Source organism: Mastacembelus armatus, chromosome 12 (assembly GCF_900324485.2).
Source record: "Mastacembelus armatus chromosome 12, fMasArm1.2, whole genome shotgun sequence".
Lineage (NCBI taxonomy): Eukaryota > Metazoa > Chordata > Actinopteri > Synbranchiformes > Mastacembelidae > Mastacembelus > Mastacembelus armatus.
The window spans coordinates 11,269,992-11,342,080 of NC_046644.1; the positions used below are offsets into that span (position 1 = coordinate 11,269,992).

The 72,089-nt window shown below is 38.9% G+C and overlaps 3 protein-coding genes across 4 annotated transcripts; 1 reads left to right on the top strand and 2 right to left on the bottom strand.

The window, feature by feature from the left end:
- Window positions 1-289: 289 nt before the first annotated feature.
- On the bottom strand, window positions 290-6,233 carry slc5a1 (solute carrier family 5 member 1). Its single transcript, XM_026298208.1, has 15 exons — window positions 6,022-6,233; window positions 5,435-5,506; window positions 4,969-5,073; window positions 4,667-4,726; window positions 4,442-4,546; window positions 4,240-4,345; window positions 3,755-3,835; window positions 3,441-3,649; window positions 2,881-3,016; window positions 2,600-2,707; window positions 2,336-2,486; window positions 2,085-2,253; window positions 1,765-1,980; window positions 1,556-1,661; window positions 290-1,057 (listed from the first exon to the last, which is right to left on the bottom strand). Exons 1-15 carry the CDS (start codon window positions 6,157-6,159, stop codon window positions 843-845), a joined length of 1,977 nt encoding a protein of 658 aa, XP_026153993.1. The 5' UTR covers window positions 6,160-6,233; the 3' UTR covers window positions 290-842.
- Window positions 6,234-17,707: 11,474 nt separating this feature from the next.
- On the bottom strand, window positions 17,708-41,958 carry gnaz (guanine nucleotide binding protein (G protein), alpha z polypeptide). Of its 2 annotated transcripts, none has more exons than XM_026297731.1 (3): window positions 41,668-41,958; window positions 27,348-28,684; window positions 17,708-19,708 (listed from the first exon to the last, which is right to left on the bottom strand). In XM_026297731.1, exons 2-3 carry the CDS (start codon window positions 28,068-28,070, stop codon window positions 19,364-19,366), a joined length of 1,068 nt encoding a protein of 355 aa, XP_026153516.1. In that variant the 5' UTR covers window positions 28,071-28,684; window positions 41,668-41,958; the 3' UTR covers window positions 17,708-19,363. The 2 variants fall into 2 exon arrangements, with proteins under 2 accessions (XP_026153516.1, XP_026153517.1); XM_026297732.1 differs by lacking the exon at window positions 41,668-41,958 and adding an exon at window positions 30,930-31,054.
- Window positions 41,959-49,184: 7,226 nt separating this feature from the next.
- sppl3 (signal peptide peptidase 3) lies at window positions 49,185-68,288 on the top strand. The gene is made up of 11 exons (XM_026296617.1): window positions 49,185-49,647; window positions 59,637-59,714; window positions 61,784-61,875; window positions 61,977-62,096; window positions 62,317-62,395; window positions 63,554-63,666; window positions 64,887-64,993; window positions 65,633-65,796; window positions 66,047-66,237; window positions 66,349-66,458; window positions 66,870-68,288. Exons 1-11 carry the CDS (start codon window positions 49,622-49,624, stop codon window positions 66,939-66,941), a joined length of 1,152 nt encoding a protein of 383 aa, XP_026152402.1. The 5' UTR covers window positions 49,185-49,621; the 3' UTR covers window positions 66,942-68,288.
- The last annotated feature ends 3,801 nt before the right edge of the window (window positions 68,289-72,089 follow it).

The window sequence follows — 72,089 nt, forward strand, 5'->3', positions numbered from 1 at the left end:
GGTAGCAAATACACTAATTATGGGCCATCACCTATCTTCTCCTCAACTATTAGATGTTACAAATAATTTACAGGCACCTTGTGATTCGTGTGATCTTTTATGATGATTGATGACTTAAGGCATCATGCTGAATTAAAATTCCCAGTGTTATAAAAAATGAACCTGAGCCAAGTCACTGTTAAGCCTCCAATTTGTAAACTACAAAGTCCATAAGAGAATAAAGCACATATATATTTCCTTTGTTGAGTGAAATGTACAATAGTGGACTGAGTCAAAAGGGATGGTTATTATTTTATTGAGTTCATATGAATGAGGGCTGCTATCACAGATGAAATAACAAATTTCTGCTATTATGAGTAGCATGGGCAGTCTTTTTATGTGAAGACAGGTGTGAGTTACTCATTCATGAGCTCTCATTATGTTTACACTGAGAAAAGCAACAATAAAGACGAGAGATATCCCATAGACAACAATGGATAACCTTTGATTGTGCAAATATCATACTGATGTGTGAATATTTATGCACAATATTGACATGTTTTTAGAGCCATACATGTTAATATGTTACATTATAGTTTACTGGTTTACTCCAGATGCACATGACCAGAAATAGTGAAAATAATCAACCCTACATTTTTTACACTATCCCTATATTTGGCATTTTAGACCTTCAAGAACATAGGAAAAACTTGTGTTTTGTGTCCTGGGGGAGTTCAGTAGTCCTATGCAACATCCAAGAGATAATAATGAATCATTGGCGCTAATCAACAGGTCATATGGCCATAATTTACAAAAAAAAAAAAACTCAAATAAATTATCATTATAGAGGCAGTTGCGTCTCTTTAACCAAAAAAACCATGAAAGAACACTGCGACACAAAGGAGGATGATGGCATTGGCATTGACGACGTTCCTCCATAGTGGCACCTCTGAGGTGTCTGTGAGCTTCTTCTGCAGCTCCGCCTGCTCTTCTGGACTCAGCTCGGGAGCTTTTTTCTGCTCCAGGCCACAGAAGCACATCACTGCCTTCTTGCACAAGCTGGGCTCCTCCTCTAGCTCTGTGATGAAATAGACAAGATCAATGAGGCAATAGAAGAGCAATGAGGAAATAGAAGAGCAATGAGGAAATAGAAGAACAATGAGCAAATTCTGCTAGTTTGTACACATATGTATGTGAATGCATCAACATTGTTGATATTGTGTTTGGTACAGCAGTTAGTATTGTCGCCTCAGAAGGTGAGAGGTTCAAGTCCCATTCGAAGCTGGGACCTTTCTGTGTGGTATTTGAATGTTCTCCCTGTGTCTATGTGGCTTTTCTCTGGGTACTCCTCCCACAGTCCAAAGACATGTGGTTTGGGGTTTGGTTAATTGGTAACTCTAAATTGCCTGTAGGTGTAAATTGAGTGTGAGTGTTTATCTGTCCCTGGCAGCCCTATGGTAGACAGGTGATCTGTCCAAGGTGTACCCTGCCTCATGCCTGGTTTTGGCTGGCATTGGCACCAGACCCCCCCCCCCCCCGAATGGATGGATGTTTTTATCATAAATTGGCTGATTACCCTTTATATCCATAGGGTTGGATTTGCTGTTATCAACCCAGTCATCCTGTTCAAGGTCCACCCTCTCCTCCGTACAGTTCCTCAGGGTCCAGCATAGTCGATACAACTAGACAAACAACAGATGACATATTAGTTGAAGTTAAATAATTAGTCTGCCATGGGAGGGTTTTCCAGTGAATGGTCATGTTTAGTAAAATAAGGTCACGTACATGCTTGTCAGGGATGGGCTTAGTCATGAGAGAAATCCCCAGGATGATGATACAGGAGATAACAAACAGGATGATGGAGAAGTATAGATAGTGAACTCCACATATGATGGTGGGACAGTCGCTGGGGTTAACACAGCTGCCTGTCCCATAAGCAAACTCAGCTATCATCCTGCTCAGGCCGATACCTAGGCCAATAGTGAGGCCATAAAATGCACCCTGATGAAAGAAAAAACATTTTGCAGGATAAATATCCTCTTATCCCAACTTGGTGTTATCATTTGAGATGCGTAATTTAGAAGATGAATCCAGAGGAAACTCACAGACTCATTGACACGTTTGCAAAAGATGGCAAGCATGAATACAGCTGCAACGGGTGGTGTAAGGTAGCTGGTAATAGACTGGATGTAGTCAAAGAGCTGACCACTCTGCGCTGACTGCACCACAGGGATCCATGCAATGCTCACACCAATCAGGCCCAAGATAAACACTCTAGACAGAGAAGAGAAGCAGTTTGGCACATGTAGATACTGAGCATGATACATGAACCAGAAATCATAAAGATGCAGTTTACCTGCCAGCAATCATGAGCTCCTTCTCACTGGCGGAGCGGCGTATTTTAGTGTAGATGTCCATGGTGAAGAGGGTACTAGCACTGTTGAAGATGGAGGTCAGTGAACTCATCAGAGAGGCCAGCATCACAGACAGCATCAGACCTCGCAGACCTGAAATAGATAGAATTAAAGATTAAAAGCAGAGCAAAGACCAAACATTAAAACGTGAAGAAAAAAGGCTGCACTTTGCATTTGTAGCTGATAAAAGGTCGTCAGCCACCCACCATTGGGCATGAGATCCACCACCAGTTTGGGATAAGCGATGTTAGTGCAGCCCACACTGGCACCACAGTATTTTTCACATTCAGCTGGGTCCACACAAGCCACCACATCTAGTGTAAAATGAATATGGTCAGCAGCTGGATAAGAAATATTTCAATTCCCTCTCATCTCTCTGATAAGATTGTGCATGAGCTGCAGCAGTGTTTTCTGCTATGATCATACTTCAGCAACACCAATCAAATGATGAGCTACATAAAGAAAAAAAAAACACACACACACTCACCAGGATAGAGGATCCTGCTAATCATACCAGGGAAAACCATGAGGAACATGGGCAGCAGCTTTAGGTAACCACATAAGATACAGCCTCCCTTAACGTGAGATAGATTTTTCGCTGAGAGGCAGCGCTGGACAATCACCTACAGAAAAACAATCGGGAAAAACTCAGTAGTGCCATTATACAATCAATAGCAGATACGGATACTATACAGATTAAATTGCTTCCAATCTCTTCTCTGTGATTAATGGGAAGCTGACCATAATGTATATGTGTGTGCTGGATGGCAACATTTGAATTTGTATCTAGCTCTTCACTGAGATGCAGCGTTCCTGTTGAGCTTATCTCAGCCTCTGGCAGTGCATAACTTAAAGCAGGCCAACTCAGACCATTTCAGTACTGTCTGGCAAAACAAGCAAGACAAAGTCACATAAATGTGTTTACAGTTCTGTGGGAAGTAGCTGAATGAGTCTATGTGGTTGTGAACATAAATTTGCAAACTTTTATTAATAACTGTCACTGAGTGAAACGTACAGTATTGTATGCTCACTATGCCTATCACCCACCTGATCAGTGCACCAGTACCAGGCGGCCTGAATGGTGAGTCCAAACACCAGGCCGGGCCAGGGCAGGTCTCCTGTGATCGCGTTCCTGAAAATATGGAAGGAGTCTGCCCGAGGCTCGTAGCAGCTTTCGCTGATGTTAGCCGTGATAGAAGGGACAGCCTTCATGTAGAGCTCCTGGAAGCGTTCATAGCCCCCCACCTCACTGAAAGCTGGAGATCATGTACAAGTTAGATGAACTTCCAGTGAGTTTTTACTTTTCATTAGTCTGATGCCACAAACTGAATGTGTCCTGCCATGATAATAAAAGCACCTACCAAAGCCCATAAGGATGAATGAGCCGACAATCATGATGATGGTTTGTAAGGTGTCCGTGTAGATCACTGCAGCCAGTCCACCTGAGATACAGTGTACAGGCAGTATGTATTCAATTGATACATTTCTCATTCAAAATAAACTGTTTTTGTTCTATTTAATTAATATTATCCATAACTGAGTTTACAAAACAGGTCTGCTGTGTTATGTAATGTTTCACTGGTCATCCATAAAGTTTCCATCTGGATGTATTGCTACTGAACAGCAACAGAAGACCATTTCCTGCTTATCACAGTTCATGGGTAATTAACCACAACAACATGCAACAGATAAACTAGCCAGAAGGAGAGAGAGAGAGTGCACGTGTGTCAACATCTTGATGGCATTGAGAAGACTTTACCCCCGTGTATGATCATATAAGGTAGATAAGCTGCATGAGTAAAATGTTCAGTGAATTCTGTGGAGAATGCATCCTAAGTGGACTGACCTGTGACGGTATACAGTGCAGTAATCATGAGTAGACAGACAACAGCAAGGTAGATATTCAACCCAAGAGCCTGATTGATAAAAATGGCACCAGAAAACATGTCTGCCTAAATGGAGAGGAGAAAGCACATCATTTTCAATCAATCAACAGCCATTACTGGCGTAGTGTTGAAATAGGAATATGGCATGTTACAGTGACTTACTGAGATCTTGGTGAAAACATACAGGAAGAGGGACAGCACAGAGAGATAGATGCGAATACGCTGTCCTCCAAACCTCTTCTTCAGGTACTCAGGCATAGTGACCACCTAAACACATCATCATCACAGCTCATAAGATTTTATTTGTATTTGTAAAAAAAAAAAAGTACTGTATATGAAAAAAGTGTGCCCTTTCTGTTCAAAATGTGGTCTGTCATTTGTGTTTACCCCAGCTTTAATGTAGATGGGCACAAAGAGCCATCCCAGAATGACGACTACAATAAGGGCCTGAAACACACAAGCACACAAAGAATAAATAATTAATGCCACATTTGCAGAAATAAGATCAAATTGACTTCTGCTGTTTTATGTTTCCTTCCCTCCTCTGTAGAGTGAGAAACTTGTGATAAGATAAAAACGTATCAGCTCACCCAACAGGAATAACTGATGATATCTGTGTTACCGGTTAGAAATATATTTGTGTTAGATGTGGTAATAGTATAATTTTCACATAAGACATGATAACTCACGTTCCATTCAAATCCACCAATGGCTATCCCCCCGGCTGCAGCAGTCCCAGCGATTCCTACGAAATGGCCGCTGCCTATGTTGCTGGCAAAAAGCGATGCTCCAATCTGTGGAGTGCATAGTTAAATCTGTCAGTGATGTACATTTGTAATTTCCAGTATTTTTATAGGTTTTTTTTTTTTTTTTGTGGGTAGGGTGGTGGTGGATGTGATTACAAGAAAGTCTTCAAAGGGACAAAAAAGCAGAGGAATTATGGCGTGAATGAACCTTCCACCTGAGAGTGTGTTTATGATATATCATGTACAGTATCAGTACAATAAATAACTACTAGATAAATTATCTAATTACTCTGATAAAACCTGTTGTTACAAAGAGTGCTTTCATGACGCAGAGCATTATATTTTATACTACCTATTTACTATCTCATTACAGGGGCTCTTTTCCTGCTCCGACCTATGAGATACCCACCGGCCACCACACCATACTTCGCCCTGCAAGGAAGAACCCACCAACTGTGGATCGGTTGGTGCGAATCATAGCCTGCAACAGGAGAAGGCCACATTTTAGAAAATCAGTCAATGCATTTGTCAAAGCAGTAAGAGACTCTCACACTGCACTGCATATTTGTTAATGATTACATTTTATTCAATACACAGCTGCTGTGACAATGATCTAAAGACATCACTGATTAGGATTTCATCTAGTTTAACTAAATATGTTGAAAAGCTCCTCTGATCAGCCTCTTATTCACACGTGATTGCACAAAATCATTTCACTCCATTATTTACATTTGCCAAAGACCTAAAGTCAAGATGCATCTTATATTAACATATAAATATAAATAATTATTTTGACATCTACAGTCAACATATACAATAGTGTTAAATTCCCACTATGAGCCAATACAGACTGATTTAAAAAAACAAAACAATTTTTAGCCCACTCAAGCAAAAGGAAATATACAACTGTCACAACTGTAGAAACTGGTAAGGAGTTAACTATTCACAGGGAAAAAGAATCGAAAGAATGGTCAACAAAAAGACGGAACAACTCACCCATACTCCAACAGCCAAGACAACCAAAAAGTAAACCACAATAACGGAGATATCTGCTGGATTGTTAAGGACCCCGGTGGCTGTGCTGTTTCTTCCAGTGCTCCTTATAAAGGAGAATCCAAAGTAATCTCGAGACATTTCTGACAGGGTAACCAGACAGCAGACGTGTTGACGGAGTCGCTCCTCTTTAGTTGAAGTAACCTACACAGAGGCTTATGCACCTTTGGTCCTACAAGCAGGTGGAGGTGTTTTTATGTGTGAGTCTGGGGGGTGGAGGGTGGAGTGGAGGTTTGGAGACAGAACCAGAGTGTGTTCATCTAATAAATTACCAGATATTGCATTCGGTTGAAAGTATATCTGGACAAGTAAATAAACCATGTGAAATTTAATGTGCTAAAATGTGTAACCTTTTAGCAAATAAGGTTGTTAATCATCAACTGTTAAGGAAAATACCTCAAGTAAAGAAACAGGTGTTCCTGTAAAACAAAGAACTGACAGATACACTTCATCAGCAGCACAACTAAATTCAACTTAGTTTGCTTCAGTTAATTCACTTCAAACACACACCGTGACAGAGATTTTATGTGAATTCGAGAAAAGGAAAGCCAAATCATCTTATATCTTACAGCTTAAATTACTACTTTTGAAACACATCTGGCCCTGACTGAAACAAGACCATGTTGCTGTGTATTAAAAACTTAGTGGCAGAGATTTTTTTTCTTCACACATGGCATAATCAAAAAAATAGCACAAAATTATGAACTATTACTTAGTGGAGCAAGTCTCAAAAGTATTTGTTGAATTCAAAGCATGGCCTGCACTTAAGCTGTAAACGAGGAAATACTTGTCTATGACAAATAGTATTTAACCCTGACTTCACCCCACCCTGAGTGAACATTAAACATCTTTAAAACACTTCAGTGTTAAATATAAATCAGAAAAGGCTGGAGTTTTTTTTTTAAAATTCATCAGTCATATGAGAAGACACTGAAACACAGGAACACAAAATATTCTTTACAGAAATAACATTTTAACAAGTTTTCATTTCTGTGAAAGTGAGGTGGAGCTATCCATGGAGTTTGTGTTGAGTGTGGTTTACAATGATGCCAATATATTTAAACCAACTATACTTCTTTTAGGGAAGGATAGCTGGTTTAAATACTGTACAAAATATTACAACAAACTTTAGCACTGTAAATCACAAAATACACTGACCAATGCTTCTTTTTGAGTTTTGAGGGATAACATTTGTGTACTCTGTAATTTTAAACAGCTATAAGTCATCATATATAGTATACAGCACCATCCACAGAAAGCTACTGTATGCATAATGCATATACAGTACAGTAATACTGAGAGTATATCTGTACCAGTATAAATAAAGAGTACTATCTCCAGCCACTAGGTGTCTCTAGAGAACAGTAAAACTAACCCACTGTCATGGGCCAGATGACTATGAGCTCATGAAGATGAGTAACAGACACTGACACTGGAAAAGAGGAAATAAAAACACATTTGGGAAATTCTTACAAACTGAAACTTATATTTATAGGTTGCAAGGAACATACATTTCCTGTAACTAAATGTATAGTTACAGGTTAGGGAGATTAAACATCTGGTAAACACCAATTGAGGCTTTAATCAAGCTGTTAATTAGCTGGATATACACAATCAAAGCAACAGTGACCTTGTAGTAACTGTATCCTAGTAATGTCAAATAACCTGATTAAAACTCATTGTAATTAAGAGTAATTTAGTGATTAAGCTTCGTTATGAAATGGCTTTGAGCAACCACCATCCAAAACATACCATCATCTAATTTCTATTTCGTCTATTGAGGGCTGTTGTATTGAATTGCATTAGGTGAGTCTAATAGTTTTGCAATTCAGTGTACAGGATGGGCTCAAACCTGAGTTAATTTTCCTTACTCTTGGTAGCTTTAGCAATAACACACCGTTCCCAGACACAAAATCTAATTTGCACCTGCTTTCATACACCAGTCTACCTTCAACATTTGTGCCACTGCCTCAGTGTTCCAGTGTTTCTGCTTCGACCCAGTGAATTGTGGCCTACTGCTTTTTCTGTCATTATAACACAGATGTTCATGTCCAAGGTTACAGTGCTCTGTCGCAGCTGAAGCTACAGGGAAGGAGCAGGGGACAAACTAAGAGAGGATACAGAGAGGTTAAAAATAACATGTGATAATGTGCTTATGATTAAATATTAATATTACTTAATAGTATTACAGGGTACACTTGCAATGATTTGATTAATGAGGAGAGAAAAACCCTTAAGCCACCTTAACATTTCACCCAAATGAACAGCCTGAGGTGGGCTGTGGGCAGGAAAAGCTGTAAGGGAGTGAGCTGAGGGAGCAGTGAGACTGGTGCTGTTACAAATGACTGCATGAATTCCCTAAATGGGGACAATCAATATTCACTTGAATGAGAATCAATCACTGAAATGAGGCTAGCGCTCTGTGGGGATTCAGGCTCAGTCATATCCACTGATTCCAGTCCTGATCTTAAACCCAAGAGGAGACTTTGGGTTTCTTCAGACAGATCGACATTTTCTCACACATTCGATTTTGTGTGGCCCAGTTTATTTCTATGTTCGCCATTACTGAAATCTGAGCGTAAACCTGGCAAGAGCTTCTCTGTGTTTAAAATGCCACAGAGTCAATCATGTCCCAAGACAGTAATACCACCACCAGCAACTACTGATTAGTGCATGGAAATCGATCTCTCACAGGAGTCTATTCCCCATGCATAGTAGTCAACAACAAAGGGTGGGAAATTATTATACAGTAGTTATCTTTATCAGCCAGTGATTAGAGCTTTACTCTGGGATTTCTCCATATGTCAGTTTTTAAAAATCATAGGACAAAGACTATCTCTGGTTTTATCAATGGAATGACACTCCAGTTTGTTTTTGTCCAGCTGTATTATCTCCATATATCTTAATTCATTTTTGTAATCCCTTATAATAATGTCACATTATTATTTTCATGACTGGGGTTGTGTTCTTGCTTACAGCCTTAAAGGCCTCTATGCCTGTCTAAGTGAATTAGAAGGTTGCATATCTGTGGTTAAGGTTTTACTATTTTCTGCTTAATTTATTTCACACAAAGGATCTTGTAGCTCACACACAGTATACAGTACCAAATTAAAAAGGGTGACTTTCCCAGGAGCAAGTACTTATCAAAAATTGAACAAATTAATTAATTTATCTACTAAATGATCAGCAAACTTCACTTGAAAGCCAAGAATTGTAATCACAACTTCATCTCTGGGCATGACTCCATACTCTGCAACAGAGGGGCATTGTAGCCACATGACAAAGGCGTCTTTACCCAGGGAGCTGTTGATGTCATGCAGCGTAGTAGACATGAGTGAAGGGAGTAGTTCGAGGTCATCAGCTGGAAATGGTACATGGGCTACCCGTTAGTCATTAGAGGTGAGCCTCCTCTGTACGTGAAAATTACTGTGTCTTCTCTCTGGTCCCACTGGGGTTCACCAGGGCAGAGCTGAGAGAGCTGGGACTCTAGTGCCCTCGTTCAGCTCCCAGCTCCTTCATCTATAGCTACTCCTCCTCAGCAGTGTGGGTAACAGGACATTTTCTGCTCCCAAAACTAGAAGCCAGGGGATGTGCAAAGGCATCGTAGGGACTTATGATACTGAGGAAAATGTGGACTAAAACTATAGTATGTTATTTCCTTTTCATGACATACTGACTTATCAAACACAGGTGTATTGTTTACTGCTGCACTGCACAGAAAAAAAACACATTTTTAATTGTATTAATTCCACCTGAGCTTTTCCTGCTGACAAGACACATCCTTTGCTACTGCATGTCTTTCAAATCTGGTTGGTTTGGAAATAAAAATGTTCTGATATTAGCAAGAAAAAGGACTAACTAAAAAAAAAAAAAAAAATTAAATCTAAAATATGCAATTTGTCCAGGGTGTACCTTGCCTTAGAGAGAGATTTAGTTACAGAGACATAGAAGACAGCTGAGGATATATATTCAGTTACCACAAGGTGGCAAAGTAGTACAGCACTGCAAAAATGGTGTGGCCTTACACCGTGATGTGAGGGTAAACACAAAAAATGACATGATTCTTAGGAGTCAGTGTCTAAATACTAAACTTCCTTCTATTGACTATGCTTTATGTATCTTACATAATTTTAAAGCAGGGACATATAACTATGCTATATATAAGCTAACATATAACATGATATCATATTTTTAATGTGAGATAACGTAAGTACGTTGTCCATGCATGTTTAGTTGTTAGTTAGTTGTCCCAATGGTTGTCCTGGGTCAACATTTAACATAGCGACGCTATTTTCACTTCTTGTTTTGTTTCTAAGGGGTAAACAGTTTCTAGCAGACAAAGGAAAAATGTCTTCACGTCTTGTAGGCTATTTTTTTTTAATTATTATTTCAGTCTGCCAACTGTCTAAATGTTTTCTGAACTCCCTGAACATTTTCTTGGATGTCACTTTTTATTCCACAGTAGCACAAATGTCCTTTTGTACCAACCAGGGTGTATCCTCGTGGATAAACTGGTATGTGAATGTATGTTTCGACATCTGCTCTGTTAAAATGTTGTGTTGTTGTTGGAAGCTACAGAAAGCCTTTTTTGTTAAATTGTTAGACATCGGTGATCAATTGAACTGATCACATTTGCAGAACATTGCACACATTTCTCCCAGTTTAATATCAATAATGATGAAGTTAAATGTCGATCTGATCAGTTTGTACATTTGTACATTGGTCTCTTTTAGCAGTTACATAGAATTGCAGTCCTATTTTGCTACATGAATGGAAAAGAGACTGTACATGGCAGCATAATTTTGGTTTTTCCAGAGCCCAACAATACCGTCAGTAGATCTAATCACTTCCTCTGCCTGAGCCCATGTTTGAGATCTATCATTTTAATTAAACAGAAAATTACCTACAGACGTGAACACAAAATTACACTATAGGAAGACTGATAATCTCAAAATCTGTTGGATCTGTATCAAGAATTATGTGATGTATTTATTTTCATGTTATCAGATCTTTTAAAATTCTCAAATATTGGTATCAGCAATTACTTTAAAAGGCCACTGTTGGGGTTATTGGTTGAGCTATCATTCCCAGAAACTAAAATCATAAAAATTAAGTAATAATATTGCTGCCATCTGTTTTGACCCCTGCCATTTCTGTTGGTGTTGTGATGTAGTGGTGTCTTAGACAAAAACAGGTAGAACCTTTTCACTGCAGACATTTTGACTTTAGCTGGAGAAGCACAGGCTCCAGCAGATCTCCATGACCCTGGTTAAGGAATAAGCGAGTATAGATAATAGATGGATGGATGGATTCTAATTCTGTTGTTGATTGTGTCCCAGTAAGCCCAGCCAGTGAGTGAGTAAGGCTATGTGCTTTAGGAAAAAAAACTTGAAGGGTCTAATATAGAAAATGTAAAGGCAAGCCTAAAAAAGTTAGATGGTTTAGTTCTACCACATAGTCCTATGAACATGATGAAAGAAATAGATGGACTATAAAGAATAAGTTTATCATTTTTAAAGTGTGAGTTCGTAATAAATAACAGTTTTATTATTATGGATGGCCACCATAGAAATAGAGATAAATAGAAGACATATTGTGAAATTGTCACAGCTGTTCTGCTTGATGTGGAATGAAAATTTATGAATTAATATATAAGGGTTATTTATATACAAGAAAGAAGTGATTAACAATATCAGACATTTACCTGGCCTGAGATGTTTTATTCAATTTACACTGATCAGATGAGAATATGTAAAATGTTGTCATCTGGTATTTTGACCATTAACTGAAATATACCTTAGTTGATCAGAAATGAGTCCAAAAACCTATAGCTCAATTATTTCTGTTAATTGTGTAACCTCGCCTTGTATATAGTACCTTGCCCAACTTAAATCGGCTGGTTATAATTTATGAAGGCTGCAATGGACCAATGATAAAGATCGTTACACTCCAGCTTTCCTTAACTGATCAGAATTGTCAGTGAAATTGTGTGTGGGGCTTTGGGTCATACATCCTCCCTGGCTTTAAAAGATAAGTCTGTTGTTATTCTACATTGTTCTTATTGCCAATCCCATGGAGAGATAATAATAGAGGTATAGGCAGGATCATCTCATTGACGATTTTATATCAAGGCAAATAATGTTTTAGGAAGTTACATAGTCTTTGTGGTTGGCACCCTTGTAAACCACAATTTCTTGCTCTAAACTGTTATTGCGTATTGTATCCGTCTGCTTTTTCACTGTCAAATAAAGGCAAAAGGCAAAGTGTCTTTGGTAGGAAACACAGGATTCCACTAACCCGTTTCTGTTTTTTGGTGTTTTTTAATGTGTTGAAGATTAAAACACACAGAACTCGTTCTTTAAAATGGCAGCTTACTGGTAGGAGGCACTGATTCAGTTGCTTCCCATATGCAATAAAGCGGAACGAACCATTAGGTTTTGATCGTTTAGATGGTTTTGCCTAGAAAGTCTGTGATTGATGAAGAACAAGATATTCTTCTTAGCCTTAACCCTTCCCTGAACTGCACTGATACTACAAGGGCATGCCAATGATTTTGTTTAATGTGCATACACATCAATATGCCAGTCAGTCATAAAAATGATTTACTAGAGCAAATCAGGGTCATGCTCATGGAAAAGTGACACAAGTTCATTTGCAGAGCAGCAGATCACAACACAGAGCCTCACAGTCTGTGCATCAAGGAAATACAGTGGGTGTTGGTTTTTTATGCAGTACAGCAAATGACAGGTGGAGTTACTAAAGTCAATAAATTTCTACTCAACCTGGTAATGCTTACCAGCATCTAAAAGGTGAAACAGTAATTGCTACAGACTAGCCACAAATTATTGCTATTAGGGAAAGCTGGCATTTTGGAAACGTGAACAGACGACACATTGTTCCTCCACACTTAGAGTTGGATAAGTATTGCAATTAAACATAGAGCAAGCTGTTCATAAAATCACTGTGCCAAGACTGGGCTTTTTACAGCCTTTGCTTAAAAAAAGACTAGACTGGACTAAAAGCAGAGATACAGTGAGGCTGAACAGACACAGTACTACCCTGTGGAAGTTGGGTGCTTTTTGTTTGAATGGTTGAACCAGCTGCCAAACACATGTCACATTGTCCTGAACCCAAGACTGGCTGAACACTGGACCAAACTTACCACTGAAACTATAACTATACGATAGCTGCTGCACATGTGACATAACATTTTCTGTGTTGTATCACTAGGATACAATTCACCTTGTTTTGTCTTAACTTTACTTTGTTAGGTAACCACTTTGAGCTTAAGACCCCCTTTTCAAGTGAGACCTGAATACAAGAAACAAACATTATATCCAAACAAACACAGTAACAAATGATTATGGAATAAGATAGAAATATAATTTTAGTGCCACAGCATCCCAGCAATCACTTCTTACTGTCCAACACTGGATGTAGTGTTTCTCTGTCTCTGTCTGTCAGTCCAACGGTTTATATTTTTGTCTAGCCAAATGACAGGTATAGTATATGGGACACATTGCAGTATGTAACGGTGTTGGCCTAGTTTACCCTTGTAAGATGATTGTAAGGTGAATTGGTAGCTAAAAGTGCACCGGTATCTTATCGTCATTGGTTTCATTTTGAATATGCATCAAATACAGCACTTCATACAAAAAAAGAATGGATCTCAACCTAAAAAACAACCTACGCTGATGTGACTGAGCCTTGATTTTAGGATTCAGTCTGCATAGCCCAGACACACTTAATCTCTGCTGCTGAGTTAAATATCAGTCATATTTTATAGTCAGTGCTTCACCAGAGGAATATTGGCATATGTCTTTATCTGATGTTTAAAAGCACAGTGAGATGGATTTGAGCATCACCAAAGGCCAGGCAAGGTAGGCCCGTGTTTTCAGTACATCCCAGCTTCAGTAGAAAGTGCTGAGCAGAGGGGGCCTCATGCAGAAGAGGCCTCATACTGACTGTGGATACAAATGATTCCAGCAAAACACATATTTCTAGGATGGTAACATTCATGTGCATATAAACTAACAGGTAACAGTGCGAGGCTATTAATTTCATTTGTCCTTAGTTTCTATGATAGGAGGCTTTTCTGTGGATTTTGTTTATCTATTTTAGTGAAGCATTGTGGCATTTAGTCTGTCATTTAGCTGATTTATTTGTCCACCACTTTTGGCCAGACTCTTGTTATCAGATTGATTACCATTACATTTTGTGGAGGCATTTGTTGATGATTCCCTGATGACTTTGATGATCTCCTGACTTTTTTCTTTAGTGCCATGATGAGGGTGACATTTGTGGTTTTAAGGAAAATGTCTCATCAACAATAGGTTACATTGACATGAAAGCTGGTACACAGATCAGATTCATGTCTCCCAAAGGATGAATTGTATTAACTTAATATCCTTGATTTCCAGATTAATCATATAACACCTTCATTAGGTCAAATATTCAACCTGTCAAATATTTGACTAGTAATAAAACTAATCATATTTTCATTAGCTTCAGCTATATTCCTTTTTTTTTTTTAGCCTAATAGAGTGACCTACAAGGCTGTACCCCTTGTCTTCTTTTCTGAGAAAGATTAAAAAATACAACAATCAATTGTTTAACTTCTTTGGAGCTAAAAACTATGAACAATTTATTATTATTCATATTGATTATTGCTTTTGAATGTGTCCACTGGCTGCATTCAATTGAATTTTTAGCCCAGGCTTGCTGCTTTCTTAAAAAAAAAACAAAAACAAAAAGGACTAATCTGGATCCTCACATTGAGAAATGAACACAATTTACATTAAAATTATTCACTTGTCTGCAATATTTTCTATTCTTAATCATTTATTGGACTAACAATGGCTGCATTAGATACAAGTCCAGTGTCTGGATCAATACAGCAAAATGTCAGATGAGAGATGAGTGAAGATAAGGTTTTGAAGAGAATAGTCGCTCTGACGGAGTCAAAGACAGATGGTTCACAGCCAGATGTCAGGGAGGGGTTGATGGTCTCACTCAGGAAGTAGAGCAGATCATCAGCAGCGATGGTGCAGGAGGGGGAGAACGGAGAGAGTTCAAGAGGGTAGAAGTTAAGTCTGCTCATGGGAATTCATTTAAGATGGGTTGAGGGAGACATTAAGCTCATGTTAGAGGGGTCAGACTGGAGGATGAACCGTGGCTGTCATCACCCTTTTTGCAGTCTGAACAGAAGAGGGAAGAGTAGGAGAGGACAGAGACAGGAGACTGGATTTAATGTGCTAAATGGGAGAATTGCCCGCAGATAGTAACAAATAAAGGCGAAGATGAGACGCTAGCATCTTCTAAGAAAACCACACAGAAAAACACACTGGAATATTCTCCAGCTGCCCGAAGGCATGTCCATTTAGTTCACTGGGAGCAAGTAGACTACCTTAGAGGAATAGGTGGGGATAAAATGTGGAGTTCATTGAAGAAACACAGGAAGGAATGAGCTGGAGGCAGTAAAGATGGGAACTGTCGACAGGAGGAACCAGACTAATCACTAGATATACCTAATGGTGTGAGGTAAACCAGTTTAAAAGGGTTCTTGTAGAGAGAGGTGGGGAGGGATGTAAGTGCTGGTCAGCAGCATGGAAATGGTCAAAAGAGACTGGCCTTTTTTTTCTTTAAGAAAAAAGTTTGAGTCCTAGAAATAGACAAGGCCGTGGAACATACCAAATGTTAATGATATTTATTGTTTCAGAACTGTCAACGTAGGGCCAAGAATTTCTATTTGTGTTCATGGTTGTTTGTGAAGTACTTACATTTTTAGAAACATCCTCAGTCATTTCTCCTTATTAAATTTTGGCAGACTCATTACTGATGACAAATCTGAGTTTGTTTTGGCCCCAGCTTAATCTTTAATCGACAGGCAAAACAGGCATTTTTAAAATCTAAAGGTAAAGACAACTATTTCTGAACCAGTTTGTTATGTTACCGGTTTGAGATTGTTATGGCAGTCTCCTAGATATGTTGTTGTATGTGAACTCAGTTAAATATCAAAAATAGGCAGATGTTTATCATTATTCATATTCACAAATCGTATCCTGATTGATTGATTGATTGATTAACTCTTGGGTGCTTAGCAGAAACCTAAAACTTGGATTTCACACCAGGATGCATTACATCATGCTTTGGAGCAAAATATGAATGTGATACCGTCTATCTTTTTTTTTTTTTTTTTTATCCCTGTCAGCCTATTCTTCTGTGCATTTATTGCACTTGTCTGTGTCACAGTTTGTGTTTTAGGTTGTCCACATGTAAACACTAATGTGTACAGTGTGCTTTTGGTCTCCACAGTGTCTTCTCTGTTTCTTTCTGTGACCTTGAATTCACCTGGGTGTTTTTGTGTTTGTTTTTTTTAGCTGCTGAATTTTAATTTTGCCAAGCTTAAATTGGAAATTTAACCCCACCCTGTTAGCCAAATGAGCTTGAGTGTTTGACCTCAGTTCAATCTTTAGTTTATCTGTACAGATAAACCTGTTCTTCTGAAATCTGATTTTTTTTTTTTTTTTTTTTTTTTTTTTCAAGAAAGTTTCAACAAACACGATTTTTCTATAGCAACTCTAGCTGCTTAGTGCCAGTCTGGCTGCACCAGTTTACTTCAAAATCCACCTAAAATTACTTCCTGATTCATTTGAATGAATAAATAGAGAACATTTCTGTACAGCCTTGGATTTTTACCAGCTGTTCTCCCATTCTGTAACACAGACATTTTTTTTTTTTTTTTTTTTTTTGGCACCAACCCCTACCACATGACAGTCACAAGGCATGATTTCAGCAGAACTATCCTTTCTCAGTAGTGGATTTTATTTATGTTCATCTCTTAAACAAATTCCTACTGTTGATTAAATCAAGCCACAAAAATGGATATTAAGTTAAAATGATAATATGAATGAAGATTATTTAGGTAATTATCAGCCACATAGAATTTCAATGACTTACAGTATGTATGGTCCTCAATTTGTCATACTGAACGAGTTATCGATACAGAAATAAACATGAAAAATATCCATACCACATGCATTTAACAGATAGGTAATAGATTGGTCTGCTGGTTAAAAACATCCCCATATATAATTTCTTGTGTAAATGTCTTTCCAACAATTCTTTGTTTAAAGCATGTTAGATCTTGTATTTGATACCATCTCAGGTTTTATGCAGTGTTCCATGTTTGCTGTTTACTGCAGGAATATTAAATCAAATGCAAATCTCATTTGTGTGAGATTGGACTCTTTTAATCCTCAAAAACGGGGGACTCCTATAGACCTGTTACAGCGAAATCTGTGCAGCACTCTAAGCTGTCACTCTGTCACACACAGGTTAAGTTCATTCAGGACTAATTTCATTACATACTTTATGTCCAAATTGGTCTTGCTCCAGTGACTGCATTGTATGGTGAGAACAAACACGTTTTATGCCATGACTTTAGATACTGAGGATGAAAGCAAGGACTTTAGGCAGTATTTTGTATTCCCATTATAAAAGGACAAGAAAGATTAGTGGCATAGAGGGCTAATAGCATTCTACCTCTGATGGACATTCCTATCCCATAAACCTTTACACAACATGACACCAGCCACCACCCAAAAACACATTTACTACACCATAAAAATTTGCATAAGTTGTTTTATTCATAGTTATTGTCCTTTTTATATTTCTCTTTAAATTGTTTTGTCTTTTGTTGAAGTGGACATCCTGTAAAGACAAGCCTGAAGCCCTTAGCTGAGTTGCTTGCAAATCACACTCTGAACTGAAAAGAAAGGGTAAGAGGAGGAGCAGAGTGGGGTTTTCCTCCTTTTCTTCATCTCATGCTCTTTTTGTCTCACTTACATTATCCCAACTCAACCTTCAGTTTCATTTGTTTTAACAAAGAGTGTTACCTTACAGAATATTTACACAGCATACTGACTGTTCAACAAGTTCCACTTAGTTAATGCAAGGAAGGTTGAACTATCAAGACTCGCTACTTCCTCTTCATATTTTTCTACAGTCTTGTTCTCCTTTGATCCATAGCCAGATTTTCCTTGTCATCATTGCAGTCATCATCACCTCTTATCATCCGTCATCTTTTTCATCATCATCATAACATTGTAAGGACCATGATAATATTGATATAACTCTTTTCAGTAGATTCCTCTCTGACAACTGTACAATCATACACAGTGTTTGACTTTTATATATATTTCTGGGAATATATTATTTAAACTTAAGAAAAGAGGAACATAATCTCAAAGAAAAAAAAATCAGTATCCCAAAGTAACAAAATCATGCATGTTTTAATGTTTTTCTCTATAAAAACAAAACAAAAAAAATAAACATAATGGAGGGGCCTGGCTTTATTTACAAACTGATCTTGGCACTGTTTTATTTGTCTCTGGCTGGAAACTGGAATGATCATCAAGAATACTTTTTGACTTTACAGAGTGAAACACTCACCTGGTGTTTTAAGTCAGTGACCTGCTCTAAAAGGCAGATTTTAGAGACATATTCTTTTTTTAAAGCACAAAAAATGATAAAAGAAGATGAGGAAAGAACAACACTATAGAGTCGACCAGGGCAAAAACACAAACAGTGTGTAGAAAATGTATTTTACTTCAGTTTTAGACTGTGGCAGTTTCCTCTTTCAGGTAGAAACCCTGTGATGTCATGTCAGCTGTCATTTTTTTCTAGAAATAGAGGCTCTCTATATGTCTCATCAGTTTCACTCACTGCTTACCAAAGTTAGGGTGAAAACCCAAAAAAGAGAACATTGATTCTGTCAGATTTCATCTTGTAAAGCAGCATTAATTGACTCTGGCAAATAAAGGAGACAAAAGTAACTGAAAACCACCAGCACAGGCCTACTATTCAGTCTCAGATTTGGCAGGCAGGTAGGGATAGCTGTCTAACATTTCCAGTGTTGCCTTGTCAAAGAAGTGCTTGACTGTTGATTCCCAAAGAAATTGTGTGTGAGCAAACTTAAGCTTGTGTGTATGTGTGTATTTGGGTGTCTCTGCATACTCATATTCAGTGCAAACACATTGGGTTAAAAGCCCATCTTGACCATGGCCCGTCATCTCTGTTGTTTCAATTGAAACAGTTGAATCTACAGTGCCATCTGCCCCTGACCATCTTACTACCTCATTTCCTTTGCAGTTTTCTGTTGCACCTCTTTAAAGACATAAACCATCTGAAAGGCTGACATGCCTTCTGCTTATCCAGCCTGATGGCGGGCCAACAGCTGCCAAGCAGCCCACTTTACGCACCGCCCCACACCCAGTGTCAAGTCCTAGCACAGCCCTATGTACTTGAGATTGTTCTGGATGATCACGTCCGTGACAGCGTCGAACACAAACTGGATGTTGCTGGTGTCAGTGGCACACGTGAAGTGAGAATAGATCTCCTTAGTCTCCTTGTTGCGGTTGAGGTCCTCGAACTGCCGTTGCACATAGACGGCTGCTTCTTCATAGGTGTTTTGACCTTTGTAGTCAGGGAAGCACACTGTCAGAGGAATGCGTTTGATCTTCTCCGCCAACAGGTCCTTCTTGTTGAGAAAGAGAATGAGCGATGTGTTGGTGAACCAGTTGTTGTTACAGATGGAGTCAAACAGGCGCAAGCTCTCAGCCATACGGCTCTGTAAGAGAAAGGAAATGAAAAGAAAATCAGACCATGAGATAAGTAAAATGTAGTATTTATTTACTTACTTTACAACCACAGCTTATCACACCTTCAGACCTTGATCACACAAGCAGGATCATGTGATTTAGTAAAAGCCAAGAGAGAAAGTTTGACCATGTAAGGGCACGGCAAGATTTGTGAAAGAAAATGAAAAAGTCATCCAGCACACAAAAACCCAACTAGTCAAAAGTGCAGCTCCTCTGGTATGTCAACGGAGACTTGAGCCTCTGTTGGAGACCTATGTTTGAACTCTCACTTTTCCCTCTTATATGGCTTGATTATTTCTTTTAGTGTACCACCACTCACTTTCTCTAAGTGCAAATGTGTGCATTGCCCTGTCCAAGCTGTGTGGCAGTCCTAATCTTACTCATTACAGCAAATCTCACTCCATAATGCAGAACAGAGCTAAAGACGCAGTAATGGTTTTGTATGAAAATGTGAATGGGTCATGTGGAGACATGCTGTTTATGCTGAGGTCAGACTGGGCTAACCTTTGTCATAAGAGGATCATTTGCAGTATCCTCTGGGACTTACCGAAGGTTAACAACTGACTTCTTTCACTTGGTGCCTCATTTCTGTTATGAACAATTTAAACTCTTAAATCTGTTATATTCTTTATTACTGGTATGTTCTTTTTTGTTGGTTCCAAATGTTGGTTCGCAGATTATTGTTTCTGGCCAACAGAATCGCGTTTGGTGTTACATTTTTCTCTAAAATAAAACCTTATTTCAAAACTTTGTATTAGAAGTTGTTGATTTCTCCCCTGTTCTTCTGACAAATTATTTAATCTAATCATAAGATTCAATTAGGAGAGGGCTTGGATAAATAGCATAACAACAAATATATAACAGCATCACTGGTATTAGCACTAAGCACTGTGCCATAATTTAAGTGGCTTTCCTTCACATAACTTCTGTCATTTTGACTTTGTTATTTGATCTGCTGGTTAGAACATTACAGTAATGAAATATTTTAAATAGAAATGTTGAAATAAACAAATTGTAAAATATGCAGAAGAAAAATCAGTGCATATGTTCATATAGGCAGCTGAATGCTTCTTTACGGTTTGTGATCATGTGATGAATATATATGAAAAAGGAAAGAAGAAGAAAGTTGATCTGTTCATGGCAGCTGCTGGCATGTGGCGACTGGCCAGCAGCTTGTGACTGGGAGTTTGTCAGATAGAACACTGCTATTTAAAAGGTTACAGAAACAACATGATGCTCTGAGCAAATCACAAGATCTGCACAGCATGAACCAAGATAGTAAGGGGAATAGCAAAGAATTTGATGATCATAGTGTAGATTCAAAGTAAACCTTGATTATTCAGTAGTGTAAGTGCACTATTTTTGTAAAACGATGAAAAGGTTACAGTTATGACTCTAAGCTGCATTTAACCCTTAGATATGACTCAAAAACTGCAATTTCACCAACCGAGTCTGGGATGGAATTACAATTATAAATGGATAATATATGTCCATAGAAGCTGTCTCTGTGCAATAAATTATTTTTTTTTAAAAAATTGTTTTTTTTACCTAAAAAGATTTATAGACAATGGTGGCACAATAGACTAGTAATACAGTTTGGGTATATTTTTAACAGAACAGTCTGTCAAATAGTAGCCCATAATAAATACATCCCTGAAGGAAGGCTGTTGAAGGGACAAAGGTTTCCCAAAACACATTGATAATAAACAAATCTGTTGAACCACAAGTACCGTGATCTAGGCACAAGATACTGCATGCATTTCCTCCAAAAAGATGTTTTGTTCTATTAAAAATGATCTAATTGTTTAAACAACTAAAATGAGATGCCAGAGGAAGAAGGGGGTATAATGAGATTTTGTTCAAGTGTGTCTGATGCGCCCCAGTTCTACACTGAAATTTTATCCATACATTTTACTTTCTCCTCCAGCTCTCTGATTTGCTACTCGATCAGAGGAAAATTTAAACTGTCCTTTTTGTATGAGTATGTGTAGTCAGGGGTGAAGGCCCCTAAACACTGTGCATTGCATGAAGTCGTGTCAGGCTGTTTGACCTAATTCCTCTTCTTTTCAGGGTGTCAAAACAGGATCCCAGCTGCTTAAGAGAGCATGGCAGGACACATCCAGCTGAGCCCAGGGAGTCGCCGGTCTACTCCCCTTGCCACAGCAGTGCTCGTACAGTAAGAGCTTCTTAATGGAGAGCTTAGGGAGTGGCAGAGCACCCAGGGGCACTAATGCATATAGACCCCCTTCCTTTGTTTTAAATACTCGCTGACCCACCCACATGTATATGTGCCCACATACCCAGTTTCACTCTCACCTCCTCCTGTTAGAGTACTACAGAGGTAGAGGGCTTAATTAAGCATAAAGTATTAATCATTTAATCATTGCTTTGTACAAATACAAATCAGCCACGCCTTTGTAATTTATATTTTATAGATTGATTTTAAATGCCATCGCCTTACAGGAAGGAGCACTTTGTACTTACCTACAAAAATACATTTTTCTGTCACCATGTTTTTTCTGCTGTACCTAAGAATTGCATTATTCAGGTGGTCCCTTTTCTGTTTTTTCTCTCTGTTTAATTACTAATGTCTCTGTTACTGTGGGCAGCAGCACTGCTGGGTTTAGTCGTGAAGCAAACAAACAAATATAAACACATTCCAGTTGTAACATTTGTTTTGTTCTACATTCTCATCAGCTAATCACATTTAAATAACAATTTGGCATATCATATATTTTGAGAATAATGTGTAGCTGGAGGTACAAAAGAGAGGTTTTGAGTTCATCCTAATTTTTTTGTAATGTGCAAGAATAGGTGGATAATGCAGTATCACAAGCTCTTTTCCAAAACATTATATCATATGAAGTGGTTCAATTACTTGAGAACGAATCCATGTTGAGATACCTGTCTGAGAGCGACCTCTGTGTTTCTGAGTAACAGACGGGGAGATTTAAGAATCGCTGATCAAGATTGTTTTACATTCAGATCAGTTCAACATCTTTGCTGTTTTGTGAAAAGAAAAGCACACGTCAAACTTTGTTATAAATAAATAAAAAACACCAGTAATTAGGCCTTTTTTGAAGTCACAGGTATTGTTTCATGTTTGAAAGATTAGTGAAAAAATAATTGAAACAATAGAAATAAAGCTGACAGTGCAGGTCTCCATTGATGTTGGGCTAACACAAGCTTAAAGAACCACAAGTCTCACATTTCAGCTTTTCATTTTCACCTCACATACACACAAAATTCACTGCAGTTGTTCAGCCTCAGCTATGGCTTATAAACCTGCGCGGCACATTCATAATAATGTACCCGCAAACACACACGCAGCCACACAATAGATGCTCGCACATGTACACCTCATATCTATTCTCTCCAGCGCTGCTGTTTGCTGTACAACCCCCCTTCTCTTCTCATCCTTCCTTCCCTAGTCACAGCTCACTGTCAGCCGTGCAGGATTAGGAGCATTTGACTGGCCTGTTGCTAAGCAACAGTAACCGTGGAAACTGATTTATTATGAAGACAGAGATGGGATAAGGAAAATGCATCAGGGAATGGGTTGATGGGTAAATGTTGTACTGTAATTATTATGTTTTTGTGCAAACTGGTGCATTGAAAAAGAACTGGTGTTGTTTTCTGCTTGTGTGACATTGTGGAAAGATTTGAAGGGTAAGATCACTAGGACGGACACAACAAGCTGTCTGTAAAAACAACACCTTTCCCTTTAATGAGGACCCCCAAAACAAATAAGAGGGTTGTCTAGCGTATGTGTGCAGACTTTCGAACCAGGAATCAATCATCATAATATATGCGTGCACACACAAAAGGATGAATGTCTCAAAATTCGTATTCACAGTCATAGCATTTCCTTTCTCTGTGCTGTTTAACCTCCATATTCTGTCTTACTGTGTCATTTTCCATTAGATAATCAAGTTTGGGGAACTTCTATTCAAATGCTCATCAGCAAAGCATTATGCTACTATAGTTCACAGATTTGCAGTTATTTAATCTAAGAAATAAATGAGTCAAGAGTTGCACTTGAAGTGAAAATTGATGAGTCACATTGAGACCTGAAAGTTAAATCAAGGACTTTTTTGTTGTACTAAGGGACTGATTCTTTGAAAAGTTTTTATTTCACATGAAAACACTGCGCTTAATGACTCAGTTGTGGTTGTGCATGGATATCTTTCCTGTCACCTCAAAGGTCTCTTATGTCAGCATTGTTATTGAGTCAGAAGATTAAATATTCTTGTTGTCTGAAGGAAATTACCTCTACTGCTAGGGCAGTTAAATCTAATTAAAATCACAGCTTTCCATTAACAGTGGATGAAACTGTAGCACATTGATATCATTACTGTGAAAGAGTCAGATCTGCCTGATATTTCACTGTTTCTCTCTGGATTGAATTCTATTCTCTTGTTACCTTGTCTTTAATCTTGACATGTTTTTTAGTATTAGCATACTAGTATTATGCCTTGATGGCTTAAGCATTTTGCAATTCACCTGTTGCAGGTTTCTGTAACCTATCAAAATGTTCCTGATATATTTGAAGCATTTTATTTGTTTATTGATTAGTTTATTATGAGGAAATTTGTTGTAATATTTTATAATGTATGTATTGCTACTGTAGCTATCAGTGTAATTATTTCTTTGTACCTGAATCAGGGGTCAGCTAAATGGACCAATCCCTAACCCTTACATAGATCCTGACCTTAATTATAAACTGATGGTTAACCCACCTTTACCAAGAAGCCACATTCTCAGTAGTTATGTTTCTAATCAGCTCTGTCATGTAAAATTTATAACTAGAGACACACATGGTAGACAGATACCAATGCTTTTGTCTTTCTCACATCACACATGTATTGAGCGTGTAGAAAATATCAGCTGTTCAGCTGTGTTGTGTCAGCTGACTGTTATGGAAGCAGGCAGGCAGAAAGTCATTGTACAACCGTCTGTAGATGTTGAAAGAACAAAAGCAACATACGGTACTAAGCTCAGTAAGGTTTAGGTGTACTGTGAATGTGACATTTAGACTTACTGCTGTATTATTCTGTCTGCCTGATAATCCTCTAGGTTTGTGAGGGTGTGGCCTGATCTCCTGTATATCCACCATTTATATGCTTTTGCAGCCTTTCTCTCATAAATCTTCATAGGGTTTATTCTATTTCATCACATATGACTGAAAAATCTCTACCATGAGATGATTTCTGTTACAGCACGAGTATGGCACCTTCAAATTTCCAATTTTGTGATGTGATTTCATGAAACTAATGCATTGTGTGAAATTCTGTTGAAAGTATGTGCGTGAATCATGTCTAGAGGTCATCCTTTAATAAGCCCTGTGTGTGATGATACACTGCACATCTTCCACCTGTATGTTTTATTCATCTACTAAATAATATGGTAAATCACATATAAGAAAATAAGTACTTGAAATTATGTATGGTATTGTTAATGTTAATGTATTAGCCTGGATATGATAATCATTTAACCACCCACATGCTTGCTTTGCTGTCCTAAAAGTGATTAATACTGGAATTTTTTTTTGTGATACTACCATCAGTACTTTTTTCCATAATACTTCACAAATTTGTCATTTTTAAACCAATTTCTTTACATGATGTACCTCATTTTGAGAGATGTGACCATCCCAGTGATGGGATAAGCCCTAACCTCATTCATGGTATTCATCAGTTTCATGCTCTTGTCAATTATTGTGACATTCATTTGATGTGGCTTGGTAGTTTGCACTGTCGCCTCCTGGCAAGCTGATCAGGCAATGACAGCTTATTCAGGATCCCAGCCTGACTAATTACATCCTGGGATAAGCCCTAACCTTTCACCCTGAATAGAAGGTGGTTTAAAAAATGGTTGGATGTTCATTTAAGGAGTTTTATTTACTACGATAGAACTACCCCACCAATACAGTAGAGGAAATATGCTGACCACAATGGCATATCTAAAGTACTTCAAAATTTTAAATGTGCCAAACTAGCATTAATGACTTGCATTAATGTCACTGCATCAATACAAAACATTCTTGACCAACTAAAGATGCCCTGTCAACTAGGTCTTTAGCACATCTTTGTGTCAAACCATGTAAACCTGAAGACAGTGAGTGATTCAACCACAAACCAACCATAAAAATGTTAGAATTGGCAGAATGCACCAAAGACTGAACAATATTCTTTGTTTCTGTAGTCTAGCATTAGGCTCGGAAGCACAATGGCTGCTCTAATTTCAGGATGTCTTTCTTTCTGATACTCTTGATGCCTTGCTTTCTTCTTTCTGTCCTGCCTTGGAATAATAAATGTTGTTTTTTTTTTTTTTTCACCTGTGAACTCCCATTGCTACACAGTGCCTTCACAATCTGCTAATTCTCACAGGTACAGCCTCACACTTTATTCTGTGAACTCAATTAACACCATACTGCATTTTTCTCCTCAGACTTTATTTTTAACCTATAAAACTAATTGATTTCATGTTCCAACCTAGCAAAGTGCACACCCTGTGTTACCCTGTTTTCCGGGTAACCTATGATTTATCAGGCCAGTACAGTTAGAAGGATGACAAAGTTTTCTGTCCTTCACTCAGCCACTCAAGATATTTCTAAAGGAGACTATATAAAGACATCAAGGTGAACATGGTTACTGAAACCTTAAAAAAATGTCATGATGTCTGTGAAAAGGAAATAGCTGGCCCCAGTAGTTATCCTAGTCAAAAAAGGGAAAATAATATCTATTGCTGACATTCATTTTGTCAAAAACATTGTTAAACAAGCAGTAACTACCCAACTACTACAGAATACTGTGATAGGAAGAAGGATGTTATGCTCTGGAAAGGACATTGTCCAAATTCCACAACCATGAAAGGGAGATCAACTTTGGTCATTATCTTCATTCAAGCTGATTTAAAATGGTTTTGTTTATTACATTAAATCAGAATTAATGCGCATTACCCATTTCTAAAAATTCAGAACTGATGTACTGAAATAAAATGCAGGAAGTAATTGTTTTGCATCCAGGCTTTCTTTTGCTAAAAATGAACAGCTATTACATTTATAAATATAAAACGCATGTATGATTTTCTTCTACTAAACTTTAAACACCCGCAATATCTTAAATAAATGTTGTAGCATGGTAGAAGCAAACAAAAAATCCTGCTATCTGTTTAACCACAGATGGGGATATACAGAGAGGAAGTGACACAGCAGAAACGGTTTGTGTTCTCTTTGCTTCTCAGAACTGTCAAACCTCACATGATTTTACCAGCTGAATGATAATGTTAAATTCATTTGCTTAAATCGACTTTTTTTTTTTTTTGGCTCTGGACAGTTTACTATTGTGATAGACTAAAATCTAGATTCAAAGATTATTGGAATCTAAAACCAGTATGTCAGTTATCTGTTTCACATAAGAGATATTTTCTTGCTACTTAAATGATCTAATCTTGTGGAAAGAAATGATAAATGTTCTATTTCTCCACATTGTGGTAGTGTGAGTGACTGCTGCATGCATGCAAGCATGTATTTGTGTATACCATGTGTTCATATTCATATGTCTGTTCTGTTCTGTATGTGGGTCCTTTAAGTCTGATTTTTCTTACCGTCTGGTTGTCCTCGTAGAGTTTGAGGTCATAACCACTAAGCTCGACACAGAAAATGATTGCAGTCACGCCCTCAAAACAGTGGATCCACTTCTTTCTCTCTGAACGCTGTCCACCCACATCTACCATCTTGAAGGTGAGCTCTTTGAAGGTGAACTTGTTCTCTACAATGCCAGTAGTCATGTCACGGGATCTTAGGATGTCCTCTACTGTAGGGATGTACTCAGGTGCAGAGATGCGATCCAGGTCATTCAGGTAGTAGGCAGTGTTGTCCTCTAAGTGGTACTCATTGGATCGTTGAAAGCACTCCTGGACCCCTGAGTCAGCCCATAGACGTTTCATGACCCCTAGCAACTCTGGAGTGATCTCCCCTTTGCTCTCGGCTGGCCCTGTGAGGGCAAAGAGCTGCACAGCGTCATAGGCGCGATCAGGATTGTGAAAGTCGATCTTGAGGGTGGTGAGGGCACGGATGATACGTGTGAGAGAGTCGATGGCATTGTACAGGATGAGGGGCTTGTACTCCTTGCAGGCCTCCAGGTTGAAGCCACCACTGTGGATGATTTTCATCTGTTTAACAATGGTGCTTTTCCCAGAGTTACTAGTTCCCAGCAACAGTAGCTTGATCTCACGCCTCTGGCGTTGGCTCTCTGACCGCAAGTGGCGGTCGATTCGCCGTGAACGCCGCGCCGCTTCCTTCTCCTCCGAGCTCTGACGGCATCCCATGGTCCTCCACCACGTGGTAAGCACAAAGGAACTCGTGCTGCTGCTTGATGGGAAAGCAAATTACAATGAAGTGGTGGCTGAGAATGAGTTGGTGGAAGAGCTGCAGAGATTTTTTTTTTTTTTTTAAATTAAAGATAGAGTTGGGGAAGAGACAGCCAAAACTTCCCAACAGGCCAATTCAGCACTAGACTGGAGAGCCACCACACACAGGAGTGACTCAGGAGTGTTTCATGCTTTTTGTTCAGCGGCAGTCTGAGAGTCCTGTGTGGGCAGAACCCAGATTTGTGGGATGTCCACACAGTGCCTTGCACTGAGATTGGACTGCCTGCTGGAGCCAAGGGAGCTGGGGTTCATAGCAGGGGCTCCCCTGAGAGGAAAAGCACTGGATGAGGGCTTGGGGAATGTTAAGCGTATGTCAGTAGAGAAAGAGGTTGGAGTGGATGTGTGCAAATAGCAAAACACCCTCACTCTCCCACATGACTCTTGTGGTGCGTTGCTCTTGTCTTACTTCTGCAGCCATTCATCTCAGTTCAATATTTCACTTGATCTTCCGGGTGAAAGCTTTTCTTCTTCTTCTGTGGTGTGATCTCCTTGACACCTAAAGGCCTCCAAATCTGCCAACACATTAAACAGAAGAACATAAATAACATGTTCAGGACTATCGAGGCAATTTCATCACTTTCTGTCCTATCTTAAAATCATAAGTTATAGTTCAGTGTATATTCACATTTTCTTTGAGGTGAGCAGATTGTGCCTTAGGTATAGAACTGAAGCCAGGAAGCTAGTTAGCTTAACTTATCATATAGACTGCAGTTAGGGCAAATGGTTAGCCTGGATCTATCAAAAGTCACATACAGATGTTTAAACCATAAATAAATGTACAGTGGCGTGAAAAAGTGTTGGCCCCCTTCCTGATTTCTTTTTTTTTTTTTTGCATGTTTGTCACACTTTGTTTCAGATCATCAAACAAATTTGAATATTAGTCAAAGATAACACAAGTAAACACATTATGCAGTTTTTAAATGAAGGTTTTTATTATTAAGGGAAAACAAAATCCAAAACTACATGGTCCTGTGTGAAAAAGTGTTTGCCCCCCCTGTTAAAACATAACTTAACTGTGGTTTATCACACCTGAGTTCAATTCTTCTAGCCACACCCAGGCCTGATTACTGCCACACCTGTTCGCAATCAAGAAATCACTTAAACCTGCCTGACAAAGTGAAGTAGACCAAAAGATCCTCAGAAGCTAGACATCATGCCGAGATTGAAAGAAATTAAAAAACAAATGAGAAAGAAAGTAATTGAGATCTATCAGTCTGGAAAAGGTTATAAAGCCATTTCTAAAGCTTTGGGACTGCAGCAAACCACAGTGAGAGCCATTATCTATAAATGGTGAAAACATGGAACAGTGGAGAACCTTCCCAGGAGTGGCCGACCGACCAAAATTACCCCAAGAGCGCAGCGACGACTCATCCCAGAGGTCACAAAAGACCCCACAACAACATCCAAAGAACTGCAGGCCTCACTTGCCTCAGTTAAGGTCACTGTTCATGACTCCACCACAAGAAAGAGACTGGACAAAAATGGTCTGCATGGTAGAGTTCCAAGACGAAAACTGCTGCTGAGCAAAAAGAACATAAAGGCTCGTCTCAGTTTTGCGAGAAAACATCTTGATGATCCCCACGACTTTTGGGAAAATACTCTGTGGACTGACGAGACAAAAGTTGAACTTTTTGGGAAAGTGTGTCCCATTAAGTAACACTGCATTTCAGAAAACGAACATCATAACAAACAGTAAAATATGGTGGTGGTAGTGGGATGGTCTGGGGCTGTTTTGCTGCTTCAGGACCTGGAAGACTTGCTGTGATAAATGGAACCATGAATTCTGCTGTCTACCAAAAATCCTGAAGGAGAACATCTGGCCATCTGTTCATGACCTCAAGCTGAAGCGAACTTGGGTTCTGCAGCAGGACAATGAGCCAAAACACACCAGCAAGTCCACCTCCGAATGGCTGAGGAAAAACAAAATGAAGACTTTGGAGTGGCTTAGTCAAAGTTCTGACCTCAATCCGATTGAGATGCTGTGGCATGACCTTAAAAAGGCGGTTCATGCTCGAAAACCCTCCAATGTGGCTGAATTACAATTCTGCAAAGATGAGGGGCCAAAATTCCTCCACAGCGCTGTAACAGACTCATTGCAAGTTATCGCAAACGCTTGATTGCAGTTGTTGCTGCTAAGGGTGGCCCAACCAGTTATTAGGTTTAGGGGGCAAACATTTTTCACACAGGACCATGTAGTTTTGGATTTTGTTTTCCCTTAATAATAAAAGCCTTCATTTAAAAAATGCATGATGTGTTTACTTGTGTTATATTTGACTAATATTTAAATTTGTTTGATGATCTGAAACATTAAAGTGTGACAAACATGCAAAAAAAAAAGAAATCAGGAAGAGGGCCAACACTTTTTCACACCACTGTATGTGAAACCTGTCCCACAAACTGTGCTCATCAGATGACTCTTAACAACCCACCACGTAGCCTGAGGCCCTCTTCTCATTTTCAGTGGATGGATAAACAACAAATTGATGTTTTTGCACTTCTGCTTGTGCACAGATGTGTGAATTAGTAAGCAATAGGAATGCTGATGACATGAATGCACTTTTTATCTTTAGAGAAAGCCAGAATAACTTAACCTAGCTTCTTTACATTTTGTCTTTATGTTAATCCAGGTTAATTTTCTGCTGGCTGTGGTTTCACAATTATGCTGCTATAACAATAATATTAACTCTTGTATGTCTAAAACTGCTACTTACTAAACAAACACTGAGGAAACAAAAACAACTGAATTCAGTACTTTACCTGTCTTCAACAAGTGGAAATTGAATAAAGACATGTACAATCGCACGTATGCTAACTTGCACACTTCCCATTGCCATACTACCCTTTTTCTGTGTACACTCCCTCTTCAGGTTTCTGTTCTTAACAGTAATACACGTGTACTCTCTCCATCTACAGTCTTGTGTTACCATAGACTCTGAGCCAAAGTAGATCTCAGCTGACCACGCCTACCCATTTAAAACCAGCACACACACATACTTATTACATACACAGTCAAGGTCAAATGGGTTGAGAAAAACAAACTCCACCATTTGAAAGGAAACTGACTCAGTATAAACAAGATAAATGTTCCTTTGTGACCAATGGCATCATCTGCTAGTTCCACTACAACCCAGTGCCTCTCACTGTCCTCTTTTTGGTGTGCTGTAGTATCAGAACTTTTCAGCAAAATGACTGCAGTTGAAATGTTTATTTACTATCAAAATGGAATATAACAGGCTTAAGCCAGCAGGTGCCTCTCCTGCTTTCATACCACTGCAAAGCCCCTTCTCCTTTCCCTGACATCTGTGTTGTTATCCTTCAGATTCTACACTGCAATCATAAAAAGAACCAACACATTTATGAGAATATTTGGTTTTCGTTCTGCTCCTGCTTTGATATATTAGCTGTTGAGGAGGCAGCACTTGTCTTTAATAAAATAAGTTGTAAAATTCTAATATGTTTGGGGACATAGCTTCAGATAAAATGTTATCTTATTGTAGGTGATAAATTTAAAGCAAAAACAAATTTGGAGCAGTGAATGCCTGTGGGATTCTGTGATAAATAGATGCACATTGAAACAGGCAGCATTCTATTGGCTGAGTAACAAATGTGAAATCATACTGTGGCCTAGTTTTGTTGGTGAAACTATACTCTGCAGACCTGTCAGACAGACAGAGAGAGAGCATTTCTCAGAGCTCTGTGAGCAGAGGCCCACTCTTCAAAAGACTCAGAGGACTAACAGAGCAGAACAAAGCCATAACAAAGCATCACAACACAAACAAAAAAGACAGCAGTGTTTCCTGCCTTCATATCTCTATATATGTATATATATATATATATATATATTTATAAAAGTATTATCAATCCTCATTCAGTGTACACGAAAATGCTATGAGGACACCTGTTTACACACAGTTGGCTCTGGACCGAAGAATAGGTGTTTCAAGAGTAAGTGAGTGGAGGCGGAGCCATGGGGGCTGCAGAGAGAGTCCGATGTATGATGAGGGCTAAGAAAATTAGATAATCAAGATAATATTTGGTCTTATGCCTTTCCCTCACTACAGCTGCTGCACATGGCCCATCAGCTCTCCCTGTTTCACTCTCTTAGGTGCTTACCTCCTATTATTAATTTACCATGCTGTAAATAATTACAATCACTTTTTATTATAGTGCATGTAGTTACAGTGCATTTCTATTATATAATGTTCTGTACTTTCCAACCGTGTTGGTGAGTCGATGAAAATGCTATTAAAATTAGGATCAGTCACATTAGATTGAGTGGTGATTTTAATCCATCAGAGGCTGGATGTTTTTGTGTAATAATGTGTGAAGACATTCACAACACTGGTGATTAAACCCACAAAGCCAGTCCCTGTGAGTTTGAATAGTGTGGATCCTCTGCATTTCTAGCCACTTAACACCTAAGAAGATAATGTGTTGAAGTGTTCAGGAACTCAATTATCAAGTTTCATAACAGTTCTCTTCAAACAACCACTAGAAACTTTTAAAAAGAGGAAACGAATTATCATTTGATTGGTATATCCTGTTCACTTTGCTGAAACATAAACTGAGTGAGCACATCACCATCTAAATGATAAATGTGTTCAGTATGATAATTGACTGTGAAATAAGCATATATGAAACTTTCTGTTGTACCTCATAGCATCTATTTTGAAGAGCTAGTATGAAATTGATCTCATTGTGAAACCGACTGTGATTTAAATCACATTCAACTAAAACATATTATTTCAAAAGTGAGGAAAAGTAGATGATGGTGCTCTGGCACAGTGGTGGTGTATTGTATATAATGACGGCATTACCAGATGTAGGAGAGTCCTGTTTGTTTTTATAGTTGGGAACCTTTCACTCCAAAAGATGACTAACGAAAGTAGTTCTGCACATTTTAACCCTATACTTCCCACTTGCTCTGCTGCTGGTCTTAACCCCTTCACTATTATATTTTAAGATCAATTAACAGGTTACATTTATAAACTGGAATTTGGATGTGTGGCCTTTAGAGCAGCCACAGTCCCTTCAGCAAACTAACATAGAGTATATGCCCACAGAGAAAAACTGCGTTCGATCAGCTGCACAGTGCTTATGCTTTCCTATCCAGAGACAGCTGTTTTCAGTGGCTGGAAGGTTGCCTCCTGTTCCTAGCTTTCCCCTGGCTGTCTGACAAAAAGAGGTTACTGAAAGACTTAAGCCTTGTCATTGTCCATATACAGTGACAAAGTCATACTGGAATCTAGCAGAGTGATTGTTACAATAATATCCAAAACTCCAAGATTAAAACAGTAACTAAAGCCAAGATCTGTACTAAGTTGCGCTATTGCGTTAAGATTAGGCCATTAAAGTGAAACTGTGATCAAACCTTTGGGTCATGTTGGATATTTGTGAGATCTATGGCAGCTGTCAAGTGAAACCAAATAGTTTTTTAAAGCTCTAGATTCCTGGTGTTTGGGGTCAAACTTGGACGTATGACATATACGTAGTGTTGTGATGGAATAAGGGGTGCATAGAAGTCAACATATTAAAATATACTGAAGTTAACAAAAAAATGACTTGTGGGATCCCTGGGACAGAGTTGTCCATCTGAGCAGTGAAAAGGCCTTTAAGCAAGACAAAAGAGGCTCTGCTAGAGAGACATTATTAATTTATGTGATGCCACAGAGGCGGTGAACAGGCAATGCATTAGTGAGAAAATCTGAGGTGATCAATAGGCATGCTTTCCTCAAGTGCTCAGCTTTTACTGCCACCACAAGGTCATAGACCGTTTGGTATGGACAGACGTCAGAAACAGCAAACAGTTGATGATTGAGTTGGAAGAAAAAGAGGAATGCATGGAAAGGTTTAATTCCCAAATGAAAGCATATATAACAGAAAATCTGGTAAATGGATGTTCAGGCTGACTAATCCTCTTTCACATAGATATGACTCTTGGCATTTTGTCCATGCAGGCTATGCAGAGAAGTGCCAGGGAAGAACAGACTGAAGAATGACATTGAAAAACAATATGACAGTTGATTTCATAATTGTAAAATTAGACAAAAAACATACAATTGCACTGAAGTGGATCATGAATGAGACTGTAAATCCTGCAGGGGGAGAGCACTGTGACATTCACAGGCTTGTTTAGACCATTTGGAGCAGTGTCGGTGGTAGTGAGCTACAGCAGAGCATCAGGACCTGCTGAAAGTTTTGTGACATTTCCATGACTGTTGTGTCCATGACATTTCTTTGAAGGGGATAAGAAGTTTAAAGTGTGGTTATGACACAGTTGACTGGTGAAACACACACATCAGAATATCTCCCTCTTCAAAAACAGTAAACAGGACAGCAAGACTCCTTTAGGAAGAGCGAAAAAAAATAGTTCTTTCTTCAAGGGGATGAATGTTATTGATATATGTTATATTCTGCTTGGCCGGTCATTGACAAAGCAATCAAAGTCATGAGGCTGAAATCACTGGAGGTTTTTAAATTTTTAATCAGGAGCGGACATGTTCTAGCAGCTCCTGCCTTTTCAGTAATGGTAATTATATATCCATGACTTTCCATTTTTAACTTCAGTCTTTAGAAAGACATCAAACCTCAGATAAATATTCTTTATTGCCTTATGACCAATTACCGAATTACCAACTGGAACATCTGAATTCAATTTTACATCTTACTTGAACTAAAGCAGTTTTGCATTTAAATAAATAAACTGCCAATACAAGGACGAAAAAATGAAAATATAATATAGTCAAAGAGAACAATCAGAGATTTTTTTTTTATAAAAGAAATGTGAAATAAACAACAACAATCTAATGGGGATTAATGTTGAAGGACAAGTCTTTTATTAGAAAAAAATCATGGCTTTATTCTTTGCAGAACTGAGCTAAATACAGTGGCCATTTGCTCTGTGGTTGATGGGTTGTACATGACTCAAATCGAGTTGTTTAAGCTGAAACTCACTTTTAGTTGCTTGGCTTGAGGTGCCTAGAAAATGTTTGCATAAGGTAGAAGCCTGTAAGAGTCATCTGTTGGAATCATATTATATGTTATAATAGGAATGTAGTTTGTGGACATGACTATGGCTAATTACAGATTTCACATTGTCCTCACAAGATATGCTTTTATATTACCACAAACCCAATACTTTTTCAGTAAATCGGACACATTTTGTACAAAAAGGAACTGCTCTTATGATTATGCTTGTTAATCTCTTGTGTGTGTGCTCTTATTTGGCCCAGCCGTATTCTGTTTAGACCCACTGTTTTAAGAGAAGAGCTGAGAGGAGACTTGAGCTACTGGAAAGAGTACTGTACTGTTAACACTGGCAAGGTTTCCAGGAATTCTTACATCTAGCATTTCATACTGTACATAATAGGGTTTTTGATAAGATACAGCTGGCTACTTTAGTGATTATCATCTTAATTTGTCAAAATCCCTTTGCCACCCTAAATAAAAAACCATAAACAAATTTCAAAAAGGATAACTTTCCCTCCTTCTGATATGCCCGATAATCATTTCACACCATAGTTACAGTACTGTAAAACCAGATTAAATTGCTAGAATTAAATGGTTAATGTTATTTTGAACTGAGTAGTGTTTGTGGCAAATGGTGGACGTTTTATTTCAGTTCCAAAGACAGAAACTGGGCCTGACCTGACGGATAGCTTAATTTTATGCTTTCAGCTGCAGAATGATACATCAGTGTCACCTCAATGTCACTTGCTAACACATATCCTGTATATAACACTGCCTCATGTGATGGAGCTAAAAGATATACCAAATATAGCCAGATATACATGCTTTGCTGTGTATAGCTTAGGGGAACAAAAAAAAAAAAAAAAAAAAATTATGTATCCGACTTAGAAGGGCTGCTTCTGTGTGATGACTCAGAGCTTTGTGGTCGCCACCATCTACGTCAGAATCATATGACATATAGGTTACAGCCAATGTGATCTTCAGCACCGTGTGGCACTGTGGGATTTCTTTACAAGAAGACTCTGCGGTGCAGGTGTTTGGGAGCTTCTAATGGCAGAGAGCACCTTTGCTTCAAAATCATGTTTCAAGAGCCATTATATCTAATGGATTACCCAGGGTTCATGTCAAAATTTGAATTACATTGCCATTATGATCTGAGACCATGAGAGAATTGAGTGATTAGGTCACTTCAAAATCTCCTAAGATCCTTTCTGTGTATAATAGTGAATGATGCTTAAGTTTGTATTAGTCACCACATTTGATACAAAACTAAGGCTGGTTGATATGGTAAAATATTTTATCTCCATTTTTTTCTATGTTTCAGTGACACAATAAAGAACAATATCCTGTTCTCTAGTAACTATGTACATATTTGCAATGGCAACAAAACTGTTCTATTTTTACATTTGTATACAATTTAAGAATAACACTAGGAGCTAGGAACCTCCTACACATTTACCTTTGGAGACCAAACCAAAGCTAAGAAATAAGATTACACAGTAGGTTTATTTCAGTGAGGTAATGTTAATGTTTTGTATTTTAATGTATTTGACCACATGTCCTTAGCTCAAGCCTTGTATAACATGCATAAAAGCATGTCATATTTGAATTTTCCTGCAACCTACCACAATGTACTTTTCTTTATAAATGTACAGTACCAGACCATCTGGGAGTTAAAACTCCAGTGTAGTAGTAAACTCACTTGTCTGCAATTCCCCTTAAAAATTGTCATTTAATAATTATATCTAGTTTGTGTACACTTTTTAGCTGCAATGATTGTTTGTTCAACATTTTGTGCTATCTCTTCGTGATATGCCGTCCTGAATGTGGACATCAGGGAAAGACGGCTGTGTACAGTACGCATGAGGACTCATTCATTATAGAAAACAATGATGGGCAGTGTTCTTCTTTCTACTCCCCCAAAACAGTGGGCTGTTTACAGGGTGGAGACGGGGTGGGGGGTGAGGTCTCTCTATGCTAGATGCTTTTTTGTGATAAAGCTCTGTTTAACGTTGCCACTCTCAATGGCTGTGTTCCCCCTTCTCCAATCCAGCGGGTCACACTGAGTCACAAGGCCATCCATTGATGACAATGGCATGTTTGTGCACAGGCTGAGCTATGGGTAGGCTGTCTGATGTGAAGGCATAAGATGGCACAAGGTGGACACTAATCTCTCATGTGCATGCGCTGATGTACACGCAAATGTCTATACACTGCTGTACATAGTCTGTTATTCATTTGCTGCTGATGCATACAGACATTATTCTCTTTTCTTTCACGGAAAGAACTTCCCTCCTTATAGAGTATATTAAGTAGATCAGCACAACTCAGGTTAATGCTATACTCTTTCTAATCTACATTTAATGAGTCACACCAGTGCAGTGTTCATTTAGGTCATGACAGATCAGACAAATGCATTCTGCAACAAAAGGAAATTGTGGGAAACACACTTTGAGTTCTAAAACCCATAGATATTATCTGCCGTTGGTGATTTGATAACTGGAACAAGAAAACGAAAATACCTCCTGCTACAGTGGATACAACAGTATAACTGCCATAAACCCATGTGATTAGCACTTTAAAATAAATGCTGTAGGAGCAACAGTGAGTAAAATTCACTAATGAAGACTAAAATATTATGTTGCATTGGGGTTGGTTGCACCTTCAGAGCAGTAGCAGGATTTAGAGCTAATGATAAATTGTCTTCCAAAAAGCTAAATTCAGTTCAAGTAAAGTAATGTGTTGTTCTGTACTACTAAGGCCCCAACAACAGATAATACTGCAAGTATTGTCTTTACAGGATGAAAATGTAGGGAGAGGAACGATCTGAAAAAATGAGAAATAGGAAAATGTCACCTGCCTGCTGAACACTGTAAAACAGAACCAACTATATAAAACCACACTATATAGACACTATTAGATTCTCTTATTCATTATAAGAAGTTCATGGTAAAAGCAGAAAGGGAGTGCCCCAGTGAACTGTAGAGGTCACTGATATACACCACCAGCTTTCACTCCACTTTCAGGTATTTTCATGGAAATGCAGCCCTGCACACCCTCATCAACAAATGCCTATAAACTTTACTTTTGGCTGTATTCCAGAGAGCCTGTATTAATAACAGTCATCCAATAGATGCTGCTTTTATGCATATACTGTACACACATCCATGCATGCACATACTACAGATCAGTGTCCCTCTCCAGTGGGTAGTTGGCCATAGCACACCCATCATCCTCTCTCCCTCCTCACCACCGCCTTGTTGTCATATGACCGCCGTTATGTGTGTGCAGTGGAACACAAAGTTGCTCTGTTAGTCCCCTCTGCTCGGCCCTCTCAGATTTGAGTGCTGGAAGTAAGGCCCTCTCACTCGCAGGCCTCTGGAAAACAGACAGGTCCCTGTATGCAACTACTAGCAAAGATTAGAAAGAGAAAGAGAGGGATGAATTGAGCTGATGTTGCTTTACGTAATACCAAAAGATAACTTAATCCTTACTCATTCACAAAGCCCCGCCCCAAGTTAGTTTGGTTCAATCCTCACTGATGCTTTACTCTGAAGTAATTTATTAGTTCTCACTAGATCACACCCTGTTTAAAAGCATTTGCTCCCAAAAACAGGTATTTACAGTATGTAGACATGACGCTTTGTCTCATTACCTTGTTGGGGATTAAAGACCCACAACAAACACAAATGCTGAGCCAGCTGAATCTGAGCAATGCCCTGTCTGAGCGTGAAGTGACAAAACAAGTCAGAGACACAGACCTAAGGGACGCAGAGAATTTCTTCTACAGCTTTGTAGGATAGTCCATTGCCTCTGCATGATCTTAAAGGTCAAATTCTCCCATCTACCAAAGCAAATGTCTAATGTGATAGTTCTTTTTCTATGTTATCTTATAACTTAGATTAATCATTTTTTAAGTAGGCTGTCGAGGGAACCTGATCCCCTTGGTACTTAACTGTAATAGAGCTGAGTTTAATTGTCCAAGTCAGCAGTGTGCTCACCTAGAAAGTTGAAGATGGCTAAAAGTGTACCGGGAAGTGACATTGGCCCCTTTGGTGCAAGAGTTGCTACCTTAACAGCCACTGTCTATACTCAAACTAAGTCCCAGCTGTCCCCTTCCATTATGTCACCCAGCTGAGCGCATGTAGAAAGTAACAAAAGAGGTGCAAGGAGGTCAACTCAGCATAGGTTTTGTCACATTTGTTTTTATATGCATAGGGGTTACTTTAATGGGAGCTTAGTGTGAGCTACCATTTCAACAAAAAGAAGGCAAAACAGCTGCTGATGCTGTTGGAAAAGAAAAGACTTCTGTTGACTTAAGAATTCATATTGAACTTTGTGTATCTGGCTTAACAAAGCCATTAAATCAGAATCAAATCATTTTTTTCCCAACATCATATTCAAACTTTATAAGTGTATAACAGTATGATTATGTTGTTCAGCGCATGTGCATGTATTGTAGGTGAAACTTTGTGAAGGTCCTTTATGCAAACATGTGATTAACCTTTACATTTCACACTGGACATGATCATGCATCATTTTAAAGCCTGTATCATCAGTGACCTGTTGAATAAAAAAGAAAAATGAAATGAAAAGATGAATCAAATGTTAGTGCAGCTTGTGGGGCTGATTAGAGCTTTTGTCACAGTGGATGTGACCTTGATTTGTCTTCTAATGGTAACCGGCCAGTGACTGACACTATAGTAGTTGATATAGAGTGAAAAAGAAAAACAGGATAGGACAAAACTGTCAGATGATCTGAACTGTGATTGCAAGATAGACAGTCATGCGTGAAAAACGTTTGCGTGCAAAACATTTGTTTGATGTGCCTCTGTTTCTGATGCTGGCTGTGATAATATACCTCACAGTTTTTTTTATCTTACAGGAACTGATAACATGCACTCTGTCTGAGATGATACATTTTGGTTTAGCAGTTAACTTGATAAACACTGAAATATTATTTAATTATAGACAGTGGTAATTTAAGATTTGAAATTGATCAGAAAGAATTAAAACATGATGTACATATGTGCATCTTAGCTAATAGTGAGTTAGATGCTGAAAGAAATATTTGTATCCTGTAAAAACTATTTTTATCTAAATTCTGAAACATTATGCATTTTTGTAAGTGAGATGAGTAAAGCTGCAGCTTCCTATAAAGTCTTAGCCCGGTCTCTCAGCATTACACTGACAGAAATCAATATTCCCTTCCAGTTTTTTGCATTTTCTTACAAACCCTGTTCAAGCAATATTACAGAGGCTCCAGCAAAAGTATCAATCTAATATTCCTGATCCATTTTTTGTATCAGCAGTGCTCAAGAGATAAAGACACAATGGAATTAATCCACCATCTTTGCCTTTATTCACAGATGTCCGAGGGCCTCGATGTGAGCTGCTATCACAAACACAGCATTCCATCTGTGTAACATACTCAGAAAAGTGCTTTCTTTCTGCCACCATAAAATTATTATGTCTTGCACCCTTTTCTTTCATCCAGTCTGCTTCAAATCTTCTCTTTCCTTCTTTCTCTGCTGCATCAACCTCCGCCCCTCTGCCCCATCTGCCTCCCTACTGTTAAACCCCCCAGCCCCTCGACCCCTCCCTGCACTGGTTTTTCTTTCTTTCTCTCTCAAGCATGTTACACAAACACACATGCAGTACACACAAATACACAGGCTCTCCTGATACTACACAACTGATCCCAGCCTGCACTGAAAAAAATCACAGTAATGCCGTGTTAAAAATATGAAGGATTGTTGATACAGTCACAAATCATTCTGTTTTGCCTGCTGAGTACTGAAAATTACATTTCTAAACAGACACAGGCAGGGCTAGACACAAATGAACCAAATAAATCCAATCTTGAGAATATTAATCAATATCGATGTAAGTTTCCTGCCATGGATATCAGACGGCAGGCTCCATTGGCAAATCCTACAGCGTTCCAATGCCACTGTCAGGCCACTATTTGCCTGCCTAGTCCAGTGCCCGCAGAGTCAGGCTCCGTGGGATTTGTACACCTCCCACTGCACATTCATATTCAATGTCTCGTAAAGCCAGTTGTAAGTACCTGATTGTGTGTGATGATGCTTTCACTCTCATTTCCCCTTTTTCAGTTTTATAGTTAATGTCCTGAACAGAGCACAGACATATTTGCAAACACACACACGTATTTTTATGTATCCTTCACTTGTCCTACATACAATAATTACTCAAACTAAGCACTGCTTTCAGCATTCTGTAACAATAGAAGATGCTCTTTGGAGATGATGAGTCAAACTGCAAGCATAAGATAGCAGCATCCGTTGACACAGAGCTAGCAGGGTGGAGGAGGGGGCTGGACAGGGTGCCTGCCATCTCTGAACATCACCTTCCTCATTTTTTCAGGAAAACGCACTCCACAGAATAGCTGTAATGAAATAGCATCTTGTTCTTCCTGTGTGTCCAAAGCCGGCAAGCCTTGTGTTGATAACCCAAAAAAAAAAAAAAAAAAAAAAAAAAGCTGTGTGAGTGTAGTCAAGCTTACCGTGTTCACAAGCCAGCATCCATTTACAAAAGATACTGCAGACAAGCGCTTGCAGGGAGAGAAAGGCTGTGTGCAATCCGCCTTTAGTCCTGCTGCTTCATTTTCACATCTTCCTCATATTCGCAAAGTCACACACACACACTACACACACACACACACACACACACATACATCTCTCCTTTAGCACCCCACTTTCTCTGTCTTGTTAACGTCTGTGTTCTGTATCCCCTCTTGTTTGCTCCAAGGCAGTTGAGACACTGCAGCGATGGGGGTGGAGGGCGTGTATATATGTGTGCGTTTGTCTGAGTGTGTCAGAAACAGAGAGGCAGAGAGAGGGAGTGCAGGACAGAAATGGAGGGAGGAGTCAGCAGGGATAGAGAGAGAAGGGGGAAATGGTCAGGATTAAATCAAGAGAGCAACAGAGAGAGTGAGGAAAAACAGCCTCTGATGATGGGGTAACTACAGCATCCAGTGTATCTTTATTTCATGCTAGAGTGATTAAAAAAATATATAAACCATTAAAGAATCTGAATCCTGCTTACTAGAATGGAAGTGATGCACTCTATGGGTCCTTTTCTTGAGGTATTATATGCTTGCTGACAGGCCAGCAGCAGGGTTGGTTGTGATTTCATTGATGACTGAAAAAACATACAAGATAGGGAGAGAGGGAGGAGGAGGGGACCGGAGAGAAGAGGAGAGGAAGGGAAGGGAGGGGAAGGGAGGAATGACGACAAAGGAATGGGAGGGGGATTGGTCGATGGTGTAATGTGCTGTTTCCGTGCCAACTGTTTCTGTGACAGTGGGTCCACTTCCTTTATTGCTATTGGCTATAACCAAGAATTGATAGAAGCGTGGGCAAATGAGGCAGCATGCCACGGAGTGTGAATGGGTGGTTCCCTTCATGTGTTTCTTCCACTTCTTATGAAGCAGTGAGAACGACGACAACAAATATGTGTTTTACTTGACTGCAGCTACAGAGAACACGTGCGTGAAAACACACAAAATGATCCCAGTGCTGGAGCATGATGTGAATTATCACTTTGTCATTTTGGATGCCCCCCAGAGTGTAAATTGAGTCCTCCCTTCCTTCTAGCATGCATACACATAGACACAACCACACACTGGCCTGCAAGAAAAAAATCCCCAGATCAGGTTGCTTAGGGTGTGTAGTGTAATGCAATTGCCTGTACACCAACCCTGGTGTCATGAACTGTGAGATAATTAATCGGCTATAGGCCAGTGTAAGCGCACATCTGGTGGGGGTGAGCAACATTGCTTCTCCATGACCTTTCATCCAGGTGGTGTATTGTCCCCATTCTTTCACTTTGTCCCTCATTGGGTCTCTTTAGCCCTATTACCTGATTCAATGTATATCATTAATTACTTTAAATAGGTACTTAGCCTTAACACAAACACCCATCCTGTTTAGCAGCTATTAATACTGAAGACATGTATCTTCTCAGAGTTTCGATGTGAATTGAATGATGTGAGCCTCCTGAACATTTTAGAATAAAACAAACTATTTTCATGATCTCTTTTTGGCACCTAGAGGACAACATAGAAAAAAATGTGTGTTCAGACAAGATATCATGTTCAATAGCCTTGACTGTAAATTAGGTCTGTGTTTGCACTTAGGCTCAATAGCTGTTCTTGACATTTCACCTTTAAATGTCAAACCTGTGATGATGTACCCGACCACTTCATACTGGAGATAAATTTCCAAGTGTGATAGAAACATGCGCCATCTGCGTTTTGATGTATTCAAATACAAATCCTTACACTCTCTGTCCTGAGTGCACAGATCTAGTGGGGTGACAGAAAGCAGCAAGACCCTATTGAGGATATTAACTTATGCTGAGTTTTATTCTGTAACCTTGAATCTCTAACGCTCAACGTGTTCAGGTCTTTTCTCTGACTTGAGGTGAATGGAATAGTTTTCATTATTGGCAATAACCAGGCTCACAATTACTGTTAACCTATCTGGCAACATGAGGCCTGTGCAGAGTGTGAATGTGACCTTTGATTCGGATATTTACCGTTAGTTACAATAAAAAGCAATTTCCAAAATAACATCTTTGCAAATTTTAAATCACCCCTAAATTTATGGTTTAATGCATTTTTTCTACTGATTAATGTGCTGATTGATTTGTTTTTTAAATGACTTTCCCTAAATTCCCCTTGTTCTCTATCAGTGCCTTATGACCCTCCTGTCACCTTCAGCATTTCTCTGTCCCTTTCACTCTTCATAACCCTCACTATCCCTTTTTGTCTCTCCCAGATTGTCTCTGTGCCTCTCCCAGCTTCCTGTCTCCCTAATCCTTAATCCTGTGGAAATCGGTCAGGCAGAATGAGCCAGCTTTGATCAGGCTCTCTTATCAGGCGTGCTAACACTGTCAGCACACCCGGATCCCACAGAACCCTGGAGCTCAGGGGGAGAGCTTCAAACAGGAGTTCACCCCCTGTCTCTACTTGAGAGAATAGGGAGAGGGAGGACGAAGAGTTCCCGTCTCAGTTGCAAGTGACGTACTCTGACATCAGGCTCCCTTTTTTTTTGCAAATTTAGCATCATATGACACCATTTATCTGTGATGACATTTTTGCTTCTGGATAGCTTTTTCCACATGAACTAAACCTGTGGGAAAAAAGATCTGCAGCCAGTGTAAAGCAACTTGTTACTGAGAACAGTGTACAGTAGAGAAATTGGAAGGTAACTTTTGCATTTGCCAGGGTCGTCTTTGACAGCAAGCAAACATATGGAAGCTGTGTCACTGGTATTTTAGTATTTTGATCTGTGGCCAGGCATGTCACAGAACACTTGGTGATCATGTGCCACAAATGGATCATGCTGGAAAATTAGCCTTCCTTAAAGGTCATCTTTGTATAGAGCATCTAAAAAAGTCAGGAAAAACATCCACTGACTGAAATATGCCAAAGCAGTTTCTGTTTCATGTGCATGTCTTAGTCCAAGCACTGACTAAGGATACATTTGGAACGGTCACTACAATAAAATAACTTTAACAAATGTGCAGCTTTCACTGTAAGTTAGAGTTTGAAAGACGCAACCTTTGTAAAAATCCAGTGGGTATCTTGGCATGAAGTAGCAAGACACTTCAGTAACCATAAAGTATAACAGTTAAAAAAGTAAATCTACAGATGTTGGAATCTTTAAGGCGTTTATTGTCTAACTAATCCCAAATTTTAAGTGCAAATGTTAACTTCACATGTTAATATGAAAAAGAGTAGTTTAGAGAACATATGACCTTCAACAACCAACAGGAAATGGTATAAAGGTTTTTCCTCACAACCACATGACCTGTGAGTTGGAGCTCTCTACAGATCTACAACAATAGTGACAGAGTACTCAGTCTCTCCATTTAATCAGTTCAGAAGTGGCATCAGGTGCTTTAAATCAGCTAGAGAAATGAAGCATTTAGAGGGGCTGATCTGTGTACAGGATGTGCAGCACCTGCTATAATGAGCTCCATTCTACAACTGGAGATGATAGAGTGCAAATTCTGCAGCGATATTACTCTTGTCATTTTCCCTGTTTTAGTGAGGTGTAAATTTAGCAAGGCCTACATACTGACATGGTTATTGACATGATATCTTCATAAGTTGTTGAAAAGTTTTCAAATGATTAAGGTAAAATGGGAATATAGCAAAGTGTGAATATCAGAGTACACTGTTAATAAAAATAAATATTCTTTTTGGTTTGTACCTCTGTGGGCAGCATGGTGGTTAGCACTGTTGCCTCACAGCAAGAAGGTCCTGGGTTTGCAACCCAACCTTTCTGTGTGGAGTTTGCATGTTCTCCCTGAGCTTGTGTGGGTTTCCTCCAGGTACTCTGGTTTCCTCCCACAGTCCAAAAACATGTATGTCAGGTTGACTGGTGACTCTAAATTGCCCATAGGAGTGAGTGTGAGTGTGTGAGGTTGTTTGTCTCTATGTGGCCCTGTGATGGACTGGTGACCTGTCCAGGGTGTACCCCTGCCTTTCACCTGAGAGAGAGCTGGGATAGGCTCCAGCAGATCCCTGTGACCCTGGTTAGGAATAAGTCGGTATAGAAAATGGATGGATGGATGGTTTTTATCTCCACTTCTTTTTGGTTTGTATCTATTTGCTGCCTCATTCACGTTTCTTAAAGTAAATTCTGACCTCTAGTGGCTATGGCTATGTACTTCAGTAATCTTAAGGTATTGAGTGTTTTTATAGTTAAAGGCAACATTTTTTAAAACACAAATGCTCTTTATTAAGAAGTAATATGATTAATCTGAATTGTGATCATTACAATGATTCATTAAAATAATGATTTATATTAATTTTTATATACAAACTCCTATCAATTCAAAACCAATTGGGGGATTTTTTTTATTGCTACATGTACTGAACTGAATTTGAAATTTTTATTTTCTTGCCACATGTAGTATCACAGTTACTCATATATTTACTTAATTATGGCTACGCCCCGTGCTTATCTTTAGTGCACTGAAGTGGCTGTTATCCAACCTATTTTTTTCAGTTTTTGTTTACATTTACATTATAAGCTACATTTCTCTGAGGCTGTCTATGTAGCTGACATTTGTAGGACATCAGCACACAGAAAATGAAGGTGTTCAAATAAATGTTGTCAAATAACCAAGTCTGTAAACCAGCTTTGAAGATTCTGTATACACTAATCTCAACTACAGGTGAGGACACAATGAAAGCCAAAAGAGTGATGCTTATTTTCAAAATAAAGCCTTTAGTCTTCACTATTTGTTTGCAATTATCAGCTTACACCTTGCAAACCAGTCAGTGCTGAGGGACAAATTAGAACAGGCAGAGGTGGAACACAACCCTGTTTCCTGGACTTTGGACTGTCTCACCAATAGATGCCAGCATATGAAACTGAAGGGTTGTGTGTAAGGCATGATAGTCTGTAGAACAGGGGCTCAACAAGGGACTGTCCTTGTTCCATTCCCATTCACCTTCTAGAGATCCAACCTCACCTAAATCTCAGCAAACTATCAACTGCCGAAATTTTCTAATGTTCAATAAGAGTAAGACCAAAGACTTGGTGGGTTTTCAGAGGAATAGACAAGGCCAGACCAAACTAGTGAACTTACAGGGAGTGAACATACTAAATATTTGGATGTATATCTAAATAATAAATTGGACCAGACAGATGACATCATTGACCTATATGAAAAACGACAGTGTCCTTCACTGGATGAGGACACTAAGATCCTTTGGAGGGTGCAATGCACGTGGCATCACCCACTTTTTATGGAGTGATCTGCTGGGGCAGTGGTATCACAGTAGCAGACAGAAAGAAACTAGACAAACTGGTTTAGAAATGCTAGCTTTGTTCTGGGCTGCTCTTTATATCCATTGCAGGAGGCTGGGGATAAGAGAATGAGGGTCAGACAGTTGAGCACCATGAACAAAACCTTAAATGTCATCCTGAGTGCTCTGTGCAGCACCTTCAGCACCAGGCCGCTACACTGCTACAGTATGTGAAGGAGGTACTGCATGTCCTTTGTCCCTGCTGCCTTCAGACTCCACAAATAATACTAAATTAGTCACTGTAAAGTTGTGAATGTAAGCAAAGATTTTGATCACTGATATGCACAACAGGGTAGCTGTTGTAGCTATAGTTATTAACTATCATATCAGAACTTAATGTGACTAATGACAGTCACTCCCTTTAAGACAGCAAACATTTTCTTAGCTGTTGATTAGCTTGAACACTCAAAATTGTTGCTGATAGTGGGTCAGCTGCTAATTCATTTCTGTCTAGGTCAGCTCAGGGTGATAGACACTGCCGTCATTTAAGCGCTGTAGTCTTTTTGCGTCTTCTGATGGAAAACATCATCTCTCCAGCTGTCTTAGAGATTGGATGGGGTACAGAGTATTTGATACACCTAAGCAGAATATACTAAAAGTACATCGTAGCCTTTTTTTTTTTTTTAAGTAGCAAAAGACTCTCCCTAATACGCCCTAACTAGCACTAGTTACTCTCATTAGATACCTCGGTGTATGTAAGTTGGTGGATGCCACACAAAAACCTTAGCTGCCCTTGAATTAATGAAACATTTGGTTAAAGCTGCTCACTGTATCTTGTGAATATTGGGCTCTGTTGCTGAGAACAGATTGTACGTAATCTGTAAGAAAAGCAGCTCTTTGGGAGACTTTGGTAATCCCCGTACTCTGTTGCTAGAGGGAATCCCGTTGACCCCTTTCTAGACCGTAATACCATCTGTATCTACAGGATGGTCTGGCCTCAGCTAAACCTTAATAGGAAAGTTTTCTGTTGTCGAGCATAATTATTCATTCTAGTAGACTGTCTGTAAAATTTACCCCAGAATAATATACATAGTTAACAGAGGAGATGGTAGAAAGAAAAAATGCTTATTGGTGACATAATCACAATGGGAAATTAAAAGTGCGGCATTGTTATATCCTGTAAAACATGTTAAACAAAAGACAAGAGATGAGATGATCAAATCAAAGACACTGACGCCTGATGGACACATTTATGCACCCCAGATGATAAAGGTCTCAGTCAGCCTTGTTTTTGTGTACCCTCGGTCAAATGTGAGCTTTGCACATAAGGTATCTCATAATCTCATCAGAGAGCTTTTGTGAAATCTTTGGCTTTCCTCCAGATTAAAACAAACCCTGTGGTCTTTCAGTTGTGTTGCATACTGGGAGTGCTCTTTGAACAGAAAAAGACAGTCTACAGCCACGCTAAAGATCTGCGTCCAATAGAAAAAGGTGTCTTATTGCTCACTCTAACAATTTCTACAAATTAAAGAGGACAGCACTGTGCTAAACGGATGCCCCTGCAGCAATCATTTACCTATCCATACACCATCTGTAAAATCCTGACTGTAAGAGTGATGGTTTTTACCAAACACAGAAGACATCAGCATTATCTGACATTTTTTGTCATTCCACTGATTAGCCTAAAGGGGTGCCACCACCTTTGTATGTACGCCTACAGAAATATTGTAAAATATTAAAAACAGTAACATAGTCTCAATAGATTGGCCTAATTCACACATCGTATCTGGAGCACGGACCTATTCAAAACTAACATGCTACAGATTTGATTTGCAAATTGTGCAGAAAACTCTGTAAGACGTGTTAGTGGTAAAGCTCCATGTGCATATCACTGGAGGAGTCTTTCACTGTAAAATAATCTGGAAAGTACATTTCATTTATATCCGTTTTTATTTCAAAACCTTTACCATTCACTTTTAAAATGTGCTTTTCTAACCCGTTTCTCCTCTTAATTCGTTAAACGAGCCCACTGTTGATGTGGTTTCACGATTATGTCAATAACTGCACCGTGAATTAAGCGTATTAATTTATAACCATAATGAGCATTTGATCATATAGTATAGGCTGCAATGCTGCTAGCTAAAGGGAAACCATCGCAAGCGTTTCAGTGCACAGAAGCATTTCAGTGCACGTCCTACTTGTAAACCTCTACAGCAGGGCGATTTTGCGCGTTCCCGTGACTCTCGCCACCGAAAACAAAGCTGAACGTCTTCCATAACAGCTAGGGGTGCAGACTTGAGGGATATCCGAATTTATTCTGGATACATCGTAGTGAATATGGATTTACAGTGGGTGTAGCATCGTTGGAGACCGAGCCTTCTTGGCTGGGGTGACGGCAGGACATTAGCAAAACCGACGAAAATAACATCAGTGTAATTTTTTTCCTCGGGGTGCTTTGTCTTGTCCACCTAACGATAGCAAACCATCATTCCCATTTCAATTGCAAGATAATTCAGCTAGTGGTTGCTAGCTGCTGCCGGGATCTAACATCATGTTGTCACCTAAAAGAAACTGCTAGGACGTCGGATTGTGAAGGAAAAGCAGAAAACCTCGCCGAGGTCCCAACGGGTTGTCACCGGGACCTGAATCTGTGTTAGCCACAGTCGCGGAGCCCACAGTTTTCGGCGCTATGGCGGAGCAAGGCTACTCGTCTTGGTGAGTGCGCACAGGCTTCTCGCTGCCGACGAGTAGTAACGTTAGCTACCTGACGTTAGCCAAGCCAAATGGATATATGGGTGTCTGAGCCAGGGAACTGTATTTCTTTGATTCACAAAACACCTGGCTCTTCGTGCAGACGCTTTATCACCACTCAGAGAGCAAAATGTCATTTATCCATATATTTTTTTTCTGCTGCTCTAATATTGCTAACAGGTAACCGAGCTGTGGTTAGCTAGCAGCGGCTAATCAGCCTCACCAGCTGATTGTGTGCTAATGCTAATGCTAACCAGCTTCAGTCAATCTTAATGGTGCTATTGTGAGCGGATGCTAACGAGCTAGCTGCTTAGCTAAGGGCTTGATAAGCTCATCGGCTCAGCCGCCTGACATTATCGGCTCTCATTTTCTGTATTTTTTAATTTCGCACAATAAGAACAACGTTTCAGGAAATTGTCAAGCAGATTAGTGGACGTTAGCTGAGCGAAAATAACAGCGTTAGCAGCTTAGATGGCTAGCCTTCGTCGTCGACCTGCAGCACACAATAACAAAGGTCCTGCCGTGGAGCTAAGTAAGCTAACAGGCAGTCTTGACCCAAAATGCCAGTTTTCTGTGAGCTTGGTGATATGACACATGACAGGCTGTCACAAGTCATTTTGGCAGAGCTGTAAAATATTCATTCTTAAAGCTGGGTTAGTGTTTTAGGTCGTTTTTACTGCTCGGGAATATCAGAAAAACAGAAACCAGACAGAGATTATGTGATCAGTGAATTGCGTTGTTCTCATGAATGAAAATGACGTGACTTTGTTGAGGCCTAGCTAATTAGTCAAAGCTAAAGTGTTTTGTTTTATCACAACAGCCTGAGTTTGGTGTTTTTTTTTTTTTATCGGGTGTATGGCTGGTTAAAACCAAACCAGGCCAAGTTCATTAGATGGTTGTGGTTCATAGAAATGCTGTGGTTTGATCTTCCAGGTTTAATTCAATGCTGGAGTTTTTGTGAATTTATCAGAAAAGGACTTTATTGTTTTTTGTATAAACTGTATGGTTTTCATTAGTTGGTTTAATCTTACTGCTTTTCCAGCTTTTCTCTCTATTGAGTGTATTTTTAAACAATATAATGGTTTTGTGTTATTGTAGTTTTCATAACCACTGTCAGAAAGCTGTCAGAAGGTTTCACCTTTGTTGTGGTGCAAAGCTCTTTATTGTTTATCTCATGCATCCGGCATATTAATACATGAGTCAAATTTCACCTGCATGTTGTTGCGGATAGGGAAGCTAATATGATGTCAATTTTAATTATCAATATTCGGCACATTGCAAACAATGGTAGTTTTACCAAGGATTTAAACTAAACACTTGAGAGTTGAGATTGAGGTTCTGTTTTTTAGGGTGGCCAAACATCTACTGGAAAATAGACTGCCGCTTAAACGCTGACAAAATGTCAAATTTGAAACTAGTAAATTATCATATTGCCAAATAGATGCAATGACAATCCAGTTTTTCGTATTTGTTCTAAAATCACGATTAAGTGATTAAGATTAAGCTTACCTAAAACCCCAAAGTTGATCCCATATTAATTTGATGTTTTACTTTTCACAGCAAAAGTTTGCATTATAATAGTGAAAATGACATTTTGTAATGATTATAGGGCAGAGACCCCTAGGAATGTGGCCTAGGTTCCGATTTGCACCTGTAGGATAACAAGATATGTTTACAGATACAATCATTTTATAATGGCATCCATTCCATGGGGGTCTGAATTTACACTTGGTATAAATATGCATTTTTCTGGCATTGAGATTGGATTCAAATACGCAAATTAGTTTGACAGGGCTGGTGGGTTTGTCAGCAGTGCCATAGATTGGAATAATTCTTTTAAAAAAAAAAAAAAAAAGCTTTTAGGAGTGAAAGTATTTTCTTACTGCTGTTACATATAGTCTCTGTTTTGCCACCTCCTCTACAACTGTGTCTGTCCACAACCATCCATCTCTACATATTCACGGTTCCATTTTTGCAATTAAAAAAAATCATTATAGTTTTTAATATTTATGTATAGTGCAGTTTTAGTAAATGCATACATTTAACACAAACTTTATTTAAAAATGATCAGAACAATAGAAAAAGCAAAGCATCGTTTAAGTTTTAAAAGAGGCCAGGTGGGTTGAGAAGTCACATATCAAGGGAACAAATCATTGATAGGGAGCCAATCTTGCCAGAAAAATACATATTGGTGTTTTCACTTTTTAAACACATGTAGCACAAAAGGAACCACAAGATAAAACAAATAGAAAATCTTTTACTTCATCAGAATAAAAAGAGAAGTGAAATATTTAAACAGGTTTCTATACAATGCTGTATATGTTGAAACCTTAGGTGTTTGTGTTAAGCTAAACATGTCCTGCTCCACCAACTGATTATTTTCGTCCTTCTTTAATCTGTATTTGTTTTTGATAAAAATGCAGGAGAATAGAGAAAATACCAGTTATAATTTCACCAATAATTTTTGTTGATTGACTAATTGATTAATCAGTGCATCTTTAATTAAGATAGATCTTGCCATCTAATAATGCTCATTTAGACAACACACAGCTATATTTCTTAAAATGGTGTTTTTTGTGAAAATTGCCCAAACATCCCTAGCAAAAGAAAAATCCCATATCACTAGGTCTTTAGTTTGTTCTTACTCGTGTGAATGTGCTAAAGAGAAAAACGTGTTGATGGTGACCATCTGTTGTGCAGGTAAAAACCTAAATGTCACTGACAAACTTCAGAGATGAAGTCAAAGCTGTTATGTTCATGCTGGCTGATCACTAAGTCATTTTTGATTTCATTGTTTGTGTATGGACTCAGTCAACCTGATCAAAATATCATAGAGATTTCTATACTGATCTCAACATAGTCATCTGCTAGATAAGTTTCACATCACTGGCTGCTTTGTAACAAATGTCCTTTTGGTTTGAGAGGCAGTTTTTACCTTCACATCTTTTTGTCAAGGGAACACATTCTCCACGTTTCACTTCTTTGTTTTCAGTTTTGCGGCTTGATAAAGCGCTTGCAAGGAATCAGAATTTTTCAACCATCACATTTAAGGTGAAATTGTGAAAGTGGTGCTTTCTGAATCCCAGATAGAGATATTCCATCACACAGACAGACACTGAGTAAGAGCAGATCTGTGCAGTTGTTGTATAGTATTTAAATTACTTCATCCTGCTAAATGTCACATGCTCTGTTCCACGTTTTTTGCATTGTGGTAAGTCGCAGCACTTAATTCTGTGTAATTTCCATTCATAACTTTTGGTCTAGCTGTTGTTTTCTTGGATTTAGTTGAACATGTTATTAGACAGCCGAGGAGTCCCTTCTGTATTATCCTCAGGGGTGGTTGTACAGGTGTGATTATGTGGCAGGGGGATGTAACAAGACATCCCAGTAAAATGTACAATATGAGTGAGAAAGACAGGACTTTTGTGTCAGAGAAAAGTGGTAAGCATGATTATCACAACAATCAAAAGTAAATATGATGTGATCACGCACCTACTTTTGTTTCAAGTCATAAAGTAATGTTTGAAGGCATGCCTGTTTTAATTTAAACTAAACTGAATATTTCTTTTGTGTTTGGGACCTTACCTGTTTACTGGAGGTGATGTATTGAAATACAAACACTTGCAGCTGACACACACGTGCGCACACACACACACATAAAGTAGCAGATAGAGTGTCTTTGTAACACAAAGGTAAACCAGGGTATCACTTGGCTTATGACTAAGCTGGGTTTGACACTCCTCAGCACTGATAAAAAATTAAATGATATAGTTGAGACTCTGGTCTGCCACATTGAATCTCCATAGTGAACGCTGCATGTATCAAGCTAATCATCAAATTGTGTTTAGGAATATATGTGGTATTTTCTATCATGTCTGTGGGTTAGTTGTGACAAAAAGCTTAATTTAAAGCTTAAAATAATGGTGAAACATAAAATAATGGCAAACACCCACAAGAACCTGTATCCAGCAATGTTGTGGTGTTTTGTACTTGATAAATGACTTACATTGTTAATTGTTCATCAAAATCCCAATAATTTTCACTCATTTAACTAATTAATGAATTGATTGTTTTAGCACAGCTTTTTCACAGTTAATGCTGGAGATCTAATGGAGAGGATCCGTGAGCAAGAAAATAAATATTTGCTGTTCTATATCATGCAATGCAAAGAGCTCAGTTTTGTCTTAAGCAAAAAAAAAATCTTTAATGGGCCATTTTAGTATGTTATCAAAGAAGTTATCTTGAAGATTAGTCTATGAGTAAATTTTTTCTTTCCCTTTGCCCTTTTTTATTAATGGATTCTTCAGGAAACATGGTTATTAGTCTAATCTCATAATCCTATCTGTAAGACTGACCACTGTACAGTCTAATTCAAGCTCTGCTTTTTTAGCCACTGACAAGTCGTTTATGCTGGAGTAGGTAAAATTGAAAGTACTGACTTCTGCAAAATAAAAATGAACTAACTTTTGAGACCAAAAATGGCAGCATTCACTGTCCCATGCTCATTTATAGCTATTTTGTTCTAGATTAATGGTTTATGTGCAATTAAGATGGTGGAATTGTCAGCTTAGTGCATGTTGGTTAGTTTGAATCTGATGGATTACTGAAGCACCTGTTGCCTGTGTCCAAAACAGAAGTGCCACTAAAGATTATTCTCCAGAACTTGAAAGCCTGAATTGTTTTAATTTGGAGAGACAATAGTCTAACCCATTTCATATTTGGAAATGAAGATTCCACTCATGGTGTTCATGCGCCTTGAGAAAATTAAAACAATGATTAGATGTGGATTTTGGTCTTAATTAGCGTGACTGGTAGCTACTAAACCAACATCATGAATAAACGCAGCCATAGGAACTCACATGCTGTCCCTGTCAATCTTTTCTATTTGTTTCATGTCTATGTTGAAGACAGAAATGTCAGAGAAGCATCTAGACACACACCAGAACAGCGATGCAGGGGAGGTGTACTTAAAGAGACAAAAAGGTCACAGCTAAGCACAAATTACATTCATGTTCCTGAAGGATGTAGCCCATTATGTTCACGATTGGATCAGAAAGTGGAGGCAGACAAATGTTAATTCCCCATCCAGCAGCATCTCCACCCACTAGCTTCTGTAAGCTGGTGTTAACGATAGTACAAGTAAAATGAACATATATATGCTAGGAGCTCACAGTTGCCAGTTTATGTCACATATCTCCAAGTGTGTGTCAAGGAGGACGCTATCCCCAACTCACAGCAGCAGCATTTGTACACATCGTCATTATGGCCTGTTGACCTGGCCCTTAGTGGTCAAGTCATGCATGCAACTGACTTGATGGAGGACGGTATTGGAATTGTGTTATTGAAAACCTAGTCTGTCAGTGAACAAGGACGTCTTATGGCACTTTGGGCTGCCATCCAGCCCTCAACAGTCCGGGATTGTATTTTGTTTTTAAATGTTCCATTCATCTATCTCACCCATGTTCTACAGCCTTCTGTGCACAGAATTCAGACCAACCAGTTCGATACTAGAATATGAATTAGGCCTGTGGTAGATTAAACTAGCTGTCTATCTGCTTGCTGTGTTGACAGTGAGGCAGTGACATCATTAGTGTCGAAGAACAAGGTCAGTTTTCTTACCCTTTTCTCAATGTTTGAAGCCAAACTGCTGATAAGACATTTAACCTATTTAGGTCAGAAGGTACGAAGAAGAAACGCCTGCCTAAAGATTGTGTTGTTAGACATCCATATAAGTCTACATCCTGGATCAAGTGTACCTGGCCTCATTGTAATTTGACACATCCTCAAAGATGATGCCTGCTCACTCTATTTTTTAGCCATTAAGAAGAAGCCTGTATTAGACAGAGTAGAGCTCAAAGTTGCAGCATTGTTATTCCATATCCCTTCCTATTCACACTGTAGTCATTCCTGTACTACTGAATGAATGAAAGGAGATTCAGACAGGAGATTCCTGCTTTTTTCCTCAGCATCACAGTCAAACCTGTGAATTCCTGTCACATGCGCACCAGAATGAAAAATGATTTGAGGCGCTGGGTCTTTTTATGCAAGTGGCGTTTCTGTCTCAGTGCTTGTTTGAAAACTAGTGATACAGCCCAGCGATACTCAGAAATGAAACACTATTCACTGCATGCCTGCAGAAAATGAGAAATACCTTGTAGCAGATATGATCCTGATCAGTTAATCTTTTTTGACCAAGCCAAAATGCATTACCTTATGAGCCCAGTGCAGGTTTTTGTATAGTTACTATACTTTTCCTCGAGTAAATGCTTATTATATTTTTGTCTTTGTACCAGTTATGACCCAGACAGATCTGTTCTTATCAGTGTAGAAAACGTTCTAGTGAATATCTCATACTGCGTGCATCGCCAACACAATTACAGTATATTGCAGAGGTAACTTAATCATCTTTCTGTGTCGCTTCACAATAACCAAGTAAGGATTAACTGCTGCCTACACTTTTAGGGGAGTGTGTGACAGTTTTGCCTTCAAAAGAACAATCCAGAGCTCACTGCATTATATTAAAAAAATAGGTCCAGTAGTAAAAATAGGAAAAACTATTACAGATGTTATTTCAACTCAGTAGTTCATTTAGATATATAGCTTGCAGTGTAAAAGATTTAAGTATGATTCAGTCAGTACTGTGTGGATTTGTGACAATAGTCAATTTGTGACTGTTTCTCTGCTCTACTGGGGTTTTTCCTGTGTTGAGCATCTGTCATGACTTGTATGGCTTTCTGTGAACGTCTCTCATTTACTGCTCTCTAAATAATAAACACACAGGAGTTTATGCTTCAATGAACATTAAATTCAACACTTCTGAAAACAGCCTGAGCGGTATTGAATTTTTAGAGTTGACAGATATTATCTTTTTAAAAGGGAACAATAGTCATTTTGGATGCTCGAATAAAATGGCAGGGGGTAAATGTGATGCATTAAGTAGCTAAGTCAGGAGCAGTTCAGGCAGCTCATTATTAGTCTTCACCTGATTACTTGGACAGATGGATTTGCTGATAGCTAATTGATTTCAAGACATTAAAATTCCTAGGAGCTAAAATATAGAACACAGCAGCTTTGATGTGAATACAAAGGTAGATCAGCAATGTAGATCTTTTTTGGATCACTTTTTGTTTTTGTTTTTTTTTAAATATCAGCTTAGGTTCCTCACCCACACCGGAGTTTGACAGGAGAAAGACGGGATCAAATATGCACCTCTCAAACACAATACATCTGAAGGAAGTACTTTAGATTGTCAGCCTCATCTTTTCCCAGAAAGTCTTTTATTATAAGGTTGCATTTCAATACTATGCTATGTCAAAGCCTTGGATGATCAATTTGGGGCCAGTTTGGTGCTCAGCCATGGCATAGGTCTGCAAACTAGATGCCCAAAAGTCACACATTTTTCTGTAAAAACTGTGCTTGTCCTTCATCAGCTCCTCTTTATTTTGTCTCACAAAACACAACATGTGCAAATAGTGTGTGTAGGGTGTAGGTCAAGAGGTATTTATATTTTCACAGGAACAATTTTTTTCTGCTGTAAGGTCTGCTGATTACCTGTGGTAAGCTCAGACTGACATGCTCTACTTGTCAATGTCAGGTTTGTTTGCTTTGTTGGATCATAAGGATAGCTTCTTGCAGTAATGTCTTGCTTGAATGCCACGGGTTGTGTTTTGTACCAGCAGCCATGTCAGATGCATTTCAGTCTGCTCAGTTAGTTTACACCTGTGTTGTTTTAGGATGACGACAGTGTGTCATTAAACATTGAATATGCAACATGCTTTGAATATGCATTATACAAACTAAACTAAAACTAAATAAATTTGACTCATATGCACCCAATTACATTAATATTTATAATGATGTTAATTTTACCCTTTGTAGATAGTTTCCAGTGTGCCTAGAGCCCTTATTCAGTTTCATTATCAATAATGTTTTCTCTCCAGTTCTTTTTTTAAAATGCAACATGATTTGCAATTCATTTTTCTTGCTCTCGAATTGTTTCTCTCTCCTCTCTGTTTTGTGTATATATAATTATGAGGCCCAGTGATTACGGGGGAACAGAATATGTTTAGCACTTTGCAACACAGAAGCATTTTCATGTACATGCCAGCATCAGAAATGAGAAATGTTCATATAGTTTCATGTTGTATTAGAGGGTGTCTGAAAAGGATTTTCGATTTTTCAGTGTCATAAATTAGACCACAGTGTTAATAGTCCAACAGTAAAACTGAATTGTGCTGACCCATTTCTTCTTACGTACACAAGCCACAGGCCACTTGCTTATTCTATAAATTTGATTTACTGTTTGGTTAGTTTACACTTGCTGTTTTTTGCATACACACTTCAGTCTTTTTTTTTTTTTTTTTTTGTCTGTTTCAGAATGGGAGTAGAATCTTTTGTGAATATGGAGATTCATGTTGTTTGAGATGAAATTGACACAAAATTGGACATAATTGACAGAAATTACAGTTGCATATTTGTCTCCGTCTTTATTTTCTGCAGCATGGAATTCTGCGCAAACATGATGTAATATAATTTGACACTGACGACTATATGAGCGTGCCCTAGTCAGCTGAATAGATTAGAATTGATTAGAGTAGAATCTATCAGAAAAAAACCCATTTAGCCAGTGGTTATTTAGGTACCAGTCAAAGGTTTGTCGTCGCCCCGTTTTTTTCCCCACCTGCATCTTTTAGTTTTTATTGACACTCAAGCAGTTTAAGTCCAGTGATTAACATTAATTGGTACAAAGCAAGGTTTAAAGTGCCAGAGGTTTTAAAAAAAAACAAAGAGAGATCAATGAAAACTGCAAATGAATGCAAATTTGCAGAAATCAGGCACTGGGTTGCTTAAAGTAAAGCAAAGGGGATCAAAACAGGTTTTACAGGTGTCCCAACTTTTGTAAACTTTAAACTTTGAGTACTTAAACCATATACTATGATAGAAAAAATGTGTTACTACACCCTCTAAAGCATTATTTGCAATACTATGCAGCAAGTGCTGTATTTTTCTATTATAATGGTTAGAAAAGTGCATTTAATAAAGGGTATCAGCATAATGACCAAAAACCTGCTTTATGGCTCTGTAAGAGAATAATGAGAGGCTTGTGTCCAATGGTAAACAGCAGCACAGACTCCACACTCTCCAGGTGAAGAGTGAAGGCAAAGAAACCTATAAATGCAACACATTTGTAGGAACTAGGAACTTTGGAATCAGTGCTATCTATCCTAAAAAAAAATGTTAAATCGGTTGTACAAAGAATGTCACAGATCTGTTAGGCTGTCAAATGATTGAATATTTAGATTAAATGTAATAAAATTAAAAAATATCCCACGAAAATCCCCAGAAAAACTGAGAAGACCCCAACCTCTTGACCTATAGTGCATGTTGTTAGAAATAATAAATGTTTAGTCAAGTAACATGCAACAGTGTTGTGTAATATTTAACTTGAACAGTATGTCTTAAAGTCTTAAAACCCCCACTGCCATTCTTACAAAGGGTAAAAGGTCAGGGAGGCTCACTAAACATTCACATGTAAATACAATGAAGAATACACACAGAACACTCTTATCAGGACAGATGAGTAGGTGCTTTGACTTAAACTGGCTTCTAATGAATCAGCACTGTGGCCAAAAATGTGAAAAGTCAACACTTTTCAGTGCAGCTGGTAGCATGTGTAAGATTCCAGTTAGAAACAGCAAAACAGGGAATTAATGAGGACTTAGTGCCCTTTAAAAATATTGTTTTTAAGACTGATTTATTTCCCAGCTGTCCCAAGCTGTGTTGATTGAAAAGTAAGCAATGCACATTGTTACTATTTAACAGTGGGATCTCAGTAAGACGATATGAATCATTAAACAAAAGGTGATGCACCTTTTTTTTTTTTCCCCCTGTAGTTTCATTATATATGTTTTTGCTCAGGGTCTAATGTCTGTTTCTTTCTGTCTTCTCTTTAGGGCATACTCCCTAGTTGACTCCAGCCAGGTGTCCACCTTCCTCATCTCCATCCTTCTCATCGTCTATGGCAGCTTCAGGTGAGTGGCAATAAATAAATAAATAGCTGTCAAGAAGATAGTGGACAGTGACTTGCAGAGCACGCTTCCAGCATAAGTAAAACTCATAGGCCTCAGCAAATGGAAATGTTGCAGCAGTGCAAAGGCCACTTAATGTTTTACCTGTCCGTGTGATAAAGATTTTGTTTGCGCAAGACCATGAAGTTGTACATGTGTTCCCCAAGTTTTAGCATGGCCTGTCCTCTCTGTGAGCATGCAACATGCTTAAAAACAGTGGTTACATGCACCTTAGGTATGTACTGTTTATCCCTGCATCCTTGGCTCTGTTCCTGTTGCACAACAAAGGAATCGCTTCTTCTTGGTGTCTGTGGACACCATTGTATTTTGCTGTGCATGTGTGGAACATGTCCATGTATGAATATCCAGCTGTAATAAGAATCGAAATCTGTCCGAGGGCAAGCGGAAACCATGAACCAGCCCCAAGGCTCTCACAATCCAAGTGTACCCTGTGAGCAATGAGTGTATGAGGATTTTGGTACATTTAGAGACCTGCACCTAATGGTGTTTTGATTGATTCGGTTACATTAGGGTACTGATCAAAACACATTTGTTTTTGAGGGCCCCTATTATCAGCTCATTAGCTTCATAGATTTTGACTCTCAGGCAGACTGGAAAGGGTTTGTTTGCTCATTCATCTGTTATTGGATGAAGATACATGATCACTGAGGTGATGGTATCTCAGATTAATTGTATCCGCAGTAACATGTGAGGTACTGATGCAAACTGTCCAATCTAAAACCCACATATTATCAGAGAAGGCTAGAGAAGACAGTCCATGTTCTCACCATGATACAGACTAACTAGGATGCCAGAAGAAAAACACATCTGATTTTTTTTTTTTTTTTTTTTATAAAATGCTTGGGGCATGTTATGGTTTTTGGGCTGAGTGTAAATTTGGAAATCATAAGATCAAGTTGCACTGAGCTCATTGTACTGAGACTGTAGCAGTCAGTGTGCTCACATTCATATATTTTAAGTGCAATTTCAATTTGTGCTTAAAACAAATGGTGATTTGTAAAATCTCCATATCATGAAGTTCTGTGCTTGCTTGAAAACAAAATTTAACAGACTGAGTGGCTAAATGATGGATGACAAATGAAGCTTGTGACTTCAGCGTCAGTGAAGCTTCCCCACCCTTGAAGAGACCAAAAAGCAGTACACTTTGTGTCACCGTTTTTGGCTTTCTGTAAGGAATTTTCTGTATTTGGCTGCATTCACCTTTTCTTCCATTCAAAATCACAATCTGTTTTTTATTAGCCAAATATGAGAGAATACAAAGAATGTGTTTTGGCATTTGAGATGTTTCCAGTCAGAAATCTAGCAGATATTTTGAATTGTCATAGCAGGAAAATCACAGGTCTTACTTATTACATAAATAATGACTTTGTTCTGTTCATGTCCCACTAAAGACCTGACAGTATGACAGTAGTCAGCATGAACAATGCCAGAACACTGAAACTGAAGCAGTTAACATTGATTCAACTATCACTGATTTTAAATTTTGCTTTTCCTAATGTGAAATGTGAAAATACTCTGGAAACATGCAAGGGGAATGGAAAGAATATTTTTATAATGATGTATGACTTTTACAATATTTTAATGCTGTAACTGTTCAGTAATGTTACAGATGTGAAAGTAAAATATTTTGTGGGCTGATGGGACATCTTTTGATTTTCAGTGTAGAGCCACACTGAAATTCACGAGCCTCCTGCCATCTGCAAGGTTCATTCATTCACCCAGTTTGTCTATATTTTGCTTTTTGACTTACATTTTGCACTGAGTCAATGTTTAAAAAAAAAAACTGTTTTTTTGATCATACTCCCCCAGTGAATCCTCTTGTGCAGAAGATGGCACCAACAGCCACCACTTTACGGGACTGATTCATTCACTGTAAACGTCGGCTGTATTTTCTAAGGTCTCGGTACAGGCTGCTGCCTGCTTGCTTTTGAGATTTTATTTACTGATCTTGATCTCCAACACTCTCTCCTGTGCTCTGCCCTCTCCTTCCTTTCTTTCCCTCCCTTGTGCAGGTCATTAAACATGGATTGCGAGAACCAGGAGAAGGATAAAGACGGTAACCCCTCGACAACGGGGTCTTTCAATAACAGCAACACAAACAACAGTGAGTGTTACAGTAATCACTGATGATTTATTGGCTGCACAGCTTGTGGCCACAGTTTACAAAGCTGTAACATTTGTATATCACTTTGTATTGTTTTCCAGGTATTCAGACTATAGACTCCACACAGGCCCTATTCCTGCCCATAGGAGCCTCTGTGTCTCTTCTAGTCATGTTCTTCTTCTTTGACTCAGTACAGGTGGTCTTCACCATCTGCACTGCAGGTAACTAACGCTGTTGAACATAACATAAGAACAAAATTGCTTTTAAAAGGTTGTTCAGTACTTACACACTGGGGAAGGCGTCTTTTCTTTGCTGATTATTGAAACTGTGAAGACTATTATCTGCCCCGTTAAACTGACAAAGAAGGAGCCGAGAAGGAAAGGAGCAGTCTGGCTGTATTAGGCCTGTGGTCTCACTGCTGTGCTTTGTTCTTCTCCTCAGTTCTTGCAACAATTGCATTTGCATTCCTCTTGTTGCCAATGTGCCAGTATCTGACCAGACCCTGCTCCCCACAGAACAAGTAAGAAAACCCTGTGGATTCTTTATCTTTAAATTACATTTGTTGATGTGTGTCTTTAGTATATTCAGAAACCTCAGTGGTTCGGTGTATGTCATTTTTGCAATAAGTTCACTAAAATCACAGTATTTTTTAGTGATGTGGTCATAACTGTGGAAAATAAAGCTGAAATTGTATGCAAGGCTTAATGCCAGTGGGAATTGGGAAATATGTAATAATTTGGGTGAACTAGCCCTTTAGCATGTTTCTTTTCACTTACTGCATTCAAGTCATTTTAATAGTCTCAAAGCTCTCTGGACATGTCTCTGGACATGTGAGCTGTTTCAGTTTCAAGCTACAGTAATATACAAGGACCAACACAGCCCACCTACTCAATAACCAGTATGAACACCCCCCTCTCCAGTTACAGACGCAGAGCCTCTTCTTGGGTTTCAATAAACCTTTGTCTTTGTTTACAGAGCCAATACTAACAAAACCATCTTTTGATCAGCTTGTAATTGTTTTTTATTATGTGTATCTTCATGTTCTCTGGAAGAAAGGCTATGCAAGTTACATTTTGAATATTTTTCAGTTATGCATCTCAGGTGTCTTGTAATTAAAAGTAAAAATTAAAGTCCAGATGAAATTAAAACCATTTTCATTTTCAGTTAGCATGGTGGTCTGTCTTGATCTTCTCAGGCTGTGTGAAAATCAGGGTCTGCCACAGCCTAGTCCAGAAGCACCAAGCTAAAATCTCCAAAAGAGTAACTTCTGCACTTTATCTGCTAAATCTAGTGTTTGGCTCTAGACATTTTAAATATGGAGAATGTTTTTTTTAAATTTATTTTATTTTATTTTTTTTTATGAATGACAAGTTCTCCAGAGATCGAGTCATGGCAACTGGACTTCTAGTTTTTAGGGCTAAACGTTTCACTACTCATCCAAGTAGCTTCATCAGATATATGAATAAGCCAAACACACACTGATCTATCCTTTGACGGGCTCTCACTCACTCCACTCCCTCACCTAAACACATCAGTGCTTGTCACCCTAGTTGTTTTTAGCATATCAGTGCACATGTTACTCAGTGTGAAATTTGAGCCTGTCAGTTTTTGCTGCTGTCACTTCTTTTTATGAATAGTGCTGTAATTTTTAGCATATCTCTACTTTGCATTATTGCAGGATTTCCTTTGGCTGCTGTGGGCGTTTCACTCTGGCCGAGCTGCTGTCATTCTCCCTCTCTGTTATGTTGGTGCTGATCTGGGTGCTGACGGGACACTGGCTTCTCATGGACGGTACGTCGCTCTGTCGTCTGTCTGCGTATCTGTAGCCAGTTTCCTATTCACCAGAATTCACCACACACCAGAAAGTCATTTCAAGTTTCACAGAAAGTCATCATACAGCAGGCGGTGCACCGTGGGGATGCACTTTTCTCTGCAGAGTGATGTGTGGTGCACATTAATGAATGTCACAATTATATGGCAGGAAACAACGAGCAGTATTGAAATACCAGCACAGATCTGTATCTTAAATTGTCCATGTAGCCAACAATTAGAGATTGATCAATATATAAGGGGTGTTAGTGCTGTTGACATATCTGCTAGCTATGATTCTAGAAGGATAAATAAATTAAAACACCCAAGAGTCTGACCTTAATTTATTTTTACTTCTTATGAAAACAGAGGAACTTGACATTACTCATACAGTATAAACTTTTAAAATGCTATTTTCAGTCACTTGCTGCATGACACACAGAAGGAATATAAATCAACTTCTATGTAAAATACAAGTGGAATTGAACTGGTCTTGAACAAAGTTGATCTTTTTTAGTTAAACGCTGACAAAGCAGAGGAAAATGTCTCAGTTCAGTTTTTTTTTTTTTTTTATTTGACCCAGTTGACTTCACTAATTGGAAACATATTGCTGGTAGTCTTCTTAATGTCCACACAACTGTGTGACTATGTAGCCCTGAGACAAATGGTAAGATTTCATTAACAAAAAAAGTTTAAATAAACAACTATAGAATTATTTTAAGTATTCAGTCAATAGTTGAGTTGATTTTAAAATGAAAAGATGAACTTAAATTGGAATGTGATCCCAAGAATCGAAATCTGATCAGTCCTAACATTCAAAACTAAACAAGTTCAGATGAACACTGGACCTGAACAGAATATAATGTCAAAAGCAAGTCACACAGATGTACCATTCTGGTGCCAGTATGCCTGGGTAGAATAATTGCAACAGTATAGTTACTATGCATGCAATGGACCTGTCCAGGGTGTACCCCTGCCTTTTAGTCAAAGAGAGCTGGGATAGGCTCCAGCAGATCCCTCTGATGTGAAGTAGAACATGTACAGAGAAATTTCATCAGAACAGTCTAATTAATTAGGCCTGTGTTCACAGTAATTAGTTTCTTTTAAATAAACTTGCTAAAATCTCTTCCTGCATTGCTTTTTTAGCTCATATCTGCCAAAACGGTGTATTTATCTATAATGTCTTTTTCCCCTCCCTGCAGCTTTAGCAATGGGCTTGTGTGTCGCCATGATAGCCTTCGTGAGGCTTCCCAGCTTGAAGGTGTCTTGCCTGCTGCTGTCGGGACTGCTCATTTATGATGTGTTCTGGGTAAGAGATACTCCCATCCTTATCTTCACTGGTGCCACAGCCGACATACAAGCAACTGGTATGGGTTAAGGCACAGATACATATGTGGACACACCCATGTTGAAAACGTCCACAAGTATTATGTCTTTATAAGTAGATTTTACAAATTAGTAATGATTCGGCTTATGAAAGCATTTCAGTTTGCTTTTAACAGCCCTGAACAGCATGTTCGGATAAAGCATTGTTCGGTTCACTGAACAAATAAGAGCAGAAATTTAAGGAGGTCATTTTCTTTCTCATTCATTTATTGTTTGAATTGTTGCTTCTTTCAGGTTTTCCCTTTACAAAGTAATATCATAACACATTAACAGAGAAAAAACACATTTTTACCCACAAATACTTCTTGTAATGTCCTGCCGGGGTCTACGGCTACGCTTCCCATATTGGTCTCCTAGCAACCTTGCGACCACAACACTGCTGGCAGTGTTATTTCCCCATGCACGCTGACCCTTTATATTCATGGTGTTATAACTAACAAACAAACATTAGGTGAATGAGTCTTTGATCTTTATTTTGTTGGATGTACATGGTTTGAGAACAAGAGTCATCTTGACAAGTCAAAATGAACCCTCATTCCTGGCTCCATGTGTGTCCCTGCAGGTGTTCTTCTCAGCTTACATCTTTAATAGTAATGTGATGGTCAAAGTTGCCACACAGCCTGCTGAAAATCCCATAGATGTTTTGTCCAGGAAGCTCCACTTGGGGCCAGGGATGGGCCGTGATGTCCCCCGTCTCTCACTACCTGGTAAACTGGTCTTTCCCAGGTAAGACTTGTGTAGTCACACGAGGAAAAGAGTGGAATGTTTGGATTTTTTACACATACATTTGTTCCTCTCTGCTGTGTGTTGGTGCACTCAGACATGAGCTTGGTTCAGTCGTTTACTCTCACTTTGACAGTCTTCTGGTTCAGTTTTCAGCCATACTGTTGGCTACCGCTCGTCTCTCTGTGCAATGCAGACAGACCGGTCTGTAGCAGTCTATTTTAATCATTCTCTACTTTTCTCATCCATGCAGCTCCACAGGAAGTCACTTCTCAATGCTGGGAATAGGGGACATTGTGATGCCAGGGCTGCTGTTATGCTTTGTCCTACGTTATGACAACTATAAGAAACAAGCAACTGGTGAAGTGCCAGGACCGGGTAACATGTCCGGACGCATGCAGCGCGTCTCCTATTTCCACTGCACGCTCATTGGATACTTTGTGGGTAAGGAAGCAGTCAATGGATGGCTGGATGCAAAAGCTCACCTTTTTTCTTGTTTTGGTGCAGTTATTTGCACATTTTCTAAGAAGCATGGTTGGTGTTCTCTGTCGGCAGGTCTGCTGACTGCCACCGTGGCCTCCAGGATCCATCGTGCTGCTCAGCCCGCTCTGCTCTACCTGGTGCCCTTCACCCTGCTGCCTCTGCTCACTATGGCCTACCTGAAGGTACACTGAAGGTTTTTATATCTGCTCACCAACAGTGCAGCCAATCTGATTGTTGATTGACGTAATTTTACTCACATGTGCTATTAAAATGCATAACGGCACATATGCATTTTTTTCAAATATTGTCACAGTATTTTATGTAATAAGCTGATTGGGACTGGAGACTGAAACTCAAAACACTGTCAGGCAGGTATCTGTGCTGCAAATATTTGTCTGACTGTGGCAAAAGGTAGTTCAGTCTGTTCATCTCAAATTTAATAAATACTTTTTCAAGGAAGTTTGTCTTCAAATTTAAAGAATGCTTGCATGAAGGATATTTTTTTTGTACAAAAAAATGTGAGGCTAAAGTGCTCTCAGCTGACGTTTGATTCAAGACTCATCACTGGTGTCTAAACCGTGTCTGTGGTCCAGGGGGATTTGCGGCGCATGTGGTCTGAGCCCTTCCATGCCAAGGCCAGCAGCTCTCGCTTCCTGGAGGTATGATGCACCCTGGGCTAAACGACCAGCACGGGGAGGACTGCGGATCCTTTCCTTTAATTAGAGGGAAGGGGAGAGGGCGCACTCACAGTGAGGCCATGTTGTCATCACTTGTTCATGCTTTCTGCCAATCTTCTGTGAAAACCCTCAGAAAGGACACCAGTGTGTGGATCACAACGTCCCTACATCCTCCACGTTTCATCTCCGCTTCCTCTTTTCTGTTTATTTCCTCTTTATTATAGCACATCCTGCCTGCAGTGTTTTTCTTCTGCCCCCCTTCCTGCTCTTTTTTTTTTTTCCTTTTTTTCCCTGTTCTACACTTGGTCTCATTTCCAACTTCCCTCCCATGGCCCACTCCATTCATCAGGCCTCTCCTCTGCATTCTCCTTCTTTGACTGCGTCTTCAATTTCCTCTGCATCTCTGTTTGTCACTGACTCAGATGAACTCGAGGGCCTGGCCACCACCCTTTTTGTGGACTTACAGTTGTGAGATATGGCTGGGGTTTATATATATTTTTTTAGCATTGTCGTGGTCATGATTATTATTATCGATATTAATATTACGGAACAATTTAAACAAACGGAGAAGAGGCTGAGTGTTGCAGTGGCACAGGACAGTGCTCAGGAGCCGCGACACAGTAAAGGAGAAGAGTCCTTCCGCTTCATTCCCGCCTCCCCCATTTTCTTCATATGTCCAATCACCCCTCCACGATGGCTTCTCCCCAGTGCTCCCGCCCTCCTTTGACACTCCGTGCAAGCCCCACTCTCCTCTGCTCATCTGCTGTCCCCATACCCCACCCTCACAGATAACTATGTATTTTATTTAGAAAAGTTTTATTCTTGGCATATACAGAAATGATGCATTATAAATTGTTAAGCTGCCCCCAGTGTTTGAGGGGCCGATTCTATTTGTATATATGTGTACACATGTATTTGCGGTATCTTGAGTTTGTATTTGTGTTTGGGAGCATGTTGAACAGGGTGGGAAACTGATGCTGGACGACGGCCGAATTGTGGTAAATTTTGGCAGCCAGTTGTCATGTCAACCAGCTCGCTTTTAACATTGAGGTTCTTTTCTAAGGTTTGTTGGCTTGTGTGACAGAAACATAGCTAATGGATTTTTGAAAAAATCATTGAAAATCAGTGGCTGGTTGAGGACAAAGTTAGTTTCCTGCTCTTGCGTGTGTGTGTGTGTGTGTGTGTGTGTATGAGATGCGTGAACAGTTGTTTTACTAGGTTTTTATTTGAAATCATGAACTTGATAATAGTCAGGTTTCCATTGATCTGGGTGTGTTCGACCAATTTATGTTTAATCCTGTAAAAACTTGTCAGTACCATCAGTTATCGTTTTTTTTTTTTTAAGTCATTCTGTGGACTGATGGAAATGTAAACAGTGTTTTTTTTTTTTTTTTTTTTTTCTTTCTTTTTTTTTTTTTTCAAATAAACAAATGTTGAATTAATTTTAAGGTATGCTATATTACTTTTCTTCCTGAAACCACATCATACATCATGCACTGTTTTGTATTGAACCCACTCTAAATTTAGATGCATTTATGGCTACAGAAACAATGAAATAATCTCATTTCAGCTCTCACAGGCCTGTAAATGTCTAATGATAAAAGGTGAAGTTGAACTTGACAGCACATCTCAACTTTGTAAATGTCAAGTGTTTCACCTCACTCAATGAAGACCTGACTATTGTCTGGACTTAAGCCTGGAGATGAGAGTGGGATATGAAGATGTACTGTGGTTAGATTCACATGTCATTATAGATAAAACTTTCTCTGGGTGGACAGATCTGTGTGCGCGCACGCGTGAGTGTGTGTGCGTGCGTGTGAGTGTGTGTGCGCGTCTCCTCAAATAACATTAAGTCTGGTTGGACCTAAGGAGGGAGGGATATCAGTTATGACCTTCAGAAAATCAAAAAAAGGACATTAGGGACTAAAGCTAACCCATAGGATGTTTTTACTGTCATCGTTTGGTACCCGATGGTCTTGGCCTTTTTTTTTTTTTTTTTCTTTTTTTTTTATCTTTTTTTTTTTTTTTTTGGTCTTTCCACTGTTTTGTGGTGCTTGTCAGTTAATATCTAATGTATACTGGAAAACATGCAAGTGAGTGAACTGCAGGAAGTCTGAAAGATGTACGAACGATGTAGTTGGCTGGCTTTTTTCTTTTTTTTTTTCTTTTTTTTTTTTTTTACTTTTTTATGCTATCTGGCCGTGCATGTTAAGTGTACAGTGTATCATTTCTTAGACTACTGGGCTACTGCAGTTTGGAGTATCTGCTGGCCGAAACTGAGGCACTGGACCTATGAGCTTGTGTCAGTGGGTGGTACAAAGTCTGCAGGTCAGAAAGACTGTGGTCAGCTCTGACCTCCTCTGACTGATTTACAAAGGCTGAATGTTTTGACCTGAATGGTCTCAGGCTGGAACGGCCGGCCTGCCGCTCAGTGCAGTTGTCTAAACTTGGACAGTATGGAACCCCCATCACCTCTTCTTGGACATGGAAAGAAAATATATAGATTTATATACATATACATATTTGTGTGTGTATATATACATATATAAATAACTGATGACGATCATGGTGATGACATTTTTTTTAATAGAAAATTAATTTCTTTTTACCCCCTTCTTTAAGATTTTCTTTCCTTTAGAGCTTTTTTTTTTTTTTTTTTTTTTTTCCATTCCACTTCTTCCTCCCCTTCAGCAGAGGACCCCAGCTCTGTTGGTACATTAATATTACGACTGAATGGATTCTGTATAGAAAATGGTGAATAAAACAAGAACTGTGTAGTGAAACATGAATCCTGAAGCGCTTGACCTGAAACATTTTGTCTCCTTTTAACTTTCCCCTCTGCTCTTCCCCCTTCTTTCCCTCCTCGTTCAGGATTCTGCTGTAAATAAACATGACTCTAACTGTAACACCGGTGTGTCTTTTTCATTGGTTCACCTCTTCATTAAAGCCCAATCCGCATCTGTTCACAAGGTCCTTTTAGCATGTATATTCAGTTTTCTACTGCTAAAATGAAGAATTCTCTTGTATTTGTCTATAGTCTAGGCTGTGTCACTGTAGAAATTATTTTCTTATTTGCTAATTAGAAGAAATTTCTGTTTCTGTTGTGCTGTATTTCACCTTTTACCTAAAAAAAAAAAAAAGCAGTGAAACATGCTGGAGCAAAATAACATTAATAGTAAAATGCAGAAACAGAAATAAGGCTTACATACATGATTCTGTTTCCATGTTGCATGCTGGGAGAGTTTTTAAACATGTACATGCTATCACATGATCATATAAACTCAACCATCAAAAGGATGCTGATCAATTTTGCCACTACTCTTTTTTGCCTTTAATTAAAACACAAGGTAATTCTCAGAATCAGAACTAATGTGATTTTTAATCAGCCGAACACACAATATCCAGAATTCAATAGTGTCCATAGTGGAATTTTGAAAACCTATGTAGATTTCATAAACAGAATGGAAGACAGAGTGAATTTATATCTATCTACTTTTTTTGGGCTAAAATTGTATGAAAGGGACGTTTTCTGCCTTTCAAAACACACTTACATAGCGTTAAGTGAGTTTGTGTTCTACTTCTGAAATAACACTAATCATTTGCAGTGTTTTTCTCTTGCAGCTTTCTGTGGGAAATGCTCTGGGCTTCTGAAATCTAAAAATCATCAGCACCTTATCGTTCCTGATGTGGTTTGGAGTCAAAGCTAATTTGCAAAAAAAAAAAAAAAAAAAAGAAAAGAAAGAAATGTGTGTTCAAGCTTCTCCAGCAGGTGGCGACAAAGTACAAACTCAGGGAATTGTAAAGAGCTTGATGTACTGTAGTGTTTTTGTACACACCATGTGTTTAGTGAAACTGTGCGATGTGGAAATCTGCAGAACTAAAACAGTAAACAAAACAAATCATTGCTTGATCAGGCAGTTAACTGGAACAAAAAGCATGTTCTCATCAAATTAAGGTAATTGGTTCCTGCAGGGCACCAGGGAGAGATAGAGTGAGTCTTCACGTGGAAATGGCTGAACCCAAAGATGCTAAGTCAAGAGTTGATAGAAAGGTTGCTACAGAAATGCTGAGTTCTTCTCTGAGTTTATACTCTCTAGATTCGAAGTCTTTTGTTTGCCTGATTCAGTGATAACAGGTCTGTGGACAATCGTTGTACTAAAATGACAACTGTAGGATAAATGTTCATGTCTGAGCAGAATCAAGAATGAAGAAAAAGCATAATAAATTATGCTTATCTGGGAAAAGTGATTAGACTCATTGGGGAAATCCATTTAACCTCCCATGATGCCATGCTTCTTAATTTTGATCACATTAGCCTGAGGTGCAACCTACGGTTTTATTTGAAGAAAATTTTGGCCTGCCGGATGGTTGGATTTGGACGGTGGGGGGATGAGGAGCTGGACACCGAGTGGATGGGGGTGGTTGCGCAAGGTCAGGGAGGTCAAGGCAGGCGGGGTCCACCCCTCTTCACCTATTGGCCAGACCAGCCAATGAGTCCTGTGCAGCTTTGAAGCCCTGAAGTGGACAGAATTCCACCATGGCCATGGGGATTGTAGCATGTCATTTGTAAGAAATTTTGGCGAGATGGTCCTAAAAACAGAGAGGTTGGCCCACGCCTGGAATGCAGGGTTTTGTATCAAGAGCCGCTCATAGGGTCCTCTCCTGAAATTACAGACAGGCAGGTGCCTGCAGCACCAATTAATCAACAGCTGAGACCCAGAATCTGCAGTTTTATTATTAAACTTCTGAATTCCTAGGTGATGGTCTCGATTTAGAGAATAACTTTCTAATATGAAAGGACTGAAATGTGTGTGGCTGTTTTCAAGGTGTGTAAGAGGTCGGTCAGTCATTACAAATTTGTGCCGTGTTGCCAAATATTGTTCACATCCACAGAACTTTGTTTTAAATAGCTGAGACCCCGGAGTTTAAAAAGATGCCAAACATGTTTGGTTGAATTCTGGGAAAGTGTTTTAAAAGTTCTGCCAAATATCATCAGTATATTTCCCGTTGATGGAGAGATGCCCCTATCAAAGCATGGAGTCCAATGAAAATGTTACTTTAGCTTCAACTAAGAGACAAGCTGTTGAAGATTAGATGAGATACGGCCAGCGAACATAGATTTAAGTTTACAAGGAG

Coding starts and splice junctions, on each gene's coding strand:
- slc5a1 (XM_026298208.1), bottom strand. CDS start 6,159: ATGTCTCGAGATTACTTTGGATTCTCCTTTATAAGGAGCACTGGAAGA. Junction 2,254..2,335: donor GAGCTCATGATTGCTGGCAG/GTAAACTGCATC, acceptor TTCTCTGTCTAG/AGTGTTTATCTTGGGCCTGA. Junction 1,981..2,084: donor GCAAACGTGTCAATGAGTCT/GTGAGTTTCCTC, acceptor TTCTTTCATCAG/GGTGCATTTTATGGCCTCAC.
- gnaz (XM_026297731.1), bottom strand. CDS start 28,070: ATGGGATGCCGTCAGAGCTCGGAGGAGAAGGAAGCGGCGCGGCGTTCA. Junction 19,709..27,347: donor TCTACGAGGACAACCAGACG/GTAAGAAAAATC, acceptor TTTCTCTTACAG/AGCCGTATGGCTGAGAGCTT.
- sppl3 (XM_026296617.1), top strand. CDS start 49,622: ATGGCGGAGCAAGGCTACTCGTCTTG. Junction 62,097..62,316: donor CTTCACCATCTGCACTGCAG/GTAACTAACGCT, acceptor TCTTCTCCTCAG/TTCTTGCAACAATTGCATTT. Junction 63,667..64,886: donor ACACTGGCTTCTCATGGACG/GTACGTCGCTCT, acceptor CCCTCCCTGCAG/CTTTAGCAATGGGCTTGTGT.